This window comes from Vicugna pacos, chromosome 14 (assembly GCF_048564905.1).
Source record: "Vicugna pacos chromosome 14, VicPac4, whole genome shotgun sequence".
Lineage (NCBI taxonomy): Eukaryota > Metazoa > Chordata > Mammalia > Artiodactyla > Camelidae > Vicugna > Vicugna pacos.
This window is the reverse complement of record NC_133000.1, coordinates 21682042-21754130: the sequence shown is the minus strand read 5'-3', so window position 1 is coordinate 21754130 and position 72089 is coordinate 21682042. Positions and strand designations below refer to the sequence as shown.

At 43.9% G+C, this 72089-nt stretch overlaps 1 protein-coding gene and 2 long non-coding RNA genes across 3 annotated transcripts; 1 reads left to right on the top strand and 2 right to left on the bottom strand.

The window, feature by feature from the left end:
• Positions 1–17948: 17948 nt before the first annotated feature.
• Positions 17949–36938, bottom strand: OLFM4 (olfactomedin 4). The gene is made up of 5 exons (XM_006215564.4): positions 36703–36938; positions 32004–32156; positions 26447–26659; positions 25310–25460; positions 17949–18786 (listed from the first exon to the last, which is right to left on the bottom strand). Exons 1-5 carry the CDS (start codon positions 36925–36927, stop codon positions 17984–17986), a joined length of 1545 nt encoding a protein of 514 aa, XP_006215626.4. The 5' UTR covers positions 36928–36938; the 3' UTR covers positions 17949–17983.
• Positions 36939–50522: 13584 nt separating this feature from the next.
• LOC140701141 (uncharacterized) lies at positions 50523–56030 on the top strand. Its single transcript, XR_012080043.1, has 2 exons — positions 50523–50605; positions 55699–56030. It is a non-coding gene; the product is annotated as an uncharacterized lncRNA (long non-coding RNA).
• LOC140701142 (uncharacterized) lies at positions 52622–58544 on the bottom strand. Its single transcript, XR_012080044.1, has 3 exons — positions 58199–58544; positions 57872–57922; positions 52622–53096 (listed from the first exon to the last, which is right to left on the bottom strand). It is a non-coding gene; the product is annotated as an uncharacterized lncRNA (long non-coding RNA).
• Between the last annotated feature and the right edge of the window lie 13545 nt (positions 58545–72089).

Genomic DNA, 72089 nt, shown 5'->3' with positions numbered 1-72089 from the left:
ATATGACAAACCTACAGCCAGCATAGTTCTCAACGGTGAAAAACTCAAAAGCTTCCCAATAAAATCTGGAACAAGACAAGGATGCCCATTATCACCACTCCTATTCAACATAGTCCTGGAAGTCCTAGCCACAGCAATCAGGCAAGAGAGAGAAATAAAAGGGATCCAAATTGGAAAAGAAGAGGTAAAAGTGTCACTATATGCCAATGACATGTTACTATATATAGAAAACCCTAAAAGGTCCACACAAAAGCTACTAGAGCTGATTGAAGGATTCAGCAAGGTAGCAGGTTACAAAATTAATGTTCAAAAATCAGTTGCATTTCTTTACACTAACGATAAATCAACAGAAAAAGAAAGTAAAGAAACAATCCCCTTTAAAATAGCACCCAAAGTAATAAAATATCTGGGAATAAATCTAACCAAGGAGGTGAAAGAATTATACGCAGAAAACTATAAACCCTTGATGAAGGAAATTAAAGAAGACTTTAAAAAATGGAAAGATATTCCATGCTCTTGGATTGGAAGAATCAATATTGTTAAAATGGTCACACTGCCCAAGGCAATCTACAGATTTCATGCAATCCCTATCCAATTACCCAGGACATATTTCACAGAACTAGAACAAATCATAATAAAATTTATATGGAACCATCAAAGACCTAGAATTGATAAAGCATTACTGAAGAGAAAGAAAGAGGCTGGAGGAATAACTCTCCCAGACTTCAGACAATACTATAGAGCTACAGTCATCAAGACAGCATGGTATTGGTACCAAAACAGACATATAGACCAATGGAACAGAATAGAGAGCCCAGAAGTGAACCCACAAACTTTTGGTCAACTCATCTTCTACAAAGGAGGCAAGAATATACAATGGAATAAAGACAGTCTCTTCAGCAAATGGTGTTTGGAAAACTGGACAGCAGCATGTGAAACAATGAAGCTAGAACACTCCCTTACACCACACACAAAAATCAACTCAAAATGGATCAAAGATTTAAACATAAGACAAGATACAAGAAACCTCCTAGAGGAAAATATAGGCAAAACATTATCTGACATACATCTCAAAAATTTTCTCCTAGAAGAAATAAAAGCAAGAATAAACAAATGGAACCTAATGAAACTTACAAGCTTCTGCACAGCAAAGGAAACCATAAGTAAAACAAGAAGACAACCTATGGAATGGGAGAAAATTTTTGCAAATGAAACCGACAAAGGCTTGATTTCCAGAATATATAAGCAGCTCATACGACTCAATAAGAAAAAAAATAAACAACCCAATCCAAAAATGGGCAGAAGACCTAAACAAGCAATTCTCCAAGGAAGACATACAAATGACCAAAAGGCACATGAAAAAATGCTCAATATCACTAATTATCAGAGAAATGCAAATCAAAACTACAATGAGGTATCACCTCACACCAGTCAGAATGGCCGTCATCCAAAAATCCACAAATGACAAATGCTGGAGGGGCTGTGGAAAAAAGGGAATCCTCCTACACTGCTGGTGGGAATGCAGTTTGGTGCAGCCACTATGGAAAAAGTGTGGAGATTCCTCAAAAGACTAGGAATAGACTTACCATATGACCCAGGAATCCCACTCCTGGGCTTGTACCCAGAAGGAACCCTACTTCAGGATGACACCTGCACCCCAATGTTCATAGCAGCACTATTTACAATAGCCAAAACATGGAAACAACCTAAATGTCCATCAACAGGTGACTGGATAAAGAAGAGGTGGTATATTTATACAATGGAATACTACTCAGCCATAAAAACCGACAACATAATGCCATTTGCAGCAACATGGATGCTCCTAGAGAATGTCATTCTAAGTGAAGTAAGCCAGAAAGAGAAAGAAAAATACCATATGAGATCGCTCATATGTGGAATCTAAAAAACAAAAACAAACAAACAAACAAAGAAACAAAAACAAAGCGTAAATACAGGACAGAAATAGACTCATAGACAGAAAATACAGACTTGTGGTTGCCAAGGGGACAGAGAGTGGGAAGGCATAGACTGGGATTTCAAAATTGTAGAATAGATAAACAAGATTATACTGTATAGCACAGGGAAATATACACAAAATGTTATGGTAGCTCACAGAGAAAAAATGTGACAATGAGTGTGTATATGTCCATGTATGACTGAAAAATTGTGCTGAACACTGGAATTTGACACAACATTGTAAAATGATTTTAAATCAATAAAAAATGTTTAAAAAAGATAGCATTATGAGAGAGACTGAGAACAGGGAAGTAAAGCGCACAAGTGTCCATGGTGGGTGAGTTTCATTCTGGTGAAAGGACGTTAATAATGACCCAGGAGGACTGAAGGCGGCTCTGATAGAGCTGGGGGAAAGGTGCAAGTTCAAGAGCTCAGACCCTAAACATCTTTCTAGTCTACCATGTGCATATGCCATTTTACCGTGAAGAAGGACCAACATAATTGCAGAATGACTGCCAGATCACAGAGACAGGGTGGAAATTGGGACACTTAGATACATAATTTCTGCTACAAAGAAAATTTCCCCAGAAACAAATTAGTGTCTTCAGCAAGTAATGAGCTTTGGCTGGGAAGTGTTACGGGGTAACTAGGAAACAGAGTCTACACAGTGGATGGCCTGGATGGTGTGCTTAGTCTGGTCATCAGTGAAGAGTGACAGCCTCGGAACTATGTTTAAGGAAGATGAACCTGGCACCTCTGGGTAGGGCGGTCGGAGGAGGAAGAGGACAGCAGAGAGACCAATTAGGTAGGTAGGTATGCAGCACCTGGGGGATGAAGACTGGGCGCCCTGAACTGGGAGGGGGAGTGGCAGTGAGAACAGAAAGGCAGATTCCGGGAAAGGTCATGATGCCTAAGCCAGGTGGCAAACACTCCCCATGCTGGTCTCAGAGAAGTAGCAGCAAAGTACACCTGTGGCACGGCCACCACCCACACGTTGTTTTGAGAAGACGTGCACCTGCTGAGCTCTGCTTAACAGGACCAAACCGGTCAAGGAACAAGCAGTGACGTTCTAGCCCATGAGGGGCATTATCCATGGAGCAACAGAGTAAGTGAATGACCTATAGGCTCAACTGTTCTGAAAGCTTTTATTTTATATTTTATTTTATTTTATTTTATTTATTTACTATTGAAGTGTAGTCAATTTACATTGTTGAGTTGGTCTCTGGTGTATAGCATGGTGATTCAGTTATACTCATACAAATATATATATTCTTTTTCGTATTCTTTTTCATATGGGTTACCAAAAGATATTGAACATAGTTCCCTGGGCTATACAGTAGGCCTTTGTTATCTGTCTGTTTTATATGTAGCAGTTTGTATCTGCTAATCCCAAACTCATTTATCTCTCCCCACCCCCTTTCCCCACCTGGTAACCATAAGTTTGTTTTCTATGTCTGGGAGTCTATTTCTGTCTTATAAATAAGTTCGTTTGTGTCATTTTTTTTTAAGATTCCACAAATAAGTGATATCACATGGTACTGATCTTTCTCTTTCTGGATTACTTAGTATAATCATCTCTAGGTCCATCCATGTTGTTGCAAATGGCATTATTTCATTCTTTCTATGTCTGAGTAATATTCCATTGTGTGTATATATATAGAGAGAGAGAGAGACTGAAACTTCTTTATCCAGTCATCTGTCAATGGACGTTTAGGTTGCTTCCTTGTCTTGGCTATTGTATAGTACTGCTATGAACATTGGGGTGCATGTGTCTTTTCAAATTAGAGTTTCCTCTGGATATATGCCCAAGAGTGGGATTGTTGGATCATATAGTAAGTCTGTTTTTAGTTTTTTAAGGACTCTCCATACTGTTTTCCATAGTGGCTGCTGTTCTGGACACTTTTAAAGATGAGCATGGTGACGATGCCATTCACTGCACTGGTCAGAAGACTGGATTAGATCAGCTGAGGTTTTGATGTCACCTCAGGTTTGGGTAACTCTCCAAACAGGGGCACACGGGGCTTCCCTAGGAGGAGATCCCAGAGGACCCCCAAACAGGGGACATTTCCAACAGTTCCCATATGCAGCCCAGGAGGAGAAGGAGAAGGAAACTGACACTTGATTGACCAAGGATGTTTGGTATTTGACTGCCCCTCTCACAGAATCAACCCAGTGGGAAACGCTGATGTGGGCAGCTTTGAAGACTAGAATGAGTGTTACAAAGGAAAGCACCGCTTCTTTTTGCAAAGCGGCTTAACAACTTGTACCAAGATTCTGACATTATGTTTATGTTTTGACCCAATAATTTCACTTCTCAGAACCTATCCTAAGAAAATGATCAAAAGTGCAGACAAAGATTTACACGCCAGGACATTTATGAAGAAAAAAAAAAGAGAGAGAGAGAGAGAGAGAAAACAGACTAAATGGCAACAATAGGGAAATAGTTAAATAAATTACAGTATGTCTATTTATAGAATATCGTGTAGGCATTCAAGATCATGTGTTTGAAGAATAAGGTAAGATGTTCACAAAAGAATGCTAAATGAAAAAAACCAGCCTACTAAATTATGCATACATTACGATGCCACGATGCTTCCATGGAGAGAGCGGAGCAAACTCTGAGGAATCAAACGGAGGCAGCTTCCTTCTTCATGCTTTCATAAACTTGCAAATTTTTCGACAAGTATGTATTAAGAACAATACAAATAATAATGAACACTTAATGAAAACTTGCTATGTGCCAGAACTTTACATATACATGCACCCGCTTAATCCTCATAACTCTATAAAATAGGCATAATTATCAAACCCATATTACAGCTTTTGGAAAAAGAGGCAGATTTTTTGCTAAAATTTATCCAGCCAAGAAAGGGTGGAGGCGGGACTTGAAATCAGACCCATGGGCTTCAATCTCCCTACTCGTATTGACCACGTTAACTCTCCTCTATGATCAGCAAATATATAGATGTGTGTAATGCTTTTAATTTAAAAATGTCCTTCTTTTCCCTCTGCATGTTACTGTATAAAGGAGGATAGGATGTTTAGTAGAGAAAAGCATGGCCTTCAGGAACTGCACTCTGGTTTTCTGCCAAGTAATTCACCTTTTATGCCAATGTCACCAAAACACTCACACAGGGACTTCTTTTATGTGGGAGGAACATGGATTGCAAAAGGTCAAAGAAAACTACCTTCCATGGTTAACAATTAGCTAATTAAGGAAATTATGTTCAGTACTTAACACTAGAACCAGTCATTAGAGTTTACAAGTAGATTAAGAACAAATAGGAGTGTGTTTTTTTTTTTTTTACTTTAGAATGAAATGAAATGGGCAAGGATGGGGGGCCCATTTTTCCCCTGGGAAACCTAAGTCTGTTTGAGAGGTGATGCGATGGTGCAGAAGCACCTGGATGCCCACCCGGGCCCAGGGTCCAGCCCAGACAATGATCTGCTGTGTGAGGACCTCAGGCACATCACTCACCTCCTCTGGGTCTCAATTTCCTTATCTGTAGAACAAAGGAGCTGGTCTAGTTGATGTTTTGGTTAATTTCTTGCTCTGATTATCACTGTTTCTATGACAAAATCAGTATAGAAGATAAATCGATATCTGAAAAGCCAGGGAGAACACCATGAACAGGAATCCACCGCTTTACATGAACTTCTTCCTCTAGAAAGCAGGACCCCTTCCCTGGTCCCCAGCCTGGCAGCCCCAGCTGAGATCGCAAGCTTGACGTGATAAAGCAGCCCAAGTGGGGATGATGCCAAAGAGACACAGTGGGATGAGGGTGGGTGGCGAGCTCGGTGCTCCAAGGATGCCAGGTCACATTCCTACCCCAGCTTTGTTTTTGGAACCACCAATAGCACTGCACTCTGATTTCTTTGTTTTGAGTTTCTTTCTTTCTTTCTTTTTTTCCTCCCCCTTTTAAACACTATCTGTGGGAATAGGGGTTCATACTCCCAAGGATCACCAAGCCAATTTATAAAATGAGCAAAGGAAGTTGTTTTCTGCGCATGTGGCGTGATCTCCCCATGGACAACATCCACACTGGGCCGGCAGCACCTGGCTGGCTTCTCCTCTGCTCCCGTTGATATTCTGCTCACGGCACAGAACACAGGAGAGTCGAGGCCAAATTCAGATGATGCGCAATAGAAACAGGCCAAGCACAGGCTGTTTTCTGGGGGACGGATCCCGATACCCCATTGTTTGGGGACAGCAGGACGCAGGAAGAGGAGGAGGGCCTCGGCAGTGTCTCTGAGAGACAAACACCCACATTAAATCTCTGTAGGATCCACCTGCAGCAACCTCAAAGCACCAGGATATAACTCTGAGCTGCATGGCCCCTGCCACACCAAACACACCCCCTGCTCCCAACCCAACGCCATTCCCCCATTCCGCAGCAAATGCAAGTAGAGCCAGCCAGGGGCAGGTGCACACGAGGCCCTGCGCAGAATATGCAGTTGGGTGAATTGGGTCAGACCTGGACGCTGCCAGGAGGGAATATAGAAACTGAAACTGAATAAAGAATTGACCGTGGGCAGCTTCCTTTAGCCAGAGGAGCACGCTTTCCTCTTCTGCAAGCCTCTCTTGCTCAATCTAAAGGTTCTTTTTTTTTTTTTCAGTTGAACTAGAGTCAATTTACAATGTTGTATTAGTTTCAGCTGTACAGCAAAGTAATTCAGTTATCCATATACATATATATATTCTTTTTCAGATTCTTTTCCATTGTAAGTTATTACAAGGTAGTGAATAGAGTTCCCCGAGCTATCCAGTAGGTCTTTGCTGTTTATTCAACTTAAAGGTGCTTAAACGCTAGAGGTGGGCAAAGGAGGAGAGACACTAGTGACTTCCATTTATTGATTGACCCTCTGGGTCCGACCTGGAGCAAAGGGCTGGAAAACACGCTACCAAGTTCCACCTCTAAAAGGAAACTGAGACATTTGCAGGTTTAAGAAACCTGATCAAGATACCCAGCTAGTAAATAGTGGAGCTGGGTGGATTTGAACCCAAGTTTTATTGTCCCCCAAAGCAGATCTGTTTCCTTTACACTATCACCTCCAACCATATGTTAAATGCCTACTATGTAGCAGAACTATGCATGGTGTGTGTGTGTGCATGTGTGTACAGATCTCCAGACACCCTGGGATTTGAACACAGATCAGTCTAGCAGAGCAAACTACCCAAACCCAGCTCAATCCACCTTTTCTTAATTCCAAGATTCCTCCTCCTCAGTGAAAGCAGCCGGGTCTCGTTACCAGCCTCCACTTCACTGCTGAAGCCAGTAGCGGAGATGACGGTGATCTACCTCCACTTTGAGTCCCTGTGCCGCAGGATACCCCTACCACATAGCCACACCTCCAGCATACTGTACCCCAAAGAGTTCCAGAGGGGTTTCCCTGCTGCTCCTCTCTTGTGGCTACTAAGACAAGCTTTGGTTCTGAGTGGGCTTCAGGGACCCAAAGAGGAACCAGGGACCCGGTGTTCTACCTCAATCTGCATCCTTATAAAACTTGACACTTTTTAGGCTGGTCTTGGTTTCCTCTCAATTGACTCACATTTCTTCTTGTCACTTAACCGCTGGGTGAAAGTAGAAACATGTCTCCTTGTTGCTTCCCCCAAGCAAGTAAAAAAAAAAATTTAATGAAGAAATTAAACAAAAGAGACAAAGCAAATGATACTGTCCTAAGGGATGCCTACCATCAGGGTGACTATATGATTGACTGTCCAAACTAGAACCTCTGAGAGCTAAAGGGGGCCCACTATTCACGATTACAGCAGGGCAACATGAGTAAACCTACCTGCCCAGGTGAAAAAAGAGGTCCAGGCCGAATGTAAGTCTCCGAGTGAGCAGGGGCCCCATCTGCATTCTTCTCTGTGCAGTGTGGAGCATGCAGGGGAGTGGTCGTAGTGGCGGTTACTGCTTTTAATACTACATATAAAAAACAAGAAGGAAAAAAAGCAAGAGTTCCCCCAAAGGGGTAGGGGCTCAGCAAAAGTAGGTAAAATGTGTGTTTCCTGCTATTCTCTCTCCTGCATCCTGTCAGAGATGTCCTTCATCTACCTGGAGCCCACCTTCCTCAAAGTCTTTAAGCTCTCCGTGATTCAAATCTTTCAGGCAAGTTGTTAAAAAAACCCGGGCCACTCTGAATAAATTCCCTTGGCCAAAGTATTTGCATTTTAACAAATCCCTAAGGCAAGGAGAGGTTTTCAGCAGCCCGGGACCTTAGAATCATACAAGAGGCGGGCAGAGGCCTACTCAGGTCTCTGGTCAGGTGAGATCTGTTCAGAATGAAAAAAGCATCTTCCCTTCCTTTCGCCAGAGGGTTTAGAGGCAATAACCTGGCACTCAGGAGTATTGAATCCCTAGGATTAACTGGCTGTAGATTCAGGGTTAATGGGAGCCAGATGCTGGGAATGCATGAGGTGCCTGGGCTGGCATCCTCACCCTCATGGGAGGGAGCCAAGGGAACTATCACTCCTGAGAAGCATCACCTGTGAGCCGACCCATCCGTGCATGACCCGCTCTAGAATCTCCTCTCTCCTGTTGACAAAAATGAAGTTTCTCTCCCTGCAGGGAACGATGACAGGCAGGCAAACTGGAGCTCTGCTGCTGGCTGGGTCTGCAAGCCAAATGACAGCAGAGCGGCACCAAGAGAGAGCTTCCAGGGTACTTCTTAATCGGGTGCTCGGAATCCAGAGTCTACTAATGGCCATTTAAATACCAGCACCATTAAGCTGCATCGCTATAGAACTACCCACCAGATGTGTAACACCCATATTTACTGGTCTGTTTGCAGCCGGTTGTACCTTCTCTGGGCTCATGCCCCATTCGTTCAAATGGCTCTTTCCCATCTGCTTACGGGAGAGAGAGCAATACAGCCCCGGGCCATGCATCCCATGTGCTCCCACAGGGTGCTCAGGACAGGGTCAGGAGGGAGGGCAGTGTAGAGGGGTCAAATGACTACAACCATCTGATTTTTATTAAACACAACATTTAAAAAGAACAACCATTCTATTGCTGCCAGAGTACTTTATTTTTCTGCTGGGAGAAGAAAAGCTCTCCAAATGTTTTATTCAGCAGGAACTGGAACACTGTTATTATACACTTTCCATCCCAAACTAATTCCCTGAGCTTATGCTGCCAGAATTCCTCATCCCCAGGCCAGTTCTGCCTTCACTCATTGACTTCTGAGATCCTGCTAGGAAATCTGCCACCCGGGCTCCCAGGAAGCAGCAGATGGTCTGAGGGGGGCTGTGGAACTCATTGTGGGGTGACCTCTCCCAAGAAGGTTCTGAGAAAACCCACAAACTGCATGGTATCATTGGAAGGACCACCATGCTACCACATTCATGCTTACCGGGATTCTCATCAGGAGCAGATCAGAGCTTCCTAAAGGCCCTGGGTGTCACCACAGGTATGTCGCTTCAGGAGATGGAGATGGGGTAAAACATCACCTCCCAAAGGCAGCCTGTCAGCCCAAGAACCCCCTAGGTCTGCCAGGGGAAAATGTCACCAATACTTCAGGGATGATGAATAGGGGAAAATGAGGGATTTGGCCTACCCCAAATTCTGGAGGTTTCTGGATGGTCCCACAAATAGAAGAGATTCTAAATTCTTATCCTCAAAAAGGAAGGGAGAAGTTCAAGCCTTTTTTAAGACACTAGGGCTTCCCTGAGATGGATTCACCATGGTGTACCATTCCAACGTCTCCGGCAGAATCCAGAAGAGGAGCTATAAAGCTATAAATGTCAAGTCCCCTTCAAAAGCTCATTCACAGTGACCACTACTGTAGGAGAAACTCTCCCATTATAGTGGCATCAGGCAAAGTCATCATTGGGTGTCAGTGTAAAAATAAAAATAAAAAGTAGTGATGAATGACCAGGGGATGAAGGATGTGCTTAAAGAAACAGCCACCAGGGACAAAATGGGAGCAGCAGCAGTGGTGACAGCAGCCACCACCGAGCGAGTTTGCTGTGCAGACATTGGCTATTGGCACTGACATCAGTTTCCAAACTTTTCTGTCATCTTCCCTGTATCGCAGGGGAAGGAAGAACAAAGCTGCATTTCCCAGTCTCCTGTATAGATGCAGTTCTGGGTTCATGCAGGGTCAGTGAACAAGGTTCGCTTCTTGTTGAAGGTGGAAGGTTTTCCAGGTGTATAAGAGGATAAGTGGGCACCAGCTGAAGTGAGAATTGGTAGTAAATGGGCTCCATGGTCCAGTGCCTGGTACCAGTTTGAAGGGAGTGGGGATGACATGAGTGATAGTAGCAGATGCAGTATCTCGATTTCTGGATTGTTGTTAGGGATGTGACCTCAAAGCCGAATGTTAAATGGTTTGCTATACCTCCAGCCTTCCCACTGATGTTGTAAAGCACCTAAATCCTCTTCTCCTTGCACTACTTGGAGTGAGGCAGTCTGGCTGGCTGCTCAGCAACCCATTTTCTTTTCTCTTGCACACCCAGCTGGAGCATAAGTTTCCCAGCCTCCCTTGCAGTTGAGTGTGACCTGTCTCCATGGATGGTGAGTCTATGTCAGTCCATCACAACTGGACACCACTTTCAGGCCCGAGCTGAACAACCCCCACCTAGGAGCCTCTTACTCTTCTCCCTTCTGCTTGTCTGATGCAGACGAGCACAAGGACCTTGGAAGATTTGTGTGGAGATGGTGGAGCCACAGGATGGAATGAAATGGGACTGGGTCCCTGCACCACTGTTGGGAAGAGAGTCATCTTGGAAGAGAGGCTCTCTCCCATCATGGCAGCACCAGATAAAACCCCAACTGGTGTGTGAGGGGGGAAAAATAGTGTTGTAGATGAGGAGGTTGTGATAGACTCAGTAACCAAGGACAAAGTGGTGAAGAGCAGTGGACACTAAAGTGAAGGAGGAAAAACCTGCTCTTGTCCTAAGTCCCTGGGACTGTGAGGTTCCTCTACTATGGCATGAGCAACACCCCAGTTGAAAGGGGTTGTTTCTGTTTCCACACTAAACTCTGACTGGTAACATCCACCAGGGTGAAGATCAGAGAAAGTCACTGGTAATACTGACATAAAAACATTACAGGCCACAACCAAAAAGAGAATACAAGCTGGTAGAATTCAACTGAAAGAAAAAGAAAGACTTGGAGTCAGTATAAATTTCCTGGGTAGAAGCTCAGGAATGAATAAAATTCCTCTGATGTCATATAAACCCTGGTCCCTGTCCATCATTCCATCCTCATCCTCCATCACCCACTACATAAACTGAGCTCCAGAAAAAAATACACAGAAGCCCTCAAATATACTAGAGGTCTTTCTTTAATATCCCAGCGGGTCCTCACATGAGAACTCCTGGTTCCCAGGTGTCCAGGGAGGATGCCCGAGAAGAAGTCTCCTCTCTGGACAGATTGAAGGTCATCTTTCTCCACAATGAATCTGGCTTCCAAGGGCTGTTCCCTTTGAATACATTCCAGGAGCAGATGCAGATCTCAGAGACAAGTGGGCGCACCCCAAGCTACAGATGTGAGTCCTGGCAGCTGAACTGACAACTCAAATAGCATCTCTCATGGATGAGCCAGGCCAGCTGGTCTGTTCACTGGCTGGGAGCATGCCTCAGAAATGTGCCTGCCTTGCATTTCCTGACGTGTCACAATTTACCCTTTTGTTGTTCCGGAACATTCTGGAGCACAGGAGGCTAATCATTCTTCATGGAGTGACATCTGTTTGAGATGGCAGGGCTCTAGCCCAGAACCTCCCTACTTCACCCTGAAGTGGCCACACAGTCATGCTCAGTCCATCCATTGCCAGTTCCCTCTCAGTGGTCACGAATCAAGAAGAGAGGAAAGCACACTCTTGAGGCTGGCAATGAAAACAGACCCTAAAAGATAAATGTATTTTACTAAGAGTAGAGTGCAAGATAAATACCCATCCGTCTTCTGAGAAGATGGATGTGCTTGCTGCCTTCAGCCAAGCCAGTAGGAGAATGTGTACATCTATTTTGGTTCCAGTCATGGCGCTTGATGAAAGCCAACCTTCATTTAGGTTTTCAGTGGCTCAAAAGAGGAAGCAGCCTCAGTTTCAGCTGTTCGTGTCAGTCTGTCTCTTGCCGTCAGAAGACAAAGCATCAGCTCTGAGGCTCAGCTGTGGTGCTGAGGACAAAGAGAGGGGGTCCCAGTGGAAGGACCTCCTTCATGCCAAAATGGCGCTTACTTGAAGAGTTACTACTTGCCACAAGTCAGGTAGAGGAGAGGATGAAAACTCTGATCCCAATTAGCTTTCTGTCTCATCAACTCCATGACTGCTCTGAACCTAAATTTCAAGGTGAGAAGCAGGGATAAGAACTCTGTTGAGGGCAGAGCATATGCCCCAAACTGAACCAAACACTATATACTTACTATCATTTAATTCAACAAGACTCTAAGGTAGGCAGTGTTATCCCATTATACAGAAAATGACTTTGAGACTCAGAAAAATTCAAGGAATTTGCCCAAAGCCATAGCACTTGTAAGCAGCAGAACCAGCAGTCAAATCCAGTTTTGCTTGACTTGTATCGGCATCAGGACTCAACGTGGGTAGAGATGCGTGTTGCGCAAGGTTAGAGATTAGAGAACAAACACTGAATAAGGCGGTGGCAAGGGAACATCCAGGTTTTGGTGGTGACACTAGGTAGGTTTGATTGATGCCCAGAGCTAACCCCTTCCCCCAAGGCAATTTCAGGTCATGAGGGAAAAGCTATAAACTTCACCATAGCTCTCCACCCTCCTCTATCTAACCTCCTCCCAATAATGAAAATGTAGGAAACCCTGTGAGCCACTGTTAATGTTCAGTCACCATCTGGGGTAATTTGAACCCACCAGTTCTCTTTCTCAAGAGGAAATCTGAAGAAGCCAAACTCAAAAGGCTTCATCTGGTGTGATTCCACAGAGCTAGAGAACAGATCCGTGGTTGCCAAGGGCTAGGAGATGAGGGGAGGAGCTGACCACAAACGGGCACAAAAGAACTTCGGGGGGATGATGGAAATGTTTTATATTGTAATGATCATAGCCTTTACACAACTGTACACATTTGTCAAAACTCATTTACTCGCACGCTTAAAATTGGCAGATTTTTACCGCATGTAAATTACATCTCAATAAAGCTGATTTAAATATATATACACTTTTTTTTTCCACAAAAGGGTGCTAGCTGATACGTCTTGAGCTAAAATTTCCATTATGTAGCTGCGTTGCAGTAAACCCTCAAACCAGAATCCCTGGGTTGTTCATCCTTCCCTGGGAGAAGATTCCCGCAGGCAGCCACTTCAGGCTGGCAACACCCAGGCCGGGTGGCCAGAGGTTTTGAAGGGAATCTTCATGCAAATACTTCTGTAGCCGTTTTGGATTAAGGAGCTGATTGCTAGGGTTACCTTGACTTCCTGCCTCCCTTCCTGAATCTTCAGAGGTCATACTGTGTACTTGGTAGAAACATTCATCTGGAAAATTGCCTAGAGCCAGATTAAATATAACATCACTGTGTTTAACGTCTATCTCACATGACATACCTGTCTTTATCTTCATATCTCGTTGCATTTTGAAGGCCATACCTGTCTCTGTGCTCAGCCCTGGAAAATAGGGGGAAAAATTCTTGCTAAAAATGCTGAATACTGTAGCTACCACTCACCTGAAAAAGCTTGGCCTGGACTACAAATGAGCCTTTCAGTAAGACTGCCCTAGCCTAACTTGTCTGTCCTTCCAGCTCTAGGTCACTCGTGCTCTGATACATCCTTTTTGGTAAAGGTATTTCTCTCTTCCAATATGGCTTTCTGTACAAGACGTCCTGTCTGGGGAAGATCTGGAGGCTTCTGACCCATGTTAATAGCTCAATTGGAAAAGGAACATAAGCAACACAAATATAGTCCTCACATTGGAAATAATCAGATCAGTCATGCAAATTAATAAGTACATAAGGTCATATCCCCAAAGAAAAGAGTACAGGCTCATATCACAAGAGCTGCCAGAGAGAATGGATTTTAAAGGGAAATGAAAACTAAAGAGCCAGCCCTGACTTTGGAGTCCTTTAAAAACTATTGACATTATCTGCCACTGGGTGGATTGGCGTCTGGGAGATAGCCATTCTCTACACATCACAGCAAAGTGTGGACTACTCTGGGAAAAGGCTTTTTTTTTTTTTTAAAATAATAAAAAAAGGCCAATATCACTGATGAACATAGACGCCAAAATCCTCACCAAAATTTTAGCAAATAGAATCCAACAACACAGAAAAAAGATTATACACCATGACCAAGTGGGGTTCATCCCAGGGACACAAGGCTGGTTCAACATACGCAAATCAATCAATGTAATACATCACATCAACAAGAGAAAGGACAAAAACCACATGATCATCTCAATCGATGCAGAAAAAGCATTTGATAAAATTCAACACCCATTTATGATAAAAACTCTCGCCAAAGTGGGTATAGAGGGAACATATCTCAACATAATAAAAGCTATATATGACAAACCTACAGCCAGCATAGTTCTCAACGGTGAAAAACTCAAAAGCTTCCCACTAAAATCTGGGACAAGACAAGGATGCCCATTATCACCACTCCTATTCAACATAGTCCTGGAAGTCCTAGCCACAGAAATCAGGCAAGAAAAAGAAATAAAAGGGATCCAAATTGGAAAAGAAGAGGTAAAAGTGTCACTATATGCTGACGACATGTTACTATATACAGAAAACCCTAAAAGGTCCACACAAAAGCTACTAGAGCTGATTGAAGAATTCAGCAAGGTAGCAGGTTACAAAATTAATGTTCAAAAATCAGTTGCCTTTCTTTACACTAATGATAAATCAACAGAAAAAGAAAGAAAAGAAACAATCCCCTTTAAAATAGCACCCAAAGTAATAAAATATCTGGGAATAAATCTAACCAAGGAGGTGAAAGAATTATACACAGAAAACTATAAACCATTGATGAAGGAAATTAAAGAAGACTTTAAAAAATGGAAAGATATTCCATGCTCTTGGATTGGAAGAATCAATATTGTTAAAATGGCCACACTGCTCAAGGCAATCTACAGATTGAATGCAATCCCTATCCAATTACCCAGGACATATTTCACAGAACTAGAACAAATCATAATAAAATTTATATGGAACCATCAAAGACCTAGAATTGCTAAAGCATTACTGAAGAGAAAGAAAGAGGCTGCAGGAATAACTCTCCCAGACTTCAGGCAATACTATAGAGCTACAGTCATCAAGACAGCATGGTATTGGTACCAAAACAGACATATAGGCCAATGGAACAGAATAGAGAGCCCAGAAATGAACCCACAAACTTTTGGTCAACTAATCTTCTACAAAGGAGGCAAGAATATACAATGGAATAAAGACAGTCTCTTCAGCAAATGGTGTTGGGAAAACTGGACAGCAGCATGTAAAACAATGAAGCTACAACACACCCTTACACCATATACAAAAATCAACTCAAAATGGATCAAAGACTTAAACATAAGACAAGATACAATAAACCTCCTAGAGGAAAACATAGGCAAAACATTACCTGACATACATTTCAAAAATTTTCTCCTAGAAGAAATAAAAGCAAGAATAAACAAATGGAACCTAATGAAACTTACAAGCTTCTGCAGAGCAAAGGAAACCAGAAATAAAACAAGAAGAAAACCTACGGAATGGGAGAAAATTTTTGCAAGTGAAACCGACAAAGGCTTGATCTCCAAAATATATAAGCAGCTCATACGACTCAATAAGAAAAAATAAACAACCCAATCCAAAAATGGGCAGAAGACCTAAACAAGCAATTCTCCAAGGAAGACATACAAATGACCAAAAGGCACATGAAAAAATGCTCAATATCACTAATTATCAGAGAAATGCAAATCAAAACTACAATGAGGTATCACCTCACACCAGTCAGAATGGCCGTCATCCAAAAATCCAAAAATGGCAAATGCTGGAGGGGCTGTGGAGAAAGGGGAACCCTCCTATACTGCTGGTGGGAATGCAGTTTGGTGCAGCCACTATGGAAAACAGTGTGGAGATTCCTCAAAAGACTAGGAATAGACTTACCATATGACCCAGGAATCCCACTCCTGGGCTTGTACCCAGAAGGAACCCTACTTCAGGATGACACCTGCACCCCAATGTTCATAGCAGCACTATTTACAATAGCCAAAACATGGAAACAGCCTAAATGTCCATCAACAGGTGACTGGATAAAGAAGAGGTGGTATATTTATACAATGGAATACTACTCAGCCATAAAAACCGACAACATGCCATTTGCAGCAACATGGATGCTCCTAGAGAATGTCATTCTAAGTGAAGTAAGCCAGAAAGAGAAAGAAAAATACCATATGAGATCGCTCATATGTGGAATCTAAAAAACAAAAACACACAAACAAACAAAAACAAAGCATAAATACAGGACAGAAATAGACTCATGGACCGAGAATACAGACTTGTGGTTACCAGGGAGGGTAGAGGGTGGGAAGGGATAGACTGGGATTTCAAAATTGTAGAATACATAAACAAGATTACACTGTATAGCACAGGGAAATAGACACAAAATGTTATGATAAATCACAGAGAAAAAAATGTGACAATGAGTGTGTATATGTCCATGAATGACTGAAAAATTGTGCTGAACACTGGAATTTGACACAACACTCTAAAATGATTATAAATCAATAAAAAATGTTATAAATAAATAAATAAATAAAAGAGTAAAAAAATGCAAAGGACAAAAACTTTTTCAAAACACATTTTAATCCTTTATTAAAAGGGGAAGAATACATCATTTCAGGAGCCAGTCCTATAAAGCAGGACTCTTGAACATCAAGTGAGAATAGACCAAGCCCTGATGATAAAGGCACCCAAAAGCACACACACCCCCACACCTGCGAGGTTTTCACATTGCACTGATTTTCCACATGCTTTTAAGTATTTTTTTTTACATATCAGCCTGGAAAAAAATTAAAATTTCATTTTCTTACAAGTTCCAGGCTTAGACAAAGACAAAAGTCTCATGAAGCAATGGATATGACTTAATGCAAGCAATTGATATGACTCAGACTTGTATTAAGTCAGATCTTAATATGTTAGACCTTTATTAAGTCTGATCATAATGATCTGCTTATGATACAACTAGACATGCTACCATTTTATCACAGCCATTTGCCTTTTTTTCTGTTCTTAGAGTCATGTAAGTAAAAGTGCATTGATGAGAAAAAAGAAAGTTAGTTTTGTTAATCATATATCTGTTTCATTAAAAACTAGTTAATTTTTTTTTGAAGTAGGAGGTTGGGAAGGGGTGAGAGAATTGATTGATAAGTCTGATTCTGATCTTCTGAGCTGCCTTTGGAATGCAGTTCTGCAGTGGAGGGTTCTACTGACTCTTACGAAGGTTGACAACGGAGAAAAGAAAAATCAAGTGCCTCATCTTCACTTGATTTGCAGTATGTAACTTAATGCCAGAAAGAGTCTTTCTCCAGAAAACTCAGAGCATTTTACAGATATGATATAAGCATGCTAAATTTACTTGTCTGTTATATACAAACATGGTTTAAGGAGCTAGTAAGTTGGAGATTTGGACCCTCAAGGAGCTCTGGATAACAATCTGCCTAATTAAGCTCGAGGTTCTTTCGGGCATGGAAGGATTAGCCAGGCTATATGGAAGAGAACTGGTCCTTGGGCCCTCTCTCCTGTGCAAAGAATCCCCAAAAGCCATACAGAGCTCTCTTGAAGTTCCTTAATTTCCAGATGTCACCTCACTGAAGGCTTCCTCAGAACCATAATGTCCCGAGACCTCTGAAAATCCCACCCACCCTGGAAGGACATTATCTCAGTAGAGAAGTGCATCCCAAGAGGCAGACAGCTTCCAAGAGAACTCAGAAGTCCTAAGTCTCCAGTATGGTAGAACAGAGCTCCCAAACATTACTGCTGAGCGGATATGCTCTGGGTTCCCCTGGCCCCGCAGACAGCTAAATAAGTGGAGAAGACCATTTTTTTCCATGAAATTTTTCTCTCTCTCACCCAAACACATAAAAGTTTACTGGGGTTTCTGCTGGAAGACAAGATCGTAAGTCAGAAGATAACCATCGTTATAGACAAAAAGTTTCTGCTCGAAAGGGTGATAGTTAATACTCTGCAAGTTTTCCATCATCTTCTGCATGACAATGCTTAGTCTGCCCTCCTTCCCTGTGTTTGTGTCATAGTAGTAGAAAATCTCTTCTGTTCTGGTGTTCAGAGTTCGGGTGGCATACAGAACCCCACACACCATGAACGCATTAGTCACAGATGGTTTATACTGCCTGGTCTGCCAAGTGTTTAGCACCTCAAGTGTGGTGTCGTTGAGTTTACTAATCACCATGTTACCAGTGCTGGCTTCAGTGGCGTAAATCACCCACAATCCATTCTCATCCGCAGCCAAGTCAATATCTTGCCAACCGATATTAGCGTAAGAAAAGCGGTTATTGTAGGCAGCATTCGGGAGAGTTTGAGTCCGAGCAACTGTGTTGGTGGTCAGGTTAACTCTGGCAATGTTCCCCGTGTTGTACCAGTTCACATACATGCTGTTCTTGTAAACTGCTGTACCACTGCCTTGGCCATAGGTAATCCGATTCTGCTGGGCATTTGTGTACAATAGCAAATCATCCATTGTATTGTAAAGTCTGTAATATTGCAAAATTCTCCCATCTGTATCCAAAGGTGCCACCCAGTACAGCCCTTCACCTGGATGCTGGGGCGAGTAATCCCGCCCCCAGGCACCGTACTTATAGGAAAACCCTCTCCAGTTGAGCTTAACTATATCTGGTCTGCTGATGTTCACCACACCACCGTGAGCACAGCTCCCTAGAGGAACAAGGAAATGAAAGGACATTCTTAGAGAAAATGAATCACAAGATACAAACAGTTTACTATCCTAAGACCCAAAGGAATCCATAAACATTTTTCTTGTCAATGTTCAATGACAACCATGGTTTGATTGGAGAAGAGGCAAAACCTCCACTTGGTTCCAGTCTCAACGCCCACCCACTGTCCGTTCTAGAGAGAACTCTCTTTTATTTATGTGGATGGGCTTTCAATCTGGAAAATGGGGATAATGCAACTGCGCAGAGCCATATTATAAGGTTTGTGGGTCCAGAAAGAGGAAAGGACGACTTGGTGAATTTAATATATTTTCTTCTATGAGAAAGCATTTCACAAATGTTATTTTATTTCATTTTTCTTATAAACGTATCAAGAAAGCAAAATCACGCGAGAATGCTACCCTACTTCCATAAAGCCAGGAAATGCTATTCACCAGGGTCAGGGAGAATTGTGATGAAGGAGAAGTCTGTCCTAGGCAGGTCTTTTTTCCCCTCACCCTCTGCCCTTCCCTGGGCAGATCCCAAGGGCACATCCACACCACGTACCCACACTGCCCCAAGCTACTCTCACTACTCTCAGAAGAGGAAGTTTTAAACACGGTATTTTAAAGACACAGAAAGGTGGTCCTCTCATGGTGGGATTTCAGCCTTGAGAAGCCACAGAAGTTACTTTAGGGCCACGTTGCCTGCTCTGTGCCCAAGACACAGCCATCCCATATATTCCTTGGTGACCATCTCGCTGCAGAGCTACAAGGTGGGTCTTGCTGTTCATAATCCATAGTCCCCTGCACCACAGAGTGATGGGCAGGTTTTTCATCTTTCCCATTCTGACACAGCCATTGTCACAACGTGTACAACCAAGGAGGACCAGGCTCACCGGTCCACTGACTCTACATTCCCTGTAACACTTGGGTGAATGACTCAGGGCCACTAGCCCTTCACATAGCCCTCCCTCTGATATGCCTGCCAACCCAGAGCATTCATGAGCTATAAAAAAAGAAAAGAAAATTCTTCCAGTATTCTTATAATAGCCATCTAAACACTTGAACACCCGTTTTCTGGGATCTTAATAAATACCCTTAAAAAAACTGGTGAGAAATTTTATTGGAATAACAAAGAAAATTCAACCTCAAGTACACTGGAGGTCAGTTTCCCTCATCCTGCCACCTGTCACAGAGCAGGTGAGTGGGGAGGGAACAGAACCTGGCTTTAAATGCTTGGGGAATCGGGGAGCCATGGAGAGCATAGGAGGTGAGCTCAAGCCAGAAGCAGAGCTCCAAACAACTGCCTGAGATTAAGACGGCGGGGAGCAAAGGGGTGCAAAGCTTTCACCTCTGAGTCTCTGCCTCTGTAGGTATGGGGAGATCCATTCCTTTCCTTGCTAAATGCCTCCCTCCTCTCCCCTCCTCAAGGACTGCTCAGAGGTGAAACCATTACTAGAAATTCTGCTTTTATTTTTCCAATCTGCTGGGACTTTGGGGTACTGGAATTAAATACGTGCTTCTTAAATGCTCTCATAAATCCGCAGTTGGTGGAAAAGTCAGCCAACCGTACAACAGGTAGAGGAATGAAACCACTCTGTACCCAACCTCAAATAATTTTGCATATCATTAAGCAGAACACAGTCGCGGGTTTATTTTAATAATGCATGCGCCATTTCATAAATAAAAAAGCAACGTGTGTTCAGCCAAGAGACGGCTCTCCACTAAAGAAATAATAAATAAAATGATAAATTATTATTTCCTCTTCTAAAAGTGAGCTCTCAGATGAATGCTTGTTTGCTTTTGTTTATGAAACAATGCATGAATTATTAAAATAAAGTTAGCTGTGTGTTCAGTTTAATGATAAGAAAAACTGTTTGAGTTTCCATATGTTACAAACCGAATTTTCTAGTTAAAAATCTCTTCCTGAGAACTTATTTATTCAACTACATTTCACTCTGAGGAAATGGAAGAAAGTCACTTTTCTCTTGCAGGTTGTAAGACCGAGGGATTGTTTGCCTAATTTGATCTTGCCTTTCTGAAAAAGAAATTTCCCAAACCAACAGCAATATAATATTTAAGGAAAACTTATGTTGCATATACATATTCAAGCATTTTATTATGAAATTAAAGATAATAAACCGTTCTGTCCTAGATGTGGAAATCCTTAGATAGGAAGGAACCAAAATAAATTTCTCTTAAAAATTACTATTACTACTACTACTAATAGTAATAATAATAATAATGACTCACCATTTTACAAGTTGACCAGGAGATTAAAATCGTACCTGGTTTAAATATTGAAACTGTATATAAAATGCAAATCTCTTTTCCTCACCCACCAACCATTCCTAAATACTCTCCTGTCCTTTTTGCTATCTCTCCTGTATCCTCTGTCTCCTCTGGACCATTTTTGAGCCCTGGCTTTGGTCAAAGGAAGTGGAAATAGGAAGAGATCTAAGTATTGTCAATGCTCAGGTGCGGCCACAGCAGTGACAGACCCGCGACAAGGCTGTGGCGGGCTTCCTCAACTCCTGGCAGCAAACCGTCCTAGAAACAATACTGAAACTGACAGCTAGCCCAGTGCCCACTGCTCACCCAGCCCAGCCGGAGCCCCATCCAGCCACCCCATCGACACCCAGCTTCTCCCGGCCCCTTCTCATCTCATGCCCCTTCCCAGCCCCTTCCTGCATTTCAAGGTCTTACACTCCATTCCTTTCCTTACTCATCCCGACTTAACCCTGCCACTGGAACAACAACCCACTGCACAACCATGACCCGAGAATTGTGGAAGACCAACAAATCATTCTGTGTTTTCTAATGCGAGAGAACACATCATAGAACTCAGAGCAAAAGTACCCTTCCAGCTACTCCACAAGCAAGGAAGCCAAGATAATTTGGTGTTAATCAGGTTGGTGAGTCGCTGGAACCTTCTTCTAATTTCATCCCAGGAATCACAGGTGCGCCTCTCTCTCTATTAAAGCCTCTACGGGAGGTAGCCCGGTACAGTGAAAATATTGCCAGACGGATTCCAATTCACATCCTGACTCCAGCACTTAGGAGCTGTGTCTCCTCTCGCAAGTTATGTAACTTTCTGAGCCTCAGCCTCCTTATGTTAAAAGAAAAATGATAATACCTACTCTGCAGAACTGTCAGGAAGACAAGACTAGACAGAAGGTATGTACAGGTAACTCAGTAAATGGTAATGATCAGCATTATAACCACATGATGCCACAACTGAAATTTTACAGGACTGGTTTCCCTTCCTAGGTAGTGGTTCTGGAGGTTTCTGTACCCATCCTGGTGACCTCAGTGCCCAGAAGAGGACCGGCCACACAGTGGCACCAAATTATGTTTGTGGAATAAAGGAATGAAAAACTGATTAAATCTTCCAGATTCAGCTTAGTCTTATTTATAAATCACTAACTCTCTACCCTGCTGCATATCTGAATTTTCCCAAGAGCCTGGTATTCACTCCGTAGAACATAATGCAGGGAACCTTCTACATCAGATAGACTTAGTCAGCCATCTCTTCATCATGTAGCTCCTTAGATATCGTCATGGGATTCTGAGAATATTCTGGGAGGACACAGGGTGAGGCTTTGAAATACTCTAACTTGTGTTTTTGAAGCCTCATGGTTAGTAGCATTTTTTTTTAAGCTGAGGATTATATGCTAGCAGAGGAAACATAATCTTGGGTCTGTCAATGCACTCTTTCATTTGGCCAACTGAACGTGGATGGAAAAAAGAGGAGAATGCAATTGACTTGTCAGAATTAGGCAATTAAAATGGTCACAATCATAAAATGATTCAGATGAAACTGATTCTGAATTACTGGCTCTATGCTGCCCAACACCCAGCTCTTCCCCCAGGCTTGGGATTTGGGCTGCTCACCCCACATCTTTCATTGACCATTTACTGCACACCTACTGTGTGTCAGCACAGACCCTTGCATCTCCAAGCACAACGGTGAGGACGCCTGGGTCTCTGCATCATAGTTTACTGTCTGCAGTTAGTGCAATTCAGGGGGAGAACAGAGAGAAACTGAAGTCAGTTGTTTTCAGGAAAAACAGTTAATGAGCACAAGGCCAATTATTTTAGATTAGAAAGTTCTATGAAGTGAAGCAGAAAAAGGTGCCATTTGCAGCATAAACCATCTATAAAGCGTGTTTTATCGAACCCTAATTCTAGGTACTAGTTCTAAGATCCTGCTGGGAGGGGCCGAGAGAGCACAGAATTACTTTCTTGCTGAAACTTGCATAGAGTCTGTTTCGTTCTGTGCAAGTCTGCAGTGGAAAAAAAAAAAAGCAGACAGGCCAGATTTTAAAGTCCCATAATAGTGAGTAACTTTAATTAAAGTCTCCACAGGCCCACAACTTTGTGGTGCCTGGGGATTTTCCAATTCTGCATCATCGACCAATCCAAATAGAAAGAGAGCAAGTGGAAGAAATTGATTTCAAAACATGACAAAAAGTCAGTTTAATATAAACATCATAAATATAATATGAACAGAGCTGGAGGAGGGCCAAGGGGCTTGGCAGGGATCCAGGGATGGCCAAGGTTGTGGGAAAGTGAGAGGAACTCTGGGTCCAATTTGCTTGAACAACACAGCTGGGCTGGGAGGGCTCATGAAAGTCTAGGTGTGAGGACCCGGGGGAAAGTTCTAGGAAGAAAAATGCTAACAAAAATAATACAACAGACTCGCTTGTTTTCTTCCTTAGACACTAAGCAATGTATTTTCTCCCCCATCACCGACCTTACGTTATTGATGCCTGACCTTCAAGGTCCTGAGACGACAGGGAATAAGGGGCCTTGCGCCTCACCCTCAGCTCTGTCACTAACCATCTTGTGTGACCTCAGGAAAAGCAGCAACCTTACCACCAAGTCCCCTCCACTGAGACAGTCATGTCTGATGACCCTGAACGTCCCTTCCTGCTCTAAAATGTCCTCATTCCAAGGGATGCACAGAAAACTGTGCTGGGAAAAGATATTCCACGGGGAAATTTTGCTGAAGTTAAAAAAAGAGAGAGAAAGAAAAAAGGGATGGAGGGAGGGAGAAGAGAAAGACATGCTCAGGTTTTAACAGGGGTTGTCATTGCTATATTCCTGCCCTCAGGGAGCCCTCCATGGTCCCGCAGAACGAGCTCCCCTTTCCCACACGCATTGACACCGCTGATCCCAGACCAAATTTAGCCTCGTTTGTTACAGAGGACAGAGCGTGGCCATTGTTCCAACCTTTCTCTGTCTGTCATATAGTGACAGATCCCCAGCTGCACTAGAGGGAGAGAAGAAAGCAAACAACACCAAGAGGCTTTCAACTATGGCAGTATTTCATTAAAGACTTAAACCAGCGACACTGACAAGGATCCAGAAACGCATGGCCAAAAAGGAAGCAGTTGTGACAACAAGAACGAATGAAAATCACAAGAGCTGTATGATCTGGTGGACAGGTACAGTCCCCGTTCAGGCTGAGATGCTCGGGACATGCAGAGAGAGCTTCCCTGCGACCCCGGCTCCAGGGCTGGACGCTGTGGGTTTAGTTGACCTGGAGGCACGTGTTGAAGCACACATGGGTCTAGCACCGCTTTCGTTTGCAGCACGGGGTTCACTTCAATTATCATCATTAATAACAGTAACAATCACCAGCACAGAAATCCTGATCATTGAGCTCTGAGCCTCCCAAGCCTTATTTCGTTAATCCTCACAGCAACCCTGCAGTAGGTCCTACTGTTCTCCCATTTCACCAAGGAGGAGATGAAGGATCTTTTTGCTGGGGCCACATAGGTGAGAAGCTCAGGCCTTTGGGATCCCAAAGCCAGGACACTGACTCCCACATTCCATTACCCCATCTAAGGAGGTGGTTATGGGGCGACCACCTCTGTACTACACCTGACCCTCTCCAAGGATGAATCCTTAGACAGCAGTGAGACGCCATCCCTTCCCTCCAGGAACTCGCGGTCCAGGAGGGCCGGCAGGACACACCCACATGTCCTGGACACGTGGAGCCACCCGTTAAATCCTCGCTGAATCCTAGGACACACTACACAGCAGATGCTCTGCATGCACTTAGGGAAAACATGAAGGAGAAATAAAGAGGTGGAAGGAGGGAAGGAAAGAAGGGGGAAAGGAGGATTCAAGGCAGCTCATCAGATAAAGGAGCCGATCAGCCCTGACAATCCACAGGACAGAGCGGAGGGGATGCCTCGTGGATTCCAGAGGCTTTCACCTCAGCCACCCCCCGCCACAGCCAGTCCATCACAGAGACGTTTTCCCTGTTCGTAAATGCAAAGGGGTTACGTGTAATGTGGGGATTTTGTTTTAAATCATCTCATTGTCTGTGCTCTTCCTCTGTGAGCCCCAGAAGGTGATAGTCGTAGAGCTGGTAAGGGACAAGATTTAAAAGTAGGGAAGAGTAAACTCGGGGCTGCAAAAATTCCATCCTTCCTTCACGTCCACAATCCCAGAGCCCTTCCCCATCCCACCCTCAGCTCCTTACGAGGCCTGGTGAAAATCAGGCACGCTCACCTGGAGCCGGAGGAGTGGGACCAATTTCCTCTTTAGAGGCCTCACATTCCTTGAGCCGGTTCTTCAGAGCCAGGATTTCTCGGCGAATGGCAAGAACATTGTTTTTGTCTAGCGTCTCGAGTTTCTCTACCAGGAGAGTCATATTCCTTATCTAAGGAAATAAAAATTCAGAGCGACTTTATATTATTGTGCAATTTCTTTCATAAACATTCCAGGGCTGAATTTGTCACTTAGGGAAACATTGCCAGAGAATACACCCGAGATTCTTCTGAATGGTTTCAAATTTGGAAGAATACATTTCCTGGTTTAGCGTGAACGCCTGTCAGATCGCAGGCAGATGTGTGTGACAAGAAGAAAATGGCAAAGACTTTAACAGCTTTAATAACGGAGAACAGGCTTAGTTTCGGCATCCACAAATGTCCATTAAAGTTCATTTCTAATAACCTTCCCCTATAAATGTGTGTTTACTCATGCTGTATTAGAATTAAGTTTCTAATGAGTGGTGAGGGCCAGAGGAAACTTACATTCTGAAATAGGTAACTGGAATTCTCAATTATAGCCCATGTCCTGACTGTGCTAGTAAATTCTTGCTGATACGAATTACCCACCCATAACCCTAATGTGGTGATCTTTATCCACAGAGCTTAAAAGCCATCACTATGACCTACTCATAAGAAAGTCCTTTAAAGAGGCTTGTCGGTATTTGGAGAAGAGTTCCAAGAGGGATCAAGGATTATGTGATCATTCAAAAGGAGAAACAGACCTATCATGTCTAAAATCAGGTAAATTGTGGCTGTCTAGTCCCATGAGGGTAAATCCAGAACAGAGGAGACCCCTGATCTAGCTTGGCCGTGGAGTTGTTCACACTTACCTCCTTTCTAGAGATATTGAAAGGCCATCTGGTTCTTCGACTCTGACCTTGAGACGACACCTATTCCTCAGTCAGCATGTTCCCAATGTGTGTAACTTACTAGTCAAAGACAGGCGTGCATCTAAAGCAGAACACGGCACGTGCCAGGTGGTGATGAGAGCTTATAGAATTAGACATTAGAGGAGAGAGATTCCTATCCTGGTCCTAGAACCGGCTCACTGGAAAGACTCTATTATTAATTCACGAGAAGTGAGTTCATTCCTTACCTCCACTTCCAGTTGGTCAACAATCACTGTGCTTCCAACAAAACCGATCTTCAGCCGTTTAATCAGTTTCTCCATCTCCCTCACTTCTATCTTGATCAGTTCAAAGTCCAGTTCCGTGTAAGAAATGGAATCTTTTTCCATAATCTCTATTCGGACAGTTAGGTTGAAGAGTTTCTTCTCATACACGCTGATTAACTGGACATATTCCTTCACCTGAAAGGGAGTCAAACAGCTCAAGTCCGTTCCCTGAGTGATGTCATACAGCCTTCCTCCACTACCAAGTCTGCTGGGACTAATTGATTGCTATCAGTCTTTTTTTTTTTTAAATAAAGAAATGGGTCAAAAATATATTTAACTAGATTTTTTAAAAATCTATCCGAAGTCAAAAGAATCTATTACTACAATGGGAAGGGTGTGGATTTTGCTCTTGCCTAGACTAAAAATAATTTTGCTTCAGAGTCATCATTTACAAGCACATTTTAATCTCCGTTTTAATGTTTGAAGATAGTAGCTCTCCAAACTAAATTGGTTTGAATCAGAGCTTCTTGCCCACCCTCCTCCCCTCAATGCATCTGCTCTAGATCAGGCCTTCCCAGCACTACTGACATTTGGGGCTAGATCATTCTTCCTAGGGGAAGGGAGGGCTTTCTTGAATATTATAGGATGTTTAGCATCATCCCTGGCCTCTGCATGCCAATGGCACCAACCCCACCCCTACCCCAGTTGTGACAACCATAAATGTCCCAGATGTTGCTAAATATTCCCCAGGGGCAAAATCACCACCACCAGCACCCTCCCTCCATTTAGAACCACTGCTCTAAATCTAAGTATCTTCTAGAAGAGGGAGAAATGCTCTAGGAAGAATTCCTTCTTTGATCACCATATGCAATGAGTTTTTGATCCCCTCTGCCTTCGACAAAGTGGCATAAAGACCTAACTTACTCCACAATATGCGCATGTACGTGCAACTATAAAGTGCACATTTCGTGAACTGCACCCACATATTTATTCCAAGTTTATTCCAAGAACTGATTATTGCAATCAGACCTTTAAATTACACATTTGTTGCATATATTTGAATGTCTGATCATTAAGTTAAAATACTTCCAAAAATTCCCTTGGTGGTTCAGTGTATAATTGGAATCTCCAAATGGAGATGCCAATAAACACAGTTGGTGGTTCTTTCTGTATCTGATCTCTAAAAGAAATGCCATGGCTTTTTTAAGGACCTGCTCATTAAAAGTTGCTATATATTCTTTTTAAAAATTTGAAGAGAAGTGAGACTTTTCCCCCAAACTGTGCTAATGTTAAGTGGGTGATCCACAGGGCCTGCATGAATTCAGAGATTCAGAGACAGATGTTGGCCTCTAATCCTTCTAATACCAAAGGCAGCCTTCACTTCTGTCATTTTAGCCCTTCCACTTAACCCCGCTGTGCAAATTAGAGTAGACTCATAGGCCGCAGACCTGAAGGGCTAGGGCTTCAGGCAAAGAGGATTTAAATGAAAGTTGAAAATGCAGCCCTTGGCACTGCTAGTGTAGCTCCTCCGGCAACTGATGCTCACTGCCATCAGATGAGGCTGAAAAGGCTGGTGACATTTTGATGGATAAGGAGGTTAATATATATATATATAAAATGTGTGTGTATATATATATATATATATAAAACCTAGCAAGTCCCCCTCAAAAGTACAAACACAGATATAAGGTAGCCAGGTCTCAATTTCTACAAAAATCAGGCATAAAACCCTGCCTGTGATAAAAATAATAATAATAATGAAGTGCCAACCCACTGCAGAAATGGAAATCTGTGAAATGAATATTCTTGCTGGCATTTGGCCTTGCCAGCTCTTGGAACAAGTGAAACTCCCTTAGCTTTCCTGGAACATTTTGGTGGCATATCACAGCTGTTGCTCTACAAAAATGAGTGATTCAACTGTCATTTCTGCTAAATAAAATGTGGCTCTCCCAGATTCTCCCTGAAAACCAAGGCCTACCCTGGAGTTTGTGACCTCTGAGAGTGTGTGGGGTGCCTGCCCGAGTTCAGCCACAAAGCGATGGGTCTCGAAAGATCTGTTCGGGGGGGAGACTTGAGGTTCTTTCAGCTGACATTTCTAGAATAGCTCAGTGACGCTCAGGAAAATTGGAATCATCTGTGGAGTTTTAGAAGAAGGAAGAGAATTTTGAGGATGGGCCAGAAAGACTTCACGGTCTGAACTTTACTAATTTAAATAGACTGTTAATTTAAACCCTTCACATGAACTGATCTCCAGGGTTGAGATGGCATGGACAATTCTGGAAACATCCCAGCTCTCCCTGGAAGGTGCAGCCTCAGCAGAGGCAGCTCAATCTGCTGAGGATATGTAGAGAATATGGGTCTAGCCCTAGGGAGACACCTCCGTGTCTCAACACTTTTACTGCCCAGGTCCTCATCACTCCAAGATGAAGCTTTAGAAGACTCATCTAAACTTGCCTTCAAACCGCCAGCCCCACAGTCAGAGCTTCCATTCTTTTGTTTGCTGTACACGTATCATGTCATTGATGGCTTCTAAGAATAGACGTCCGTTTGGAGGTTTGTAGTGGTTCCATGCAGTAAATGTGGTCTTGTAATAGATAAAGAATGCAGCACAGCTGGTTATTAAGCTAAAGAATTAATCTGGCTCGTGTTTCTGCCAGTTCCTCAAAACCTGTGCTCATAACCATAACCAGATTATTTGAAATAAATAAACGTACTTTGTCACGGACTGCCATTTTAATATATTTTAACCACAAGATTAATTGAGCTTGAAATGACCATCAAGACCTATGAAGCACTTTGGAGCTAGACCCACCTAAGCTCAAATCTGACTTCAGTACTTAGCGAGCAAATCCCTTAATTTCTCTAAGCCTTAATTTCTTCCTAGAAACTGTGGGTAATGGTATCAAGTTTACATGACGATTGTAAGCACTAGGGATTATGTATATTAAGCGCCTAATGTAATGGATGCCCTATACATGACAGCAATTTACAGAAACAGTGATTTCAGATTTTCTCAACCTGACCTTTTAATTTATTACATTTCACCGCACAAAACATTGCTCAATCAATGCTATTTGTTTATGGGTTGCCTAAATGTGTCCTACACTGCCTCAACCTTCTCATGCATGAGGGACTATTAGCAAAAGTGTCACATTAAATAACTTGCCCCAAAGACCGTAACCCTCCAGAGGAAAAAAAAAAAATCTGAGCTGCCTTTTGTGTTGTCTCTGTCCTAAGTACGGTCACAAGAGGACACACCACAAACAAAAGGAAAGTATAAAGTGCTTTCAGCATCTTATGCAGAGGCAGTCCTCTCTTCTCTGTGTACTGACAGATAATGAATCATAGACAGTCAAAACCCTTTTCTACCGGTCTGACCAAACGGGCATCCCCCTAGGCCGCTAGATCAACGGTGATTTCCAAGGCAACCTAGGGACAGCTATAATAATTCACGCAGAAACCCAAAGCCTTCAGCTGAAGAGATAATTCTGGATGGAAGGCACTACTGACCTACTGCACCTCTTCTTAGAGGATGATAACAGCACGGCCGAGAGAAAAAAGATAACTCGGATGATTCCAAAGACCCAAATTCCTGACCTGGCTTAACCGGCCAAAAGAAGAGCGCCTTTTACATTTATGTGTCTTTATCCTTCCAAACCTCAGTTTTTTCATCCCTAAAATGGGAAAAAGAACACTGGCCTATCTGCCTTAAAGGGTTGCTTGAAATTAGAACTGGCAGCATTAAGAAAAGCACAAAGGGAAGCTGTTACTGTTACAGTTGTTAGCGTCACCTGTCACGCCCCAAATCCATGTTGCAAATTTCAGCCAGCAGGTCAATTCCTCTCTTAGGCCTCCATCACCAATTTGTTTAGGACCAGCTACTGACACTTTCAGAACTGAAAGTTTTTGCTACTCTGCACTTCTTCCCTGCCAATTATTAGCGAGGCATATGCCACCAGCTCCCCCTTACAGGATTGGAATGAAATGTCCCAGACTCACAAACCTCTCCCTGGAGCAGCCCGGGGTTTCAAACTGCCCTTCACATCCCTGCCAGCCAGGAAGACATGCAAATCAGCCGCTTCCACTATTTCAAAGCAAATGACTCTAACTGAAAAGATCTTACCTAGGATTTTCCTCCACTTGTTATGTTTTTATGCATAACTTCTTATCTGTACTTGATTATGCTGGAATAAGACTATGAATATTAATGGTTGGAATTTATAATTTAGTGCTGTGCCTTTTCTGCTGATTAATTCAAGGACATTTCACTTCTTAAGAAGCTAGGTTCCCGGAGTCGTCAAACACATTTTCCTGGACACTCATTTAAACTTAGAACTATTTATCTACCAATTCAGGTTGAAAGCAAGGGCTCAGCCTCCTCATAATTTTTGTCTTAAAAGATAATTCTGCTGGATGCTGAGGCAGCTGAGCTTAAATTTCTTGGGAAAATGTATTTTGAATCTTGCGGCAAAGATAGAGCGCCTTGTAAATTAATGGTGTGGTATATCAAATGACGCGTAATCTGATGATAGCTAGCTTGGACTTCGCCTGTGCAGAAAATGGGGGCTCTTCTAATTGATTTCTAACGTGGCTAAAAAGGTTAAAGGGTCAAAACTGGAATGCCAAGTCACACCACTCCAGCCAGCTCAGAGAAGGGCTACTTCCTCTGGCTGGAGAAAGCGGTAATCAGGGGGTCAAGTTGGGGTTTTCCCCGAGGCTGAGCGACCTATAGGTCTTGATTCAAATTCCCAGGGAAGCCTTCGGTTTTGGTCTAATGCTAGACTCATCTAACACAAGCTCCCTGCTGAGACAATAGGGGCTAACATTGAGAAGGAGGGAGAGGGAGAGATGGAGGAGAGTGAACCGCGAAGACAAAATCAGAGGAAGAGAGAGAAAAAAAGGGAGGGAGGAAGATGAGAGGGGCATTTGAGGGATGGGAGGAGAAGAAGGAAGGAGAAAGACCAAAAGCAAGAGAAGACCCAAAAGAGCACAAAACAAAAAACAAAAGCAAAAGATTGAAGAAGGAAAGGGAAAGAAAGATTTCAAAGGATGGACAAGGGAAGGACGGAGGCAAGAGGAGAAATAAGAAATGAAGAGGAGGAGGATTGGAATAGGAATTGGATGAAAAAGAACCAGGGCAGGAAGCTAGAGCACGAAGAGGGCAGAGGAGAGGAAAGAAGGTAAAAATGGAGGAAGGACCAAGAAGAAGACCAAAAGGAAGAAGAAACCACAAAACCAAATAAAGACTGCAGAGCTGAAATTTACAAGGAGCGGGCAAGGCTTCCTTCCAGCTGCGGGAGCACCACAGTATTGAAGGGAGTTTTTCCCATGGTGCTGATCATCTCCATCCCTTCTTCCTGCGCTCTCACTCTTCCTGCCATAAAGAACTCCATAGGTTACCGCCAGATAAATGCTAAAGTTTCCATTAGATGCAAATGTGCTTTTAACGGCTGCTTATAAAGCCCTGAATGAAAAGTATTCTGTTTGTGTGTTCTTACCAAGATATTGTTGCAAGAGGAAAAAAGAATGAAATGCTTACTTTAGAAAGCTCTTTGTTGAACTTCTTGGAGATAGCTTGAGCCGTGACTTCCAAGCGTTCCACTCTCTCCACGGGAAAGGTGGTGTCTGGCAGGACGACAGAGCACTGGCAGATCCCGCGCTCATCCGTGGAGCCGGTGAAATTAGAAAAGGACTGTAAATAAAAATAAGTTCAACATCAGTAAAGAGCCAGGAAGTGAGCCTTTTGGCAAGTGGAGGGCCACAAACTGGCTTTGTCAGAGGAGTGCTCGGAGGCCATGTCTCCCAGGCAGTACCTCACTTAGGGTTCAGCCACCTCTCCACCTGTCAGGCTAAACCACTATGATTCTCCTTTCTGGAAGAGGCTTAAAGGAAATTATTACTGTCCCCATGTTAAGGAAAAAGAAATAAAGAAGTGATCAGAGTCCTGTGTTTGAATTCCAGTTCTACCACTTACGGGACCTGAATTTTCTCTAAGTCTCAGTTTCCTCATCTGTCAAATAGAGATAACCTACTTCACAGGATAACCCAGTTCACAGGGTTGTCCCTGAGGGGAGCCAAGTAGCGTCAAGCAAGTCCCTGATACACGTTAAGTTATCAGTAAATGCCACATTCCTTTTCCTTCTACTTCCTCATTTTCTTTTCCACATCTCAACCCCAACCCCAGCCCAGTGCCTGCCGGGAGAATGAGGAAAACATCAAGGGATGTAGGTTACAGGGAAGCTATATAACACAAACCAACATCCTCTCCTCATCTGGGAAACTGTATAATTAACATCCTTCAGAGTAGCAAAAAACCAGCCATTTGTTAAGAACTAAACGAAGTATGAGTGTGAAGGTTTCGTGCACACTGTTTTCAAGTCTTCCAGCTTATCACTTGCAGAAAAGTCATTTTAAAATATTTGATGTTTCTTTAATATATTCAGGCTCACACATTGGTGCCACCGCATATTTTAGAATGACAGGTTTGAAAGATCCTGTTTTTCTTTTGCCCCCTTTGAACTTCCCCAAGGGGATCCCGGCACAATTAACATATTTTTTCTTACTACTATTGCCTTACAGAGTAACTCCTGGCAGCCGACTGGCTGTGACTTTCAATGATCTTATCTGACAGCCAGCCCAAAGCTCACCTGTGGAACAGCAGCCCCAAGGGTCTCTTTCTGAAACTATCAAGGGGGGAGGAATGGTTTTCAGGGTTTGAAGAGATGCCAGCTACACTTCTCAAAGTTGCAGAGGTCAGCAGGTTGCAGCTGAGATGGTGTGTTCTGTGATTTATTATCTACTAACTTCTGTAGCTCCTGAACAAGCTGGATCTAGATGTTTCTATAATCAAGATCTATTCTGTCAGTGACCTCTGGACCAATTAATTCAGGCTTTTGCAACTCAGTTGCTTGTTAATTTAACCTAATCTTTAAGATGAGCAGACAGAAAATATATATACATATGTTTGTACTCCAAACTCTCTACACCAGGCAAATTCTTGACATTAGTTTCAATTTTCTTCGTCAATCACATTCCACACCTGCAAAATTTGGAGAGTAAGAGAAAGCACGAGCAGGTTTATGCTGAATACTGGGGCTGGGAGAGGGAGAAGGGAAGGGTCTTTTCCAGGGACAAATAAGGACTGGACAAGCCCCATCAGGAGCCTGTCAGAGGGGCCAGCTTCCCTGGGAAACTCTCTCTCCATCTCTGCCACTGAAGATAGAATGACTTCAGCTCGAGCATACCAAGGCTTTTATAGGAGGACCAATATATCATGGACTTTTGAAGAAATAGCTTATTATAATAACTAGCTACCAAAAAAAAAAAGAAGTCTTGCATTTTGACAAAGGGAGGTCAATTAGCTGCACAAGACAGGGTTGGACCACTCTTAAGAGTTCTCTAAAAAGCTGTCAACTCCCAAAACAATAGAGCTCATCTAGCAGTCTCTTGACAATCAACTAGAAAGGATGAGCTAACAACTTTTCGCCCTGAAGTTCACCTGAAAGGCAGGCAAATAATTATAAGTCCTACTGACAGCCATTCCACCGTCTTGTGTGGAACATCTCTGTCCCAGCACTGCGGACTCCTCACCCTCCATCCTGCTTATCATCAGCCCAGGGTGCTCAGCTGACATCGCAATGGTCCATAAGTTTGATCAGTGTTGCCCATTAGAGATATTTCTGCTCCTCGCACTTATAGACAATGAAACTAATGGTGATGGGTCTCTCTCTGCGGCAAATGCTTAATCTCTATGTGAGTAACGTGGGGAATGGGGGACAAAAATAAGGGCTTGTCCCTTTGGCCTTTGGAAGGGTAGGTAATCCCCTTGGGGAGATTATATAGGACCCGATGTGCTCCGCAGACACTTTACACTGATGGATTCTCACGCAGCATTGGTTTGATTAACACTGACTGGTGTCCACAACTTTCCAGGTTCTGGTATTAGGGAGACAAATAAGACCCACCTCCTGCCCAGTGAATCACGCCCATTGTCACTACGAAAAGCCTCAGTGTCTTTTTACTCCACCAGCCCCTGAGCTGGATGACAAAGGCACATGACTCGTTGCAGTTCTGATTCTGCCACTTGCCACGTTGGGCAAAGCGTGGAGCCTTTTCTAGGCAGTGAAATGAGAATCATGAGAGTGGCCTCTTCTCTGGAGGGTGACATCTGAGGCATGCCAGGCACTCTGAGCACTTTGGCATAAGATGCGACTCACATTTATGATTTCAGGTTGCAATTGGCTCTAATTAGCAGCCAAGTCTAAGAGCCTGTAAAGATTCGAGGCATAAAATAATGGTACTCAACATTTTCAAAGTACAGAAAATGATACGTTGGGAACTCGCTCAGCGACAGTTATAAAGGGGTTTTCCACCACTTTCCAAAGAGCTCATCAAGCTGACAGCCAGCCCTAGAAAATCAGGTTTATAGTGGAAGTGACACCTAGCCTGCTATGAAAAGAAGTGGGAGTCGCGATTCTAACTCGCCGGCGGGAGACAAGTCAACCAGGAAAGAAATTAAAATCTCTGAGTATAATTTAACTACCCCCATTCCTTATCTACTTTTAAATATTTACCTCTTAACTAGACAACACACACTTTGGATTTCTCTGCTTCTTGACTATATTTTATTTTCTATTATTTTAGCTGATCCTCTTAACCCAAATGCTGGTTTCTGATTGGTCATAAAGCTTCAAAATATATTATTACTATTAACCTCATTTGAAAAACAAATGCTAACCAGTTCTAATTGTCCCCAGAAATCATGTAGTATCATGGAATAAAATGATATATCTGATTTCTGGCTACGAAGAATCTTTGTGCATATTCATAACTCTGAAACTAGTCTCCTCTTAAAAATAGACACTTTTCATCTAGACACTCTGAAAGTATAGAAAGCTGCATGGAGAACAATGGTGAAGAGCATGGACAACTAAGTTGGAGCTGTATAACTGGCTAGTTTAGTTACTGTAAGCCAATGGGTTCGCTTCACTAAGCCTCAGTTTTCACATCTCTAAAATGGGACCATTAATTTTACTTACCTTTGATAATAAGATAATGTCTTAAGTACCTAACATAGTCTTGGCATTTATAAGGCTATCAGTGAACATTGTTGCTGCCATCTCTGAGTCCCATTCAAACCATTTGATAATCGAGCAGTTTTCATTGCCCTTGTAGTTCTGATGCTGAAATGAAAACAACAAACAAAAGCCTTGTCCTCCCCTTTTCCCATTGGACCCTTCCATTCGGACAATCACATAAGCAATAAAGAGATCATAGAGGAAAGGCTCTGGAGGAGTTACGACTTCCCCACCCCAAGTCACACCTTAGCAAGGAAAGCCTGGGCTTTGCCGAACAGGACTCCTAGAGAAAGGCCCAGAGCTGACATGGACAGAGGTGCAATGAGGAACTGCTTCCTACCCCTTGACCTCTCACCGCTCCAGGACTCTTCCCATTTCCTCAAAAGAGATTCGGAGAGGACTCACCTGCTAAAGAACTAGGCTCACTGTGCGTTCTAGTGATGGAGACCAGTGAACCCATCCCTTTCTAGTGCATGCTTTGTTTATCATTTCTTTGTTTGTTTGTTTTGTATGTTGTTACCACTATTGTCCTTTTGAGCTAGAAATGGCTCTTATAAGATTCCTTATAAGAAAGACTGAGGAGTTAACACTCTTCTGGGGGAAATATCCGTGCGCAATAGCACTTTCCTAAGGCCCAGTGACTCCTCCCCGCACTTGTCACCCATCTCCCTCACAAACAAGCTCAGAGGAACTGTCATGGTTCTGCAGAGCATCTCTGCTCTCACTCCCTCCAGGGCTATTCCTCACCGGCCACAGGGTCCCTGATGGGCACCACATCAATTAGACGAACTTCTCTAGAGCTTCTACCGGCAGAGCCCCTCCCCATGCAGTTCTCATCCAGGACAGAACCTGGAATCCCCATTTTTTAAAGTCCTCTCCATCCCACCCTGATTCTAAAGCACAGGCAGTTTCAGAACCTCTTAGAAGCTTGGATCCTTTCCCTAAAGCCCCCAGCTGGAGAACTGAAATGCTGCTTCTCTTGCTAACAATTTAATTATTTTACCCAGGTTTTAATTCATTTCCAGGTCACCTGCAGTTAACAAAGGGAGTCGTAAATCTTTTAGAGTGCTCAGGCCTAGCCATCCATGAAATTATAGTCAGGTCCCCAAAAAGCCAGAGGAAGGGAAGGAACGCAGCTCTCAGATTCTGGGGCCTCCTCACCTGGGACTGGGAGCTGGAGCTGGACCAGTCGGAGCCAGAGGTAGGGATGGATGGACTGGAGCCAGAAGTGGGGATGAACAGGCTGGAGCCAGAGGTGGGGGCGGACCAGCTGGACTCAGCGGTGGTTATGGCGTAGAAGTCAGAGTTGGTGGGGAGCAAGGTTTTCCCCATGGCTGGGCCTAGGAGGCACAGTAGGGTGAGCAGGCAGGGGAGACCCGGCTTCATCTTGTGCTCTTGGCTGAAGCCCCTGGCTTCTGTGTGGAGCCCGAGGACTTCTTATAGTGCCTGGTGGGGATTCCACCTCCCCCTTCCCTGGCCAGTTTGTAGGAAAAGAGGAAGCTGCCAGGGAGAGTGTGACCACCCAGGAGGGTGGGGACACCTGGGAACGTGAGTCACTGTGTCGCTGAGCCCCGCTCTGCCAGCTGCCCTTAGATCTGGGTGTCTCCTGCCAAATATTAACTCAAATGTGGTTTCTCAAGCCCGATATCTGATTTCTGACTTGACATTTCCTTGAAATGGACAGGATGAAAGTAGACTTTGTGGATGAAACAGAGCTTGGGGGGCCCCCGGGAAGGAAAAGCAAGCATTGGTCCTTTGCTCAGAAGCCAACTCTAGTTGTCCCCCGCCCCCTACTGCCCTGAATGCGGCTTCCCGGGGAAAGCTAGGGGACTCCACCTAGGGACTGTGACTCTCCCCGGGGGATTCCCTCTTCCTTGGCTACTGCCCAGGCTTCTCTGACCCACCCTTGCAGTGTCTGCTTCTAGACCGAGTTCTCTCAACAGCTCCGCTTGGAAGGATAGACCAGCGGTGTGTCAGCCCTGGAAACTCAGTTAGGTCTCTGCATCTACCAAGCCCTTGCCCCTGTGAGCTTGATGCAGAAGAAAGAGCCCAAGCAGAAGGCTGCCCCAGACCCAGTCTGGGGTGGGGAGGGGAGCCAGACTGAGCAGTGTCTCTTTCCAGAAGGTTCTGTCTAGACCTCCCTGTCCCAGACCCTGTTGTGGGCTGGCCAGGCACTCAGGAACTCAAGACCAAGAAGTATTCATGAAACTGAGAAACAGGGGTGGTCCTCAGGCCCTTTTCCATCTCTCCACCGTTTCACACATCTCTGTAAGCTCTGCCTTCCTCCCTGCAGGGTAAAAACAGGGGTTGGCCTGTGTATTAAAAACCAGCTCGCTCTCTCTCATCAGTCAGTGACCTTAGGCAAATCGCTGAGCCCCCTGGCGTTATAACAATTCCTAAATTATTAGAATTAAATGAAATATTATATAAGAAGTTACTTATAGGCTTCAAAGTATTATATAAATGTCAGATTTTTGTGCTTCTTATTTTTTGGTTTTATTTTTAATTTCCTAAAGCCTGGTTCAACAGGCAAAGGTGTTGAGTTCAAAACTGGGAGAGAAGGCCCTGCCCGACTCCGTTCCCCCACTATCTCCCGGGAGCGCTCTGGAGCACCTGGTTTGAAGGGTTCAAACTCTCAGAATAAACACTGCTTATGTGAGAAACAGAGTTTTAAACCCTTGATTCACCATTCAGACACTCAGGGGAGGGGACCCGGCAGGAAAAGTACAAATGAATGACTAGAGAGTGAGGAAAAGAGATAAGGAGGGGAAGGGGGCAAAGACAAGTCTCTGTCTGTCTGGTGCCCCCAAGGAGCCCTGGGGCTGCATCCCTGGTCCAGCACACCCTACACTGCCCCCCGATGCAAAGCGCTGAGGGGACACCCCACCCACACCAGTCCCCCAGCTTTAGGCTCCACACCACCCCAGCCATCCAGGTTGTCATTGCTGCCTCCCCATTGAAACCCACCTGTCCTGCCACACAGGGTGACCTCTTAGGCCAAACTCACACCCACATTCATGTGGACATGGGGATCAGAGGTAGTTACGGTAGACCCAGGAAGGTCAGGAGCATTTCTGCAGAAGCTTTCTGGAAGCAGCAGAGTGTGCTTATGTTATCTGCTCCAAGGCAATCTGCAGTGAAGATTGAGGTCAGGGACAGGGGATCCAGGGCCAGCTGTCGGAGGATAGAAGGAGTATTTTGAAGACCCCACCTCTCCTATTCTGCCCTATGGTGGGTAGCAAACAAAAAGACAGATTAACAAACAAAAATTTAGCAAATAAAAAGACAGGACACCCAGTCCGACTAAATCAGATAAGTCACCAATCATTTTTTAGTATAAGTATATCCTGTGCAGTATTTAGGACATACAGAGGCTAAAATAATGATGGGTTGTTTATTTAACATTTGAATTGAACTGGATGTCCTGTGCTTGGTCTGCGAACCTGACCACTGAAGGCTACTTGCTCCCCATGGGCAGGGCCTCCTGAGAAAGAATGTGAACCGCGATGGTCACTCTTCCCTATGGGAAGCAATTCAGCCATGGCCTCTTTGGTGGAATGTTCTAGCCACTCAGACACCTCGCTCAAGACAGGAAAAGCGGAGGGCATGTGTGAGAATGAAGACTGGTGAGCTGCATCCATGATCCTGAGAGCAAACGCTCTGAATATAGATGCCTCCCATGGCCATGCCCCCTTTCCTCCCGCTTCCCACCAAAGCAAAGGGCAAAATCTCTTCTCATTTGCTGGGAGCCTCTGTCTGTGGCTGTAATGAGCTTTCCTTGTTCCTCTTTTCAAGGAGCATGTCAGTGCCCTTGTCAGGAAAAAAAGATCTCATCAACAATGGTAGTCTGTAGTCATGACTACCTTTGGGGGCTTCTCTAACCAGTCCTTTAAGAGGCCCCTTTCCAGAGGGGTTGCATTCCTGCAGGAAAGAGGCAGTGATTCTCTCAAACACAAGTGTGCCCCAGGCAGGAAAGACATTCTCTCACCACTGTGCTCACAAGCTGCTTTCTTCCTGTCTGCCTTCATGGTTTTCAGATTCTACACTGTTTGGTAGCAGCAAATGTACCAAAGCATTGGTGATGACTCGTAATGAGATTATTAATAATAATAGTTTGATCAGTTCCTCTGCAAATACCTTTGTCCTAAGAAACAACAAGCCTCCTGGTTATTTGACAGCCCGAGCGAAAGGGAGAAATTACCAGCACCGCAGAGCAAAGAGTGTATTATGTATAAAAATGTGCTCTGCCACTGGGTTCCCTCTAGAGTAAGAGGTCACCAAAATTCACCTGAGTAACACCGCATTCTCGCTGACAGCTGGAAGGAAAGTTACCGTGTGTGCATTTCATCAGGGGAGCTCCCTAAAGCTGTACTTCTTAAACAGTTACAACACACAGGAAAGTCACCCGTATAGATAAAGCCTTAATTTAGTCCCCCTGTCATTAAAAATCAATGCCAAATACACCACAGTATTTTCAGAAGATTGTGTCTTTGGGATATGCGGTCTAGGGAAAGGACAATAGAAACTGTGTTTAGTCAACAGACTGACGACTGAGGTTGTATTGGGGTCCCTTTCCATGTCTACTGACCCCTCCCCAACAACCCTCAAATCTCTGTTCGCAATATCATAGATGATGTGTAAAACTAATAATCAACTGACATCATTCATGTACCCTGGAAAGCAGCTTAACGCTGTGTCCGAGGCCTTCGTTAACAATGTGTATGAGGTCCCGCTCTGTACAAAGTATCAGGCCCTATGAAGAGTTACAAAGAAAGAAGAAAGCATAATTATTGCTAATGAAAATGTCTGGTCACTCAGGGGAGACAGGTCACTTCAAAGAACATCTGAGGGATGAAAACAACAAATGAAAACCAAAGCCAATTACGTAAAATGGAGGGATGACTGGGTGGACGACGGTGACCTGATCTGGGTGCATTGATGTGGAAAGAATTCATAAGGTGTTGAGTTTCTTGAGGAAGGAGATGAAAGTCTTCTTGGTTTTGAATCTCCGGCACCTAGCCTGGTGCTTGGTACTTGGTGCTTAATAAACATTTTCACACTGAGGAACATATTTAGTAAATCTATGGGTGAATGATTGCGTGAGTTGATTCAATAAGGGTTGAGAAGAACTGTGAATTCTTAAAAAAATTAGTATTGGAGAAAAGGGAGTGAGTTCCCAGCAGGAGAAATTACATGAGTAAAAGGACTCAGGCAACCTGGATTCCCGCCAGGGTCACAGTGATAGCCGTGCCCTGCAAGCTCACAGCCCCGCTAGCAACTCATCCTCACATCAGAATTACTAAGGTTGTTCCTCAGCTTGACCCAAACCGCTGAACCTTCTCATTCCCTAAGCATATCCTGTGTCTACACCAATTTAGCCATCCAATCATGGTTTAGAAAATTCCAACTCCAAAATAAAGAATTTTCAACCAAAACATTTCTGTTTTCAATCGGCAGCAGAATTATCAACATTGACAAAATGCAGAACCAAGCTAGTCAAAAACGCAACTCACAGAAACCAGTGCTCAGTTCTGTGCAAACACTGAAAAGCAAAAAACAACCACAAAAAAAGTGTTGAAAGTTACATCTGCTCATTTTTTAGTGCAAAGAGAAACTCTACATCCTCTAAGACGACATTTGGACTAAAGAGCCACAAGAGTGCTCAAAACAATTTCCCTCAGTGCACAATCAGGAAACACCCACCATCACAAGGGCAGATGGATTCACGAGACACCAGACCCCAGGCTCATTTCTGGACCCCACCAGAGAGAGTCTCTGCCCAGAGACTTGGGACCAAGGACTGCCCCGTAAATTCCTCTTGCTGTCTCCTGACCACTATCTTGAGGTCCACCCTCACTGTATCCCATAGTGACACCTGAGTTTCCCACACCAGTTGGATACTGTAAATCACTCAGTCATCCTTCAAATGGCCAGGTGAGTTAGTTTCCCCAACTGGAGGTGAAGGTGCATCCTCCTCTTGCTTATCTGCTCATTGCAGGCATTTTCCTTGCCTCACATCCAAACCACCTGAGTTATGATATCAGCCCTCTCAGAGAGGCCCATTTTCCCCATCGTTATTTGCACAAACCCAGCCTCATACGCCTCTCACTATAAGACAGAGGCACACGTGTATCTATGAGGAGTTGTCACCTGGAAATTCTAAATGTGACCACTGCTACCCCTGCAGCACTTTTTGATCTAGTCTTGTCTTTTATTTTTCTGTTTCCATTACTTCTCTGCCTGAATCTTCTCAAACCCTACAAATGCCAAGCCCGAGCTAGATGTCAGAATTCTGTACTTAGAGACAAGTAAATGTACTGAAAAGGGCAAAGAGTCCAAAATAGTGAGCAAAACTACTGATCTACCAACTTCCTAGTTGAATGACTTTGGGCACATAAGCAGAGTGGAACATATCAAACCTGAACTTTCCAATATGGTAGCCACTAGCTACATGTGTCTATTGAGCAGTTGAAATGTGGCTAATCCGGACTGAGGTGTGTTATCAGTATAAAATACATACTGAATTTCAGAGACTTAGTAGAATAGAAAAAAATGTAGAATACCTCATTAGTAATTTTTATATTGATCTCCTGCTGTAATGGTAATGTTTCAGATTTATTGAATTAAATAAAATATTTCATTATAATTAATTTCACCTATCTCTTTTTATTTTCTTTAATGTGGTTCCTAGAAAATTTTTAATTACATATGTGGCATACATTTCTATTACACGGTGCTGTGGTGAGACATACCAGCATTATTAGGATGATGGAGAAGTTTCTGGAGGTTACTGAAACATCGGGATTTGTACCAAATGGCCCTTCCCACTGACAGGTTAGCTAACCAGGTGGGTTGCTGTCATTGGATTTCAAATTTAACATTTTTTCATCAGTGCTAAATGTTATAGAAATTCTCTCTAAAGAGTTTCAAAATGAAATTGTAGGGATTTTTTTTTCTTTGTCTTAAAAAGTTTTCAGGTAAGAGAAAGGAAAAATATTTCAGAGCTCTTTGGGACAAAAAGAAGGAATCATGTTAAGAATTATCTCTAGAAGAATGATCACATGGTACTTATTTGAGCCCAGATTTTTAAAAACCAAGAGATTTCACATAAATTTCTACATTTGGAGTTTCTCTGGGGGCAAAAGAAAGTTCTGATAACAGGAGGCCTGCACTTCCCATCAGGGAGCTGGAGCCGGGAAGAAGCGGCCCCTTTAAACAACGCGCCTGTTCTCCATTTGGCCAGGTTCCTATCATTCACACCTGGTCTATTTCCTGTACTCACCTGACCTATCTAGCCTTTACAGGCCCTTTGGATATGCAATTATTATTCTAAAAATTTCAAATTTGAAAACCTAGCTTTTCAGAGGCAAAGAAAATTTCCTCAAAAATAAAAAAAAAAGGATATGGTAATTTGGATGTTGCATTTTCCCTATTTCATCAGAAGAACAGCATAATGTTCCAATGTATTACCAAGGATTATGTGTCATATCACTAAACTGAGATTTATGAGTTTTGGAAAGCTCTCAGAACACAATGAAACAAATTTTGAAACTGCAATTGAAATAGAACAAAATTTAATGAATCATAAAATGAAGCAATAGCCAAACATGTGCAGGAAATGTATGCAAATATGATCACAAAACCATCCAATAACCCAACCTCATCTAGGATCATTTAAACATAATTGAAGTTGGCTATTGCCTTGTCCATCCTGAGCCTCACTTAATACCCCCTAGCTCAGCTATGACTTGTCAAGAAGGCTTGGCCCGTGTGGGTCCCCATGCAGAATGAAAATGTGAGCCCCTGGTTCAAAAAAGATTAAGAATTTTAAGACAGTGATAGCAAAGCATAACACCACGGTGAAACCCTCCCGTGTAGGTCTGCACAGGTAACATACCCATGGAGCCAGCCCTGACCACGGCGAGGCACATCTAACCACTTCTAGGGGGTTCAGAAAGTCTTCCTACAGGAGGTAAAATCCCCAAATGAGACTTGAAATCCTATTTTCTAATTTGCATCATCTAAAAACAGACTCTGCAGAGTCAAGATGGAAGAGAGACTCTTTTTGAGTTCTCTCCAGGCCTATCAAGCAGCAATTGGCAACCAGCAATTGGAACTTGAAGGAACCAGCAATATTGTGATGAGAGGGACTGAGCCTTCTCTAATTTAATGTTGCTTTTAAGAATTTTGCACTCCAGTTGCTATATAATGACATTTTACAGTTTCAACTTTTCTTATAGGATGTAAAGCTTAGAGATAGAATGATGGGGACTTTGATGTCTTCATGAAAATTAATATTTAATGAGAAGCTTCCAAGATTATTTTAAAAATAAGTAACATTTATAAAACACTAACCCACATTTTTTAAAAAGTTGATTGCTTAGTTACAACCCTCCAGTGACCAGACCAACCATTAGCAAATACAAGTAGTCTCTGTATAATCTTGATCTTGTACCCTTCCCCCGACCCTTCTTTGTGTCAAACAAATTGGTTATGCTATACCTGTGCTTAGTTTTGTTTTTTTTAATTTGTTTTGTATGTGGAGGTATCTATATGTGTGCATGCATGTTTGGTGCCATTTTGAATCTTACTGAGTTCCCAATTCTTTCATTCATAGAAAGGAGGAAAGAATAATAATAATGCTTAGTTAATATGACAGCCTGCTCCCAAGACAGAATGCCAGCCACTCTCATCTTCTGTAATACTCTTATTTGAGAGAATAAGAATATTTATTTTTTAACTCCATATATTTAAAATCCAAGATCAAGAAAATAATTCTAAATTCCCATCACTAACAAACTAGTATCTGGGGTTTTTTTTAAGGGGAAATTGAAATATAATTTTTTACCATTATTTTACTTATCAACATAGTTGATACCTTTAAGACCAACATTCTGATATTGTATAATGATTAAACGTGTCTAAATTGTAGTAATTTAAAATAGACAAACATGTAAAACAAAGTCATGTTGTTAAGTTTCCTGACAATATAGATTTTTATTATTTATTTTATTTTTGACTAGTGAGAGTTTATAAATAAATGTAATGGAAAACTGTTGGTCTTAATAAAGTATCTTCAAATTAAAAAAAATAGAGTGTGTCCTACATGCCAGGCACTGTTCTAGATGCTATGTGATATAGTAATTAAAATAAAAATTCCTACCCTCATTGATCTAACAGTTTAAGACAAGACAGACAATCAACAGTATAAGTCAGTAAAATATGCAGTATGGTAGGTGGTGTTCAGTGCCACAGAGAAGAAGTTCAGGACTAAAAGGAAATAGGAAAATTAGGGGGTGGATGTTTAAGTAGGATGATCGGGGAAAACTTCAGTGGGAAGGAGATATTTGAGTACAAGTGTAAAGGAGGTAGAGGAGGAAGACACGAGGGTATCCAAGGGAAAAACATCCCAAGGAAAAGCAAATGCAAAATTACAGGGCAGGCATGTCACCTGGAATTGAATGACACAGCGTGGCGGCAGGATGGATGGCGTGCAATGAAGTGAAAAGAGACTCATCAGTGGTGCCAGAGGGATGCCACATTGCACTAGGCCTTCAAAACCATTACAAAGATGCTGGCTGTTTTTCTGGGTAAGTGGGAGCCACTTTGAGTAGAGGAATGACTGATTTCTATTAGAGCAGAATCACTCTGACTACTCTGTGGCAGTCAGACTGTGCTGAGCCCATAGTGAGACTTTAGAGATAACCCAGGCAGGAGACGGTGGTGTACAGAGCAGATTGACAAGAGTGGAGATGGGGAGACACGGTCACATTCTGGATACCACTTGAGGTTGGAGATGAAAATCTCTGCTGTGGGCTGTTAAAGAGAAATGAGGCTGTCCCTGAAGTCTCTGGTCTTAGGGAATGGAAGAATGACACTGGCATTAACTGGAATGAAGAAGACCACAGAGGGCCATGTTTAGAGGGGAAGTTCAGGGGCTCAGTTTGGGTATATAACGTTGGAGGTGCTATTCAGACAGCCAATTTGAAATGTGTAGGCAGTTGGATACATAAGTCTGAAATTAACAGCAGAGGTCCAGGCTCATAGAATTGTTAGCCTATCAATAATATTTAAAACAACAGGACTTGGTGAAATCACCAATGAAGTGATTATAGATTTGAAAAAAAAAAAAAGACACCTGAGATCTAAGATCTAGAAATCTTCAAGGTTAAACATCAGAGAGATGTAAAGGTAACAGCCAAGGAGATGGAGCTGCCTGTGAGGTCAGAAGAAAGCCAAGCAAGTGTGACATTCTTGAAGCCAAATGAAGAAAGAATTTCAAGAGAGAAAGAGCAACCACCTGTATCAAATGGCTCAAATGGGTCAAGTAAAATGAGAAGACTGAGAATTGATGACTGGACTTAGCCACATCCAAGTCAGGGTGACCCTTTACAGAGCAGTTATACAGAGTGGTATGCCTAAAAACATGACCAAGGAGGTTTAACAGAGAATGAGAAAGAAGAAATTGAAGACATGGAGTAGACAAGTCAATGGAAGGGATTTGTTTAAAAGGGATTTGCACCAATAAACAGGATCAAATGAGATACTGTGTGTGAAAGCACTTTGAAATTAACGCACCATGTAAAGAACCCAAACCCAAACATGGCTTTCAAATGTCAAATATGGCTTTCAAAATGGCAGCTGGACTCAAGCATTTCTGTGCCAAGTTAGAGCTCTAGCACCTCAGAAGACTGTGTTCCCTCTACACCCATGGCTGTTCCAAACAACCACTAAATCCTCAAAAAATCAGAGTTCAAAGACTCCATGGTCTACTTAACCCTGCTTCCCAATCTGGTTTTACAATCAACCCACAAAGTACAGGATGAGGAAGAAGTCAAAGTTGTATACACAAAAGAAAGCCACAGAGAGTCTTTAAGAAAAGAGGTCTTTGTTCTTCAAGGGTACAAAGCCTTGGAAAATTTCCAAGTCAATTAACGCATTTGTTTGATTACAGCCTCAAGATATTATAAAATGAGAAGTTTCCAGTAAGAGAAGTGTCCTCACCCACTTTTGATGAGAAAAAATGACCCTGATGGTCTTGAAGGCCGTTGCAATTGCTCAAAATGAGCATCTACCCTGTTCCCAGTTGAGGACGTCAAGTTAATATTTTATTCCTGAAGATATGGACAAAGTGCACCATGTCCCTGCAGAACTGGGCCAATAAACTCCAGGCAGTGCATTTCACTCCAGTCTGCTCCATCCCATGGGGACCCAGGCCCTCTGCAAGACTACCCAGCTCAGAGCATTCAGCGTGAGAGTGCCATGGGGTCACACCTGAAACAGAGCGAGCACTTAAAGCCACATGGGCTGAGGCTGAGACAGGAAGACAGTCGTCTATCCTTTCCTATAGCCCCATCTACCAACTCATTTGCTCAACAGATGTGCCAGGTAACAGACTCTAGGCCAGTGCAGTCCAATAGAGATAGGATATAAGCCACCACATGCAAAATCTCCCATGTGATTTTAAATTTTCTAGTAGCCACATTGAAAGGACAAGAAGAAGAAAAAAAACCAGGTGAAATTAATATTAATAATATGTTTTATTTAACGCAGTATGTCCTAAGTCTTATCATTCCAACAAGTAATCAATATAAAAAAAGTATGAACAAGAATGTAAAATTATTTTGCATTCTGTTTTGGTACTAAATCTTTGAAATCCAGTGTGTACATTACACTTTCAGTGCATCTCATCTCAGAGCAGCCACATTTCAAGTACTCAGTGGCCACAAGTAGTCAGTGGCCACAAGTAGCCAGTGGCTACCATATTGGCCAGGACAGATCTTGGGACTGGGGATTCCACAGGAAACAAATCGCATATCTTGCCTTGAGGAAGACTATAAACTAGCGGGGACGGACAGGACTCAGACAAGTAAGCAGGCAGGCTGTTAGAATTGTGCCAAAATTGAGGTAAAGGCAGAGTGTTAGTGGCCTGCAAGAAAATAGCTCCTAACAGGATCTGAGTGGGCGGGGTCGGAAGGACCCCTTCAGGAAGTGAAGTCTTAGCCGAGCCCAAAGTATGGAAGAATCGAAAGGAGAGAGACGCAGGAAAGGGCACAGAAAATGTGCCAAAGACAGAGGAGCACCATCTGCAGAGTTCTGGGAATCAGAGAGAATATGCCAAGCTCTGGGAACTACAAGTCATTCGTTATTGCCGGAAGTCGGAATCCAAGGATGAGCATAAGAAAAAGCCCTGGAGGTTAACAGGGACCAGATCACAAAAGGCCTTGTGAGCCATCGTGAGGCAGTTGGGCTTCCTCCTGATGGGAGTCCTTAAAGAATTCTGAGGGGGGTTCTTGGTTGTCCCAGTTTCGAAGTCCATCTAATCCCAGCCCATTTTTTTCACTGAGGATGGGAGAACCCGGAGAGGTGAGGTGAGCTGAGCTGCTTGGCGTTCCCAGCTGGCCGAGGGCAGAGCTGAGACCAGAACCCTGACTGTGACCCCTATGCCACAAAATCTTTCCACTGCCCAACCTGCAGGACACAGTTGTGTCTGCGCAGAAATGGAAATGCCGTTGCTCCACACAGGACGTGAGGTAACAGAGCCGACTGTACCAGGCAGTGAGGCAAGAGGGTTGGAAACCAACCCTGGGAGAAGACAGGGGAGATACATAATAGTCCAGGAGGGGAAGTGGGCAGCCAGCTCCAGGTTCTGCTCCCCTGCCTGAGCCCGGGGGCAGGGTAAAGGGAGAGTGTAAATGAGAATAGATCTAGTAGCCTGGGCACCTGCTGGCTGGACCTCCAAGCAGCCTTGGGAAATGGCATGAGTGAGGGTCAACCCTGCCTGGAAATTCAGCAGGTGAGACAGCGAATCTGGAATGTGCACATGTCTGTTTTAATATAAAAATAGCATTTAAAGTGGACACAAGGAAGCCAAGCTAAGCACCTAGGCTGCGGTATTGATTTTTTTTTTGCATTGTTTTTTATTGAAGTATGTCAGTTCACAATGTTGTGTCAATTTCTGGTGTGCAGCACAATGCTTCAGTCATACATATACATACATATATTTCTTTTCATATTCTTTTTCATTATAGGTTATCACTGGATATTGAATATAGTTCCCTGTGCTATACAGTGTAAACTTGTTGTTTATCTATTTTATATATGGTAGTTAGTATTTGCAAATCTCAAACTCCCAATTTATCCCTTCCCACCCCCTTCCCCCCTGGGTAACCATTAGTTTGTTTCCTACATCTGTGTAGACTGCAACATTCTTACCCTCAAGATGCCACAGGTATAGAAAGCCACAGGACAAACATGCATCTTCTAGTTGTGTCCATTTTAAATGCTATTTTTATATTAAAACAAAGGAAGGTACATTCCAGACTCGCTGTCTTACCTGCTGAATTTCTGGGCAGGGTCAGTCCTCACCCCATTTCTTGAGGTGGCCTGGAGTTACAGCCCGTGAGGTGGGAAGAACTTATTAACAGTATCCCTGTTCCTCAGGGTCAGGGAGGTGAAGTGATTCCTCTAACGACACCAGGGAGTTGGTGGAGGAGCCAGGTTTAGGGCCCATGTCTTCTGGCTCCTTGTCCGTCAGAGTAGAAATGGGCAAGGACAGCCAATAACCCCACAGGAGGCTGGTTCACGGCCACGGACATCGCCTCACCTCCTAGTAGTCCCACCCTTATGGCTTACTCCCTTTGGCTGTGGGTGTGTTTATAGCTCTAGGGCCACCCTTTTACGTGCAAGTATGCCCAGGAAGGGTCTAATCTTAAAGCATTATCCATTAACAGAGATTCCAGAAGATCAAGAGTGGGACACCAAAAAGGTTGATGACAAGGGACCAGGATGAACATAACCGGGCTGTGAGGGGGTGGCGGGAAAGCACAAAGGCCAGCTTTGCTCTCTTCAGTTTTTTGGAACCTGCCTGCATTCATAGAGCAAACACTTCCTGAGCACCTAATGTATACAAGGCACTAGCTACACTGTGTAGGACACACAAAAAAGTATAAGGAATGTCTTCTGCCCTCTCTGTGCTCAAAATTTAGCTGGAAGGGACTTTGTTTTCTACTGCTGCTATTAAACGTTACCACCAAATTGGTTTAAAACAACACACATTCAGTGCCTTTCATTTCTAGGGCAGGTCTCACTGGGCTGAAATCAAAGGTGCTATGAGAGGTGCGTTCCCTTCTGGAGTCTTCACGTCCTTACCTTTTCCAGCTTGTAGAAGCCTCCTGCATTCCTTGGCTCATGGCCACCTCCCGTCTTTGGCCAGCAGTGTCTTCAGGTTCACATCACTCTGACACTGAGTCTTCACTTCCCTCTTCCACTTTTAAGGACCCTTGTGATGACACTAGGTTCATGTGAATAATCCAGGATCATCTCATCTCAAGGTCATCTGATTATCAATGTTAATTCCATCTATAATCCTCATTTCCCTTTGCCTTGTAACATAACAGTCACAGTTTCCAGTGATTAGGGCATGGACTTCTTTGATGGGTGTGGGGAACATTATTCTGTCAACCACAGGGAGGCTGAACACTCAGACGTAAAATTAATTTTAAGTAAGATAAGAACCGTGCAGATCCTAAGTGCAGCAGAGTTTAGGAAGGGAAAGATCACTTCTTGCCGGGATCATCAGGAATGGCTTCCCAGGTCAAGGGGCTGTGTGATGTGCAGAAGGTACCAGAATACCCTCTGAGATGAAGGGCTTCATCTTCAAGAGCCTTCTCATCTGCCTAGTGCTAAAGCGTTTTGTTCCACAAAAGCAGCAGCAGCAAAAAGCAGCAGGAGTTGAAGAGGCTGAGCTGTGGCTGAGGGCACCTGGGGAAATCACAGGATCTCCACCAAGATGAGTTTCTGGGGACAGGTCATGAAGGGGTTGGATGCCCAACCAACAAGGGGAGCTTTGTCCCATCAGCTCTGAGCAGCCATTGAAGGCTGACTAAATAATGCATCCAGTGATGATGCAGGGACTATGGGGCTGGAGAGTGATGAGGCGAGAAGGGCAGCATTTTCAACAATCTGGATGGAGGTAAAGAGGGAGAGGATGTCGGTGGTGCAGGAGGACCGGAAAAACGGCACAGACACATGAGAGCATCTTGCAGGCAGAATGAAGAAATGGGTGGGTTGTGGACAGGTGGGCGAAGACAGTGGCATGGTGCAGGGGACGGGGTAGGGGAGAGAAAGAGGACATTTTAGGAGCAGGATTCAGGCATGGGTGAGAGCCCAGTCCACTGGCCGAGAAGACACAGGGGTCAGGAGCAGCTGGAGGTATGGAAGGAGCTGATATCTATGATCAGCAGCAATGAGATAAACAGAGGGCATGAGGATGCAACCTTGGGCAACATCCTGTGTCGGGGTCTGGAGGAGGAACGAAGCCACCGAAGGAGATGAAAGCAAGTAAACCCCACGGGTTGCCCCCCGCCCATGGCTTCCAGCATTATTAAGATACAAGTACCTTATCAGAGGGGCGATGTGGTAAATTGTTACCAACCACAGTGCTTATCAGCAAGTAGTCTATCAAAAAGTCCCAGAGGACCAGGAGGGCTCCGAGAGGCAAGACCAGGTGGGTCAGGAGTGACCGAAGCTCCCAGCCTGGGGCTCTGCCGGGAAAGGAAAGTTCAAGAGAGCATTTCCAGCTCCATTTCTCCACAGGGCCCATGAGAAGCACTGCCCTCACTTGGAGGGGGCTTCTGAGAGGACAGAGAGGGGCTGAAGCCAGCTCTGAGACTCCAGATGCAGAGTCCCTTCCCAGTGTCCCCAGAGAGCCTCCAGGGTGCTGTTTGCAGCATCCTTTAGGCAACCGTGTGCATCCACGGTCTCTGGCACAATGTCCCATGTGTAACAGACCTGCTGTGTTTGTTGCTGGCAAGGAGAGATGGAGGGTGAGGACAGAGCATTTCCCGTCCCATTGTTTCTCCACACAAAACTAGGCTATGGTGCAAGCTGACTTATGCTATCGTCCTGTTATATGAAACTCAAGAAAGGGAAAATTGATGTGTGGATTCAGAGATCAACACAGAGGTCACCCTTAAGGCCCAGAGGTCATGACAGGGGTGGCACACAAGGGGGGCTTCTGAGGAGTGGGGGTGCTCCGTTTCTTGGTCTGGGGCTGGTTCCCCGAGGAGGCTCACCTGGTGAAAATTCATCCAGCTGTGCTCTTAATGGTCCGTACATTCTTCTGTATGTAAATTATATGCATAGAAGACAGTTTGCTTTTCCAAAATGCTATTGAAGGAGAGGGCCCTGAACTCCTGAGTGGGAGATCAAGACTGCTGACAGGACAAGGGGAAGTGATGCCGAAAGAGAAGAAGAGGTGCACAAAACGAAGCCTGGGCTGTCCTGCAAGGACCACACTGAGCTCTTCTCCAAAGGAGGGAACCTGGTGGATGGAGGACACTGCCAACTGGGCAAACTCAGCAGACATGGTCAGGGCAAGAAGAAGGTTTGGAGTTCACTGCTTGTCATGTGAAGAAAGTACCATGGACTCCAAGTCAGCAAGATGCTAGGTCTCTTAGCTGGTCAATTTTATATGCCAACTTGGCTAGGTCGTGGTGCCTAGTTGTTTGGTCAAGCACTCATCTAGGTGTTACTGGAAAGATATTTTTTAGATGTGATTAGAATTAAAGTCAGTTGACTTTAATCCCTTCTCAGCCGTTTGGCTAAGATCATTTGTAGCAATTAGTTGACATGAGGGAAAGTGGATTATTCTCCATATGGGTGGGCCACATCCAATCAGTTGAAGGACTTAAGAGCAAAAACTTGCAGTTTACCCCAAAAGAAGAAATTCTGCCTCTCAACTGAAACACAGAAATTCTGTCTTGAGTTTCCAAACTTCAGACTCAAGATGGCAACCTCCACTCTTACTTGAGTTTCCAGCCTGCCCTCCAGATTTTGGACTTGACAGCCCCCACAACTGGAGTAAGTCAATTTATATAAACATTAGTTTGTATGGTTCCTATTTATATTGGTTTACCCTATTGGTTCTGTTTCTGTGAAGGTCCCTGATGAATACAGTTTGCAACAGGCTGTTCTACAGGGTCCTGAAGCCTCTTTCTCAAGCCTGCTCAGAGGGCAGACAAGATGGGAGCAGCACTTCCGTGTAGGGGACTGCTGCCTAAAGTGAGGGTCTCTTTTCTAAGGGACAGGAAATCCACGGCCAGTCCAAGGGTCTAAATGCCGGCTTTGCCTTTTGACTCTGAATTCAGCCAATGTCACAGGCATGTTCTGTTAGCACAGAAAAAGAGGAAGTTCAGGGAGATGAAAATATTGAGAGAAACTTGCTTGTTTCCAGTTATTCCTGCTGGGGCTAATTATGTGACTTTCAGAGGGTCCCCAGAAACTCCAAATAAATAGCTGCATCCTTGCGGGGATATCCAAACCCACCTACACTTTGACCCAGTTAGACACAGTGGAGGAACTGAGTGAAACAAACACAACGTTGTAGGGCTTTAATCTTCTCCAAACCCTGAAATATTGTGGAGATGTTTTATCTTCCGTTGCACACGGAGGAGATTAAAAAGCCGTGATAAATGGCGTACTCTCTGGGAGGGAATGCCCTATATAGGGCAATACATAATTTCCTGCTTCTGGTACCGTTCGGGATAATTGTCCTGGTAACGTGAAAACGGGAGGGATATTAATTTAAGATTAAAGCACAATTATAAGCCCTGTCATACTGTTAATTTCTTTTAAATGTTCCTCTGAATAATTCCACCTTTGCAAGATGGAATAAGCACACAATTAAAAACTGCATTAAATAAATGAATAACTAATTAATGAATGAAAAGAACTCTGAAAATAAAATGGGCCATACAAATTCTAAACAATCGTTTTAACAGTAGGCCAGATCTTAAGCCTTCAGATCTTTGAAGGACTAGCACTTGTGTGCGGACAGATAACATCTCCCTCTAGATTTAGCTCTCAAATAGCTGCTGCCCAGGGATAGATTTAGACCCAAGGCCCTGTAAGCAACCGGGCGGGGGGGGGGGGCATAAATGAGCAACCTCAATACTTTCCCAGTCTTAACACCATTGCCTCCTCCGTAATGCCTGAAATTCTCCACTTTCCTTTGTCCTCCAATTCTACCAAGGCCATTCTGCCACTGATTAGGAATTCCATTACAAAATGCAAATATTCCTGGAAAGTTTAGAGGTGGATCATTCCTTAGCACATTAGTAGGAATCAATTTAATGAGATTGTTCTCCTCTCAACCCCGAACTGAAGCCAGCTTCTCAGGGAGTCGGATGAGGGAGAGAGGAGTGATCATTCTGCAACAAAGGATAAGAGTAGGTTGAGAAAGATAGACGGGCCCAGGACCGGAGCATTCTGGAGCCCAGGGAAGGCGAGAGAAGACTCCATGGTGAGCCTCCATTGCGTGGCCACAAGGGAGCTATGACTTTCAGGATGAGCTGTATGGATGAGGAAGAAAGGGAGGGTGCTATTGTTCGAGCTCCTCTTCCACGTACCAAATGAAGGTCTCCATGATCACATGCATTTTATCAGTGGAGGAAACTGAGACTCTGAAAAATTTGTTAATAACACAAGACCACACAGTCATGCGGTAAACGGGAGAGAAGAATGAGAGCCTTTGTCCATCTGACTCCAAAATCCACGCTCTTTCAACCACCCCACACTTCCTCACAGCATCTTAGAAGTTAGATCTGATCGTCCCCATTTTTCAAATGAGCAGATCAAGGCTATTAGAGACTAAAGAAGAGTTGGAACAATCAGTAGTTTCAGGTCTGAAAACGTCAGGCCTGGGCAGTAACTGCAAATTCTCTACCTTGGCATCCTGAGGGTTGGAATGGCAGAAGATGAGGTTGAAATGTTGCAGGTGAGATTATAGGAATCAGGAAAAATCACTCATGCTGCCCACAGATATGAGTCAAGCCCCAATCTTCACTTCCCAGCTCCAACAGGATGTTCTGATCTTAAACTAAGTCAAGGTGCCAAACCTGGGAAAGAGTCCAAGTTACACCTGAAAGCATTGTTTTCACTTCAAACAATTTTGTTCTAACGGCCATTGATAAGAGCAGCAATTAACAGCTCTGCTATCAGGGTCGAATTACCAGCATAAAACCCTGCGGTTACTAGAATTATCACTTAAGTCTGGAAGAGGATTGTGAGATAACCCTTCTCACCAGGTACCAGGAAGAATGGTGACACTGAGCTTGGGAAAAGGCCCCTAACATGTACCCAGGGAACATTCTCGTAAGTGCAGATGTCACAGAGTCCAGATCCGCTGGGGACCCCAGCCTCTGTGGCTCTCTGCTGGACTTGCAGGCATGCTTGGGACGGCCTCACAGGCTAGGAGCTGAGACAGGAGGGAAGGGGACAGGGCACAACCATTAAAAGAATGACACAGCGACTGAGGATAGGACATAAACTGGTTAGAACCCGACTAGGCCCAAAATGGCAGAAAATTCAACTCCCGCTAGACCTTGAGGCCCAAGATAGCGGGAGATTTGACTTCCAGCAGACCTTGAGCTTCATTATATGCTCATTGTAATATATTAGCATGGCAAATGGCACAGGTGCCATGGCAGTTCTGAGGCTGACCATAAAAGGCCAAAAAGTGGGCGGCGGCCCAATTCCTGGAAATCCCTGCCCCTTCCCCAAAGTGGTGGGAATAATCCTCCCACTTGTTATCGTATGAAATCACCTGCCCGTAAAAACCAACCACCCCCACACCTCATGGCCGATCTCACTTTCCTAGATGACCCCAACCTCTTGCCCCACGTTTTCTTGCAACAGAGCCTGCTGGTAGCTTGGCCTGAGTGCCCTGTCCCCTCCTCCCCAGCCCCAAGACAAGCCTCAGCAGGGTCAGATCTGCTTCTCTCCCTCAGGTATGTTCAACCGGCCCCCACAGTTCATAAAAAGATTTCCTATTTGCAGTGAGTGGAGGAAACTGGCCACTGATTCCATCATCACACACCCCTCAACCGCCACCATCCAGCCGCTGTTTTACTTTGGAGAATGGATGGCATCTACCCAGACTCCAGTTCATGAGGGGAGGTTCCTCGTTCATGGAATGGGTTAAAGAAGCTAACTTTAGAAACAGTGCCTAGCACCTTCTGCCAGAGCTTAAAACACTTCACAGGCAGCATCTAATTAATCTTCACCAAGTTCCCAAGAGGAAGGGGGGGGGGGCTTTTATTATCCTCTATTAGCAGCTGAGAAAATATGGAGAATCAGCACATTTTCCATTCACAGGGCAGATCTGGGCTCCAATTACAGGGCTGCTACCTCTGCCAGCCAAACACTGCCCATCACACCACCCTCCCCCACTTGGAAGCTGCAGAAGAGGAAGGGACACAAGGCAGAAATGTAAAGACCCCTCCAGCTGTGATGGGAGAAGGCGTCAAAGACATCCCGTACAGTGCAGCTCTCGTGACTCCACGTTCCTGCTCTGTCCTTGGAAGCACCAGTGTGCTTTATTTGAGATGTAACAAGCTTTCACGCTGAAAGATTCTTTTTCATCTCTCTGGGAAGTTGGGATACCTGGAGACCATGTCTTGAAATACACATACTGACATCCAATTACACAGCCCTGCTTCCGTGGTGTATGTAACTCCCTCTGTCAGATCACGTTCCGGTCCCCGTTATGATCTACTCATACCTTCTTCCTTTTCCCTGGGGTGTCTTTCTCCCTCTTGGGGCTTCTCAGCAGCTGGCTGCCCCCAGGGAGAAGTTACTGAGTGTGGGAGGAGGCTGAAGGGGAGAGAGCATCAGATTTTCCCTGGCTTCTGAGGAGAGCAAGGGAAAATCTGGAAGGTGGTGGGGAGAGAGTCCCAGGACAGTGATTACACTGGGAAAGCTGCTCTCTGGAGACACCTGTCCCACTGTCTCTGTCTCTTCTGTCTACTTCAAGTTGCTCCCTGCATATCCCTCAGAGGACACGCCAGACGCTCCTTGAGTCCATACTTCCTGTGCTCCACATTCTAGATTTGACAGGTCCAATAACTCATACCAGCGTGGTTACAGGCATTGGTGGCTTCAAGTGATGGTTCAACCAGGGACAATTTCATTTGGGCTTCTGGAAACAGAATACCCTAACCTGGAGATTCTTGATCTGGATTTCAGGAATTTATAAACCCCCCGAAATCACAGGCAAAAATTGTATATACATTGAATATAGCTGTTGCTCTGGACAAAGGGTCCACACTTTTCATCTGATTCTCATAGATTCTATTCCTCAACAGTATTAAAATTATATCTCCAAAGAAAGGACTCCAAGGAGAAACTTTCCAACACCCTAACCCAAAAATTGAGGAAGAGATGAAGATTGCTCTCTCTGTCTTTATAAGCTCATTTAATTCTCATGGGGACCCTGTAAGGAGCTACTATTACTGACCCTATTTTACAGATGATAAAATTGAGGCACCAAGAATCTCAGCAAGGATGAGGCAAACCCAGCTTTGAAATCAGGCAGCATGGCGGTGGAGTCTGTACTCTCCATGCAACACCATGCATCTGGCAGCCTGGCTCCTCCTGGGGGCTGCTCATCACTCACACAACATTGAACCATTCACCTCTGGGGCTGCAAGACCGAACTCTACATCCTGACTGCACTGGGAGAGACAACGATTTTGGCAAATCTTTTCCCAGAGGCTATACACTTGAAATGATCTATTATAAGCGAGTGCTTTGTAAGCTGCACGGGGCTATACAAATGTGAACTAGGATGACAGCCATGGTCTATGCTTTGCCTGATAAGGTGTAATAAAAAAAAATCATGCCAAGGGCTGCAGGATATTTCTGCTTGAACCCATCTGCTCTCCACTTTCTTTGCTGTTGACCACATTCTGCACTTACCAGCCACTCCTCACAAAGTTAATTCAAATGCATGAAATCTGGCTTCCCTGTTTAGAAGGACTGGAAACATAAAACTCCCACAACTAGAACATCTGGCCTCAAAGCAGCACAGATGTGTGTGCCACACATTTAATGTGGTTTTTTTTTCCAGTGCTCTGCACTGAGTGGGTGCTCAAATATTTTGTCAATGTCAGTGGTGACATTATAAGAAGGTGCATTTTTCTTAATAGTTTCATTTTTCCACTTAGTTTCAAATTTCAAAATTTCTCATGTGATCCACAAAGATAGGATTTAACAGCAATTATTCAATTAAAAATCCTCTTTATCTAATTGACATTCTTCTACACAAGATTTCAAAGCTTCATAGACATGGAAAATATAACTTCAATCCAATCTAAGATATCTTATTTTCCAGAGTTAAAAGCAAAACAGATAACAAAAATCAGGCTGCAAAAATTTCAGACTGTAAGAACAAACTGAATTAGGCTGGCTTCTCACATTAGTATTAAATCTATTTTAGGATGGCTTTCAGCAGAGTTTTCAGTCATTCATTCAATCAACAAACACTTACTGTGCCAGGCATCATCCTTGACAAAACCATCAGATTCCAGCCCTTGCAGAGCTTACATTGAAATGGGGAGTCAGAAAGGAAACAAAACATATAATAAATAAGTAAATTCAATAGCATTTCAAGAAGTAATAAGTGCTCGGGGAAAAGCAGAGATGAATCTGGGGGCTTAGGGGTCCTTGAGGGGCTTGGAGGGGTTACAGCATGAATAGGGTGGGCATCAACTGAGAAGATGAGAGTGGGCAAAACCGTGAAGTTGGCAAGAGAACGAGCCATGTGGATATTTGGAAGAAGAGCGATTCTGGCAGAAGCCTCAAGGCAGAAACACACCTGCGGCCTTCAAGAAACAGCAAGGCTGCAGCAGACAGAGCCGGGTGGTAGGGAATGAGGTCGCAGAGTAGGGGTGGTGACAGAGGGCCTGGCTGTGTAGGTCTTTGCAGGCCACTGTAATGGCTTTTGCTGTATTCTGCGTGCTCTGGAGAGCCACCGGCAGATTGGAGCAGAGAGGAGGCAGGGTCTGACTTCTTTTCTAAAGGCATCCCCCTTCGGCTGCTGTGTTAAGACCAGATGTAAATGTGTGTGTGGGGACTGGGAAGGAGAATCTGAAGTAGGAGCAGGAAGACCAGCTAGGAAGCCATTAAAGTGACCCAGGCAAAGAGAGGAAAGTGGCTGAACTAGCGAGGCAGCCGTGGAGATGGTGAAAAGTGCCCAGATTCTATTTTGGAAGTAGAACCCATGGGTTTTCTTATGGATTCAATATGGAATACAAAAAAAAAAAAAAAAAGGAGGGGGGGTCAAGATGACTCTGAGTGTTTTGACCTGAGAATTTTAATTATTAAAAAAAAAACAGTTCCTCAGTTCTTTACGAAGAAGTAAACAGGTCAGTGGGAGGCAGGGATCACCTTGGCTTGTCATGTTACATACTCACAGTCCAGTGGTCCAGGGATGGTAGCCAAGGACGTCCTTCTCTGCCCAGTGCCCCACCCCAGAGAAGGTGCTGTGGGGTCTTTACTCCCTCTGCGCCTCCCCTCCCTCCCCACAACAGACCCAGAGCAAGAACCCCCTAGACTTAAAGGGTGTCACACATGTCTGGATTCAGTATTTCTTTTCTTTTCTTTGATGGTGACCTTTGTCCTGATCTTCATTCTTCAAGCCTCCAAAAGAGCTCAGAGTCCTGATCTTGTGGGAATCATGAAAAAATGTCCCGCTTGAGATTTTTTGGAGGCTGATTCAATTTCCCTCCAACTTTCAACTCTGTAGGCAGAGTGGGTTAAACACCAATTTCAAGGATTAAGGGAATCATCTAGATTTTCTGCCTATTTCTGCCTATTTCTGAAAAGGTGGAATATCCGTTACAATCTAATCCAGGTCCAGAAGTTCATATTTGCTCTTTTTACAGAAGGCACCTCATTAAATCACTGTCTAGTCCATAACTGGCTTTATTGGGACATAAATTCATTCTACTAAACCAATAAATGTTAATTCTTCACCCAGGAGATTCGAGCCGGTCTGGTTTTATCCCGTTCAAGCTCTGAGGCCTCCATCAATTACTCATGTTTGGGTTTATATGTCATGATGGAATCACTTTAGCTAGAACTAACGGGAAGTGAAAGGACAATAAAGCTAAGCCTCATTCCAAAGAGAATGCACAGAAGAGGGCATTCACCTGAACCCCATTATTCTTTTCTATAAATTAAAATATCCTGGCATTGTGCAGCAACAATCCATTATATTTAGGTCCTCCATGAAAGCTGCGGCAGGCGAGTGCCGGGTACTAATGAAGGCAGCTGGAGGGTCTGGGCTCAGGAGGTTTGGGCTTGAGGCTCACTTTGCAATAACGAAGTGGGTGACTTTCAGCCTATTGCTAATGTCACGGAAACTCAGTTTCCTCATCTGCAAACTGAGTACTATATTGGTCTCAGGGACTGGGGGAGAAGTTCACGAGAAGAGTGAGGGGGTGGGGATGGCAGAGGGAAAGGCTCTGTCTCAGAGAGCAGTGCTCTCTCTCTGTTTCTCCATGATTAACCCCAAGTTGCCCAGCCGCCTTCCACTGTGGTCTTACCAGTAGCTTTCACCTCTTTGAGTTCAGTTTCCCCATTTGAAATATAGAGCTGATGCCAGCCCTCCATTCTCCTTCACAAGGTACACAATATGGATCATCTCCGTAAATTTCTCAGCATCTGATGGGAAATAGGGACACTTTTAGAAGAATGTACCACCACCGAAGCAGGATTCCAATTTTAAAAACAAAGGCATTAACTCTCCAGCCAAATGTTCTTTCCTATGATGGAAGGTTTCTCTTTAAAGCCGTCAGCTCTTTTTTCCCCCTCAGATAGAAAATGTCTTCCTCTCTCAGAACCATATATAACTTCAGAAGCAAAGAGGGGGGAAAAGGCAGAGTTGGCAAAAAGTAGAGGTGAATTGAATGCCTGTACATCCCATTCAGGATAAACTGCCCTTGGTGTAAAACAGTCAGTAACGTTTTACAAGGAAAAAGTGTAGATAAATGACTGCAGCCCCACGACGGTGCTCCTGATGGCTTTTTATAAACCATGCATGCAGCCTGGACGCCTCTGTGCCCGCTCCCCCAACTCCGGAGAGAGATCGTGAGCAGGGCTGCAAGCCAGCCAGGCCAACTGCGCCAGCCAGCTCCGGCCAGACCTCGCTCCATCTGCAGGCCAGAGAGCCTCGTGTTAGCACCAGCTCCTTCCTGGGGCTGGAGCAGGTCCTACCACTAGACTTAGACCTGGAAAGGTAGACAGCCTTCGTGCCAGCCCCCGTGCTGAGCTTGGAACAAAGGAGGAGCTGCAGGGTGAGACAGGACAGGCACAGGCTTTGGAGTCACATTGGGAAGCCAGTCCTGCCATTTACAAACAGCGTGACCTTGAACCATTTCTTCCTTCTCTAAAACAGGGATTTACAAAACCTACTGTGTAAGCTGATGAGAGGATAATGTGCTATGACATTGTGAATGCACTTCACCCAGAGTTGGTTTGCGTATCATATATTTTTATTCTCTCCCCTAGTGACTGGGGTGAACTCAGTCCTCACCAGGTTGCTGCCGAGTAAGGAGAAATTTATAAATAGGGAAACTGAGGCATGCTGTGACTTGCTCAACCACACCTGTCTATCTCCAACTCCATGCTCATCCACTGAGCGGAGTTCAGCCTCTTTATCTAACAAAGAAATTGAGATTCGGAGAATGAATGGGTTAAATGACTTTCCCAAGTCTCCCTGCAAACCCAGCTCAGAGCGCCTTGTTTCCAGCTACCGTACTTTGCGTCAGCCTAGAGCCCCAGACATCACCTCCATCTCACAGATCAAGAAATTGAAGCCCAAGGAAGACAACGACATGTTTAAGGCCATCCTCCAAATCTTGGCAGAAGACCTTGAGATCTTTCAGAGTACTCTGTGTCTTGGTGATCTAGGAGCTTACCGCCTGAAGTTTTTAATGGATTCCCTGAGTGCCCACTATGCACCAGACACAGTCCCTGCTCTCAAGGGGTTATTGGCCAAGTGGGAGAAGAAATTCACAGGTAAGTTCACCCAAGTGGCAGGCGCTACCACACAGGTAAGCTTGGGGTTGGAAAGGAGAATGTAGGAAAGACACCCACTCCAACCTTGGGGCATCAAGATCGGCTTCCTCAAGGAGTTAGTTGTAAGCTAAGGCCGAATAGAAGCTAGTCAAACAAAATGAAGGGGGGGAGTGTCCAGGAAGTGGAAGCAAGGTGTCAGTTGCCAGAAGTTTAGAAAGTCTGACCTATTAAGGTAATTGGAGCACAAGGGGAAAACAAAGACAAGGCTTGAACGGTAAGCCAGCTAGCTAAGGCCTTGCAAACTGCTTAATGAGCTTGAACTTGGTACTGTAAAAGGTGGTCATTGCTCGTTATACAATGAACTCCTGGGCACACCTGTGACTGGCATGGCATGACCTACATCACCAACTGGCAGCAAGGTCTTTAGTAGAATATAATTTTGGTTTCCATCAAGCCCAAATTCCCATGAATAGCAAAGAGGATGAAAAAAAAAATCAAACTATTGCATAATGTATCTTGACTTTAGTAAAACATTTCAATAGTCTTTCTTGATTTCCCTGTGAACAAGATGAAGAAGCTCAGGCAGAAAATAGTCCTGCTCTGTGGATGAATGGCTGGCTGGACATTTTAATTCAAAGAGCTGCTTAAAGGGCTGGTGTCTCACTCAAGAGAAATCTCTAGTAACATGTGCAAAACTCTCTGTCTGATGAGCAGGTTCCAAGGCTTTGATGGAGGCTTGTTTATCAAAAGTGAAGATGAATCCAAGAAAAGAGGAAAACCTAGTACTTCAGGAAAAAAACTATCTTCAAAATACCAATAAGGTCATATAAGTACAATTAAATGTAGCTGAGACAAATGTAAAATCCTGCGAGTCTCCAAGATTTATTGCCATGAGGAAGAATTTGATAGGGGTTTGTGTGGGCAAAAAAAAAGTATTTTTGTTAACTGCGTGACATGACTGCTGAACAACAAAAACTGTGCAATTCTTTATTGGAAGGAGAAATGGACTGAACAAATAAATAAAATCTGGCTCACATTTCCAGGCTGGTAAGGTATGGGGAGGTGGAGGTGGTCCCTGTAAGAGTCATGAACAATATTTCTCTGAGTCACTGAGTCATCCTTGCCCACCTCCACAGGGGTGCTTTATATACACTCCTAAATACAGCACCCCTGGAAGCCTCCTCCCCGTTCCCAGTAATGATGGGAGGACGTGATACAGGAGGCTGCTGTGACATCTCCTACATCTTCACGTTTCACCTTGTTAACATGGTTGACAGGGCAGCTTTGGCTATTGCATTCAGTATCTTAGGAAAACTATTAGTCCAGCTCTTTCTAACTTCTAACACCCTCCCATGATGTCCTTTCCTGAGAGTCCATTATCCCACCAAAATGGTGCTCATCAACATTTTTTTACATTGGAGTGGACCTCTTCCTATGGCCTCTTGATCCCACAGGTAAATAAACCAAATGGGTCTGCCAGCCCAGCCCTCCAGACATGATGGACCAGTCTGAATGCTCCATCCTAGGGACTTGCCCTGCACCCATGGCCTGTCTGCAGAAAGACTCTGCCCAGATCCAAAGAGATCGTAATGCAGCTGTACTTTGTGATGATCAACCCCTGTTCTCTGGATGAGTGGTGAAGGTCCTAGAGCATGTATGTTTGGAGAAATGGCTGAAGGACTCCAACTCTTTGTCTTGGAGAAGGATCAGTATAGATACGATATTTGTCTTCCAACATCTAAATGGTCCTCTCATAGGCAAAAATTAACAAACATTCTGTGCCACTCCAACACCAGGAACTAAGTCTGAAACGTGTAAGATGCATTAATACATATTTTGATTCATGGTAAGGCAGAGCTTCGTAACAACTAAAGCCATCCATAAATGAAACAAGCTGCCTAGAAAAGTAATGATTTCCCAGGCACTGGAGTTGTTCCCAGCATATTCCTGAAGGCCATGGGGCAAGAGTGTTGCAGAAAGCACTCCTGCTTTGGCGGAAAGTTGGACCAGATATTGGGTTCTTCTTAAATGTATAGTTCTGTGAGTTGCTAGATCTTTGCTTAGATGGCTAGGATGCTCTGTGACTCCTATATAAGTTCGTGGATCCCTGAATATCAAAGGACAGATAAGAGAAGACAGGGGACTTGAGTTGTTATCGAGGCCATCCCAATTTTATTACATGAAATTGATGAGACTCTGGAAATTACATGATTTCCCTAGATAAACTATTCTAGCTTATATCCCTTAACAGAAAGCTTTCCCTTTTCTCCCTTCTAAATCTCTAGACCTAACTCTTAAGCCAATTCCTTCTGGCTTGATGCTCAATGAATATGAGGAACAAACAATATACGAACTCATATAACTAAGAGTGTATTGCGTAAGGCTTCTCTTCACCATGCTGAGAAATTCCAGTTCATTTCCTGCTCTTAAGTGTCCTTTCTAATGATCATTTCCCCAAACTCCTCTAAAAGGTCTCTAAAACTGAGTGCAAAACTTATAATGACTCCCTGTTTTCTGTAACAGAGTTTCCCAAAATGTGTTCGATGGAACATTAGTTAGTAGGTTGTTTCTGAATGACCCTATTACCAAATGAATTTGAAACATCCCAGACTAAGGGAAGTTAATCAGACTCTTCAGAGAATTTCAAGATGCATCATGAATCTCCTAGACCAGGATACAGTGTGTAACGTCTATCGGACTTATCAACACAGGGTTCTCTTTCAGAGCATCTCAAAGGCGTCATTTTCCGCAGAAGAAAGTTTGGGAAGTGCTCCTCTGGATAACGATGTCTAAAGCTCATACCCACCCCACAGAGCTCTCCATACCGAGGCCGTCTTCTAGCCATGTGACCAAGCCTCCCTCTCCTTCCCCACCAGAAACCTCCTCTCACCGCCCCATCTTCCCTCTACACTCTGGTGCACCCTCCCCTCCTCTCCAAGTCAGAACTTATCCAGACTTCAGTCCTGGCTTGAACTGAAATGGTGTCAAGTAATGATTATGAGAGATGGAGCTGACCAAAATCTCAACCAAGGCAACCCCTCCAAGAGACAGATGAGACAACTAAGAGTGGAAAGGTGGGCTTGCCCGAGTCACACAGCAGGACACTGAAGGTAGGACTGGAGTTTGCATTTAGTTGAGTCTTCTTTATGCCACACACCAGTAGGCCACTCTGCAGGTCATGAGCATCCTAAGAAAACGTATTCCTGGGGCTCACTCCGACTCTCCTGAATAAGACCCTCTTGAGAGCCTATTTTATTAAAAGCTCACACAATATCCCACCACTCTGCCAGGCTGGGGAACCACCACATCACACAACACTAGCTCCCAAAACAGAGCCATGTGTACAGCCAACCTGGTGCATGCACCCAATCTAGGGACTAGCTTGGGCAAGTCAACATGTCCAAGCCTTTGTTTCTGTGCTGGTAGAATAAGTCAGTGGGACCAGTTAACCTCTAAGATCGCTTCTGTCAATTTGATTCTGTCATTTCTAAGTGCTCCCTTAGTTATGCTCCACATTCCCCCCTCTCTTCTGGCCAGCACTGCTCCCTCTGGTCCCTGAGCATTTGCGTAACTTTTCTTAAGGGCTAAATTATAATATATATAATATTCCATCTCGTAATAATATTTGGGAGCACCTCTGATGGGGCAGGTGCGCTACAAACGTTTTTGTTATGCTTGCAACCATCTTAAAAGTAATATCCTGTTTTAATACAGAGAAACTAGGTGTCGACAACGTGCAATAAAGATTTCAGGGTCATGCCATTTCAAGCCGTGGAACTGGATTTCTAAACCAGGTCTGCCTGATTCCAGATGCTGTGCTCCATCCCTGGTGCCAGGCTGCTTGTGACGGAGTCATGCTTCTTCATTAAAGGTGTAAGCTCTCTCCTCCTCACGCATACCCTACAACACTAGCCGCTAGCTGAGGATCAGTAGGCACCTGATAAATATTTGTTGACTTGATTCGTGGATTACCTCTCTCCTTCGACCTGAAGCACAGGCCACATCTTTTGCATGTCGTGAAAAGAGTGCTAAACCCAGAGCCATCTGCAAGTTTTCAGTTAGCTCAGAGCGGAAAATTACATCTGTGTAGACTGCACCTGTAGACTAAAGCTTAATTAATAGGCTTATGTTGGATTGCCTGAGCTGAAGATACAGTACCTTGTGCGAGAGGCACTGGGGAGCATGTTGAGTTGGAGGGAGGCATGTCTCACTTCTCTCGTTTCATCCTATTAAAACCATGTTAATGAAAATGTATTATTAGTAGTAATAATAATAAAGATGAAAATCCTCCGTCTCCTGATCCCTTACAAATGTTGTTTTTCACTTTGAATCCTAAATCCTCCCAGGAGAAGCGGGAGGAAGTGTCACAAATCCAGATAATGATCTTGGGTATTACACTGTTCATTTGGAGCTCTGACTTAGCGAGGCTGACAGATGTTGGGGAAAAACATGTCGAGCCTGGAAACTCTCTGGTGGCCGCCCAGCTGTGGCTGCAATGAGAGGACCGACATATCTCCAACAGAGCTTCGCAGTCATTTAAATTCAGGGTTTGATTTGAGGTGCAGAATCGCCCCTGCTCTAAAGGTGGAAGCTGAAGTGCAGTGATGTTAGCAACTGGCTCCAGCCTGATGCTTTGGGGACCGCCTCGCCTCTAACCTCCCAGCTCCCTCAAGGTCCTTGAAATCACTGTTGCTGGTTACACCCCAGCGCTGTTTTGACAAAACTGCCTTCCTTATTACCCTGTCACCATTTACACCAGGAAAAAACAAAGCACCTTTGTGTTCACCGCCATCATGTGACGCTTCCTCTATTCTCTCCCCAGAGCAGTTCAGAAGAGGGGAGTATTTAATTCACCTTAAAATGAGACCGATTTCCCTAACAACAGTCTGAACTCCTATTTTTTCCAAAATAAATAGACCAAGAGGCACTCCAGGGAAAGACCCACTCCAGAGAGACAAATCATGTAAAGGGAGACCTTTGATGTCCTTAGTTTTCCCACTTGAAAAAAATCTGTAAGAAGCATTTTGATCTCAAAGCAGAAAACCCGCTAGTGAAATAGAAGGCAGAAGTCCTGCTCCTTCCCAGCAACAGTCAAGGAAGGTCAGCACTTGATCTCAGCTTCAGGGAGCAGAAGTCAAATGGAGATATTACACAAGCCCCAGACAAACAAATGAGCCTGGATTTCTGAAATGCACGGTACAAAACTGAGGGCACCTAAATGGCCAAAATGTTTTCTGAGAAGCACAAGCCTTCCCGTGATCTAGAATATGTGGTTTGGAGCTTTGAGTGCTAATTTTTAATCACATGGAAGGTTGCTGCAAGTCCAAAATGAGAGAGGTCCTCGTAAACGCAGTTAAACTCATTCATAGAAAAGAAGAGCCATCAATAGTTCATGTATCACTGTAAATGAGTTCTAAGCACCGGTCTCTTAGAAATCCTAATGTTCTAAACCTTCTCTTATAAGTTCGACTAGCCTCCTCTCACACCTGAACCCCCTTCCCAAATAAATAAATGTTTGCAGGGTTTGGAAAAAAAGAATTTTAATGAAAGAGGAGTGACTCACAGATCAACAATAGCAATGGGATGGAAGGGCTGTGGGGAGATCCCTGACTCCCAGCCTCCAGCCTGGGTCATGATGGAGGTCTTGTGGCCACCCTCAATTCCCCTTGCAGGCTCCCAGCTACATTCCAAACTATTTAAAACGTCATCTCATTTAGATGACATTAGTAGACTCATTGTATGGGAGTCAGTTCTGCTCTAATCTCATCAAAATTCATCTGTGTCTTGATTCCAACTGGGAGAACAAATGCATTCCTCTAGGTTCAGCTGTCCATGAGAATGCCTAGAATTGGCATAGCACTTTTATCCTCAAAGGGCTTCAAAGTCATCAGAGGAAGTCATCCACATCGACTGTAGCCCCACAGATGTTTATAAGGTAAGGGAGAGAGAGAGAACAATTCCTCTTTCTCCTAATTTTTATAAACCTGGAGACAAAGACACCCAAGCAGAGTGTTTATGTATCTTACTCAAAGTCAACCACCTCATGAAAGAGTAGGGAACTAACTAACTAACAAAATGGCTTCCCTGATGCTAAAGCTGTTTGCAGATTCGTTCTGACTTCAAATTTTTGCAACTTGCTTTTCTCTGTTCTTTGATAAACCCCCATCTCTGCTTCACTCACTCAACTGCTTTTGTGCCAAACAGACCCCAACCTTTCCATTACATTCTCCACTCTCCATACATTCTTTACCCAGAATAGCTTATCCTTTAATCCAGAAGCTGTGTTCCAGGAAGGTGGTCATGGGCTGAGAGCCTCAGAAGAATGAACAGACTCTCCAGAGTTTCTCCATGATGCCAGGTGAATTCATCAAAATTAAGAGAATACAGCACCCAGGAAAACGTTCTGATTGTTGTCACCTTTCTGTTCCATCTGTTTTTTCTACAAAACCTCAAGACACCAACCCCAAGAGGGGTTCAGAGTCTCTAAGCTTGCTGTGATTCCCCTTTTGCCTGCAAAGCAATAAAAAAGCTGTTCTTTTCTGATTCTCCCAAAACTCTGCCTCCAAGTCTCAATTCATCTATTGGAGTATAGAGGCCAGTTTTTAAGAAACACTCATTCCTTCACTTCTTCATTCAATAAACACTTGTGGAACATCTTCTCTGTGCCAAGCTCTGGGAATAAAAGAATGACTAGAACTCTGTCCCTATACCCAGAGGGGCAACCAAGCTGGTGGGATGAACAGATCTGTAGAGAGATTATCACAGGGACCATGACCCAGCAAAAGGGCTCATGTTCCTGCCTTGCAGGAAGCCCAAATCTGACAGTGGGTGTTTGCAACAAACTAAGGGTTTATTGCAGGGCACCAAGCAAGGGTGTGGGAGACAAGCCTCAGGTCCACTCCAGCTTATCTTTAAGTTAAGGAGTTTTTTTAAGGGAAGAACAAAGAACCTTGGTTTAATTATCATCTTGTGACATTTCTGCAACATTTCTTAATCATAGTTTCATGAGTCAGGATGTCTCTGATTTACAATTCTGCGGGCAGGTGGTCCATGACTCAGGGGTCAATTAACTCATCTTACCCTGGAGAAACAATCTGAGTTTGTACATTAACCATGTTCTCGACAACAGCAATTTTAGACATCTGACTCTGGTTGGTTAGTGTTCAGTTAGCACAGGACTGAGGTCAGAGGGGACAAGATAGGGCATAAAGTTTTGGGTAGAGAGGTTAATCATAAACTTGGCAGGCTAACTGGGTTAGGGAGACTCAGTTTCAGGAAGTGGGGAGGCTATCACTGAGATGTGTACAAGGAGCTACTGGAATAGGGAAGAGAAAACTCCTATCAATCTGGACAGGGACGAAATCCAGAGTAGGAACTAAATGCAAAAAACAAAACCTAGTCATCCATCTCCCAGATCCTAATAGCACATTAGAATGCCTTGGGGAGCTTTTCCAGGTACCAGTGCCCAGGCCCTCCCACAGATTCATTTTCACTAAATCAGAGTCTCCAGAATGGGGACATGCTATGGATTGAATGTTTATGTCCCCCTAAAATTCATACGTTAAAATCCTAACTCCCAACATAATGGCATTAGGTGGGGCCTTTGGGAGGTAATTAGGTCATGAGGGTGGAACCTTCATGAATGGTATTAGTGCCCTTATAAGAGACAGGAGAGCTAACTCTCTCGTTCATTCATTCTCTCTCTCTACCTCTCTCTCTCTCTCTCTGCTTCTTGCCACTTGAAAACACAATGAGAAGACAGCCATCTGCAAACCAGGACGTGGGCTCCCACCAGACACCAGATCTGACAGCACATTGGTTGTGGGCTTCCCAGCCTCCAGAACTGGGAGGAATAAATGATTGTTGTTTAAATGAATATTCTTTTTATAAGGGCCTGAACTGACCAAGACAGCACCTAAACATTCATCTGTTTTGAAAGCTTCTCAGGTAATGCTGCGGTGCAGTATCCATTAAGAACAGCCATATTAGATGAGGCAAAGGCCATCCCCACCGAAGCCCTCAGCTTACATGATAATGCAACATTGTTTATCTCCATATGTGTGTGTCCTGTCTCACCTAGCTCATCAGCCCCTTTGGGACAGAAACCAGGGCTTTTAGCTCTTCCACTCCCCAACACAATCCCCATGCAAAGAAGCCTACCATAGTCATTTGACAAGTATTTAACAAACACATCCACTGTAGTGAAGATGACAAAATGATGTTTAAACTTGTCCATGGATGTCTTCTGTTTATAACTCAAAGGCTGAGGTTGTGCCAACCCAATAATGAAGTAGAACAGGTAGTTTTAGTTTAGCTGGATCAGAAAGATGTGTATGATTAAATCCAAAGACAATGATTGACTTGATGACCAGCCACCATCTGCTAATGAGTTTTTCCTCTGGAAAAGTGGAAAACAAAAATGTTGCCCAAGATGGCACACCGCCATTTATCAGAGGGCAGAGGACCTCAATTCCAGTGAAATGGAATTTTTTTTAAAAAGCAAATTGACAGTATCCAGCCCTCAGCTGGCAATCAATGGATATAGAGGGAAATGAATTCAGGCTTTTGTGGGATTAACTGCTGGCCTTGTAAAACGGAAGCCACTGAGAAGCTATGCCAAATTTGGGGTCCGCTAAATCAGTCAGAAGTTTCGAGCACTAAAGTCTTCTTGACAATGGTTGTCTGAGACAGCAGGACAAATGAGGGCTGCTGGCTGGAGATGATCTGGTGAGATGCTGCTCAGTCAGGTGCCCATGCCAGCTCCCTTCTCCTGCGCCCAAGACGGAGTGGAACTCTCCCGACTGAACTAAATCCTCCAAGCCTCATTAAATCACGCTTTAGTACCACATTGTTCGGCCATCACCGCTCCCAGTGTTGTATGTCAAACCTGTCCCCTCACCGTCTCGGATAATAAAATGTTTTATGGTTTTGCCGGATGATTGCTCCACGTCCTTTTTCTTTTCAAAATGGCACATAATAAATACCCCCATGGAGGAAGGACTGATTGGATGGAAAACACTGCACCCAGTAGAGCCAAAAGCAATCAGGCTCACCCAGAAAAGACAGCACAGCTGCTGGGGGTCCTGGAGCCATGACATTTGCAAATGTTTCCTCATCCATTCATGAAAAGCACAACTAGCAGGATGTGGCTCCACATGCCCAGATAAATGGCCTGTGATGCAGTTGGTCCAGTCGATTTGGTCAGCTCCAACCAGGCTGCAATGACCAACCCTTGATTCAGCCAAAGACACTTTGTAGAAAGATCCGATGGACATACAACGACTGTGCTCAAGAGGGACTAACAGCTCGTGGTCACGTCAGGGGGGCAGAGAGCACCTTGTCATTCTCAGCACATCTGCATCTTCCCCCCAAAGGCTAATCCTCTGAATCTCATCATTTTGTTGTCTGACAGCATAACCGTCATCCCCTCTCAAAAAGTTCAATTTAGCTTATAAAGGAGGAACCCGTTATCCACAATCAAGACCATTGGGAGTTCTGATTCGACTTCAGTGTGATATTTTGATATCCCAATTCAACTATTTTAATAATACATAGGCTTGGGTTTCAAGCCAACCTAGTTCAGTCGACTTCTAAAAAATGAAACTTTGATGGCTTTTTGTAAAAATTAGCATTTGATTTTGGTCTCAGGTTCCAAAATTGGTGTGATCTATTCCGTTTGGGCTTTGAAGCCTTTGCTAAGTGCTTTGTTCTAGTCAAACTCATTATCTGGGCTGTCAACATGCTTGTGAATTGCATCCTCAATAACATGACTGCCAGTAGATTCTGCGTGTAATTTAGCTCAAAATAAGCATTGCTCCAATTTAAAGATTATAAATGGATATCTCTAGATCTGTTTGTTAAACTTGGGTGTATTTAAATAATTTCTTTTCTGATTATTATTATTTAGAACTCTGAGACCACCTTTAAGATAACTCAGAGACATATGAGTCGTCTAAAGTACTGTCTCTTTTGCTTCCTAGCACAAAAGGCAAATGTCAAACACCTTTGAAGGGTGAACAGATACATTTATTCGTGGTCACTAATGGCTATCTTTAATCAATGACACCATCTTTTTCAGGAAACAAATGAGTCAAGTTCGTTTTGTAAGTAGGAGATAATTCATTAATGAGGTTCTTGCTTTTCCCAGCTGGGACATTAGCCAGCAACTGGTAAAATGGACTTCCTTTGCCAAGGTCTTTATCAGTCAAATGAAAGCAAGTATTTCTTTGTCAAAAGTCTCATTTTCAGTGTCAAAGCCTTCTTTAGAATGAAAGACATTTGTCTCAAGTAAAACCAGCCAGGGCTCTACCATGAAGGAAAGGTAGGGTCACGACTGCCTGAGCTGCTGGCTTTGTCTAAGGAGGAGCAATACTGAGCAGCAGGTCATCCGTTGTCAGTATCACTGGCCCCATGTGCTAGTGGGTACACAGGGTGATGTATTCCAGCCCTCCATCCCCTCAATAAAGAGGTAAACATGCCTCCCCAGAAAACTTTCAAGACTCTTACAGGAAACTAAAAATAACCAGCCACATCTGCATAACTTTTCTAGACTCCGCCCCATTACAGAAAGGCAAGAGAGAAGCCTGGAGATCCCCGAAACCTCTGAGGCCTTGCAAGCCCTGCTTCTGCTATGGTCGCCCTCCCAGGTATAGAGAGGGAGGAGATGGTCTATGTTGTGACTCTCA

Bases quoted from the DNA above. Each gene is read 5' to 3' on its own strand.
- OLFM4 (XM_006215564.4), bottom strand. From the start codon at position 36,927: ATGAAGCCGGGTCTCCCCTGCCTGCTCACCCTACTGTGCCTCCTAGGC. The intron at 32,157-36,702 runs GTGAGGAGGCCC...TTTTATTTACAG, and splicing joins GCTCCAGCTCCCAGTCCCAG to TCCTTTTCTAATTTCACCGG. The intron at 26,660-32,003 runs GTAAGCATTTCA...ACTCCCTTTCAG, and splicing joins TCAACAAAGAGCTTTCTAAA to GTGAAGGAATATGTCCAGTT.